This window comes from Solanum verrucosum, unplaced genomic scaffold (genome assembly GCF_900185275.1).
Source record: "Solanum verrucosum unplaced genomic scaffold, falcon-dt-bn FXZP01000221.1, whole genome shotgun sequence".
Taxonomy (NCBI): domain Eukaryota; kingdom Viridiplantae; phylum Streptophyta; class Magnoliopsida; order Solanales; family Solanaceae; genus Solanum; species Solanum verrucosum.
The window spans coordinates 189,033-261,121 of record NW_026020400.1 but is presented as its reverse complement, the minus strand read 5'-3'; the positions used below and the strand labels follow the sequence as shown (position 1 = coordinate 261,121).

Here is a 72,089-nt window from a genome sequence, read left to right as displayed (position 1 = left end):
TCTTTATGTTAGTTTATTTTAATAAAATTCATTTTATCAACTCTTATACTTTTATTTAATAACTTTAGTCAAATTTTTTTATTTATTCTTCATTTAATCTAAAATAGTTTTCATACTTTTAATTAATCAAATCGGTGTAAATTATTATTAAAATGATTCAAATAAATTCAATTTTGTTAAAATTTTAATCACTTGTAATTAATTTTAAATATTCTAATTAGGGTCCCCCTTTTCTTAAAAATTGAAAAATTGTTCTTTTAACTATTTTTTCAAAGTTAATCAAATATTGTATATTATTATTTTTTATCTTAAATAGTTTTTTTCCTAAAAAATAGTCAAAATATATATTAACCAAGTCGTAGGATAACCACGTGTTAGCGGGGGGCGCTTCAAATCCTTTAAAAACCTTCTTGAAGTGTAAATAAGAACCTCTTACCCATTTTCTCTAAATTTTTAAAGACTTAATCTGTTAGAGTCTTTTTAAATTAAGTTTTCTTAATTTCTTTAAAAAAATTAAGTGGCGACTCTTTTCTAAGTATTTTTCTCAAATTGTATTATACTTAGAACATTTCAAAATATGATTTTGCTAAAGGTTAGTAAAATTACGGCATAACAAAAATGACGACTCTGCTTGGGAATTAATAGGTTCTAACCATAACAAACATAGGTTAATTATTAAGATTTTTAACATATGCTTACTTGCTTGCTTTATTTTACATGCCTAATACTTTATTTTTCATGCTTAGGTGATATAAACTGTTTTTTTGTTATTGTTTTATCTAAAATGTTTATTTGTTACTGCTTTATAAACTGTCATTCCATTCATACCTCCTCCAATTTTGGAAAATTCACACAAGCACATGTACACGCGAGGTGTGTTTTACGCACTCACAAATTTCTTTCAAAATCCACAAAGTTAGGAGAGTTGGCATATGAGCGGGGTGTCCGAATCTTTTTCCGTGTGACAACGTAGCCTCCTCACTCTAGTTGTCCACTCGGGAATCTTGTGTCTAGTAAGCCAAATATTAGAAAACATAAGATAGGGCTAAGCCAACCCTCAATTTAAGTCATACATGCATATACCTTAGGCGGATCGATCCCGAGTATCTATTCCACATTTAAGAAGCCCACCTTATGTCTGTTTGGACCGTAGTCAGTAAAAAGATAATCATACTTATGTGTACCCTTGGAACAAAAGGGTCGCATATTCGTATATGACGCGTAATAATTGTTTGTATGTTATGTGATATAATTGAATTTATTTTCAATCAAACCAATGCTTTATGTGTTTAATTAATTTTTCGTTTGATATTTTGCATTATCCATTATGAACACGAACTAATACTTTTATCTTTTGAATTTTTCTTATTTTTAAACGAGAGTTTGATTTATAACAAAATCTAAAAGTAATTGTTCGTCCTATGTACAAGGGACAAAATGACTCGTGAAATTTGAGTCTTTGTATTTCACAAGACATTAATATCCAGTCAAAAAGACAAATCGGGGGAGTCTTTGACCATGAGGTCACACTCATTTTTTTTTGTTATTTTTTTCATGTTAGCCCTGCTTTCACGCATTTCTCATATTTTTGGAGGAAAACCGTCCCAGACAACAGTCGGGGATGATGATAATAATGTATAGTTCTTGGGAATCATTGGGAGTATTCACAGTCTGAAGAGACATCCAAAAAAGAATACAACAAGTTGTTACTATAAAAATTGAGAGACCACATTCAACAAATAGTACAAAAATCGACAGTTAAGAGGATACAATGAATCGCTCTAGGTTTGTCTAAAATTTGAAATTATTTTATGCCATATGACAACGAACTACGCGAATCTGATTCTCATCTCGATGAGATACGTAGGCAACCCTTCTTGGGTTCGGTATCCATTTTTTCAAATTTCAAAAATAAAAAGTAAAATAGTTTGTGCATATTTTCAGAGACATATATGCATGAACTATGCACACCTGATTCTCATATTAAACTAGATACGTAGAAAGCCCTTTTTGGGTTTGGTATTCATTCTTTAAAAAAATGTGTATATATCGTAAGAGTCATGTCTTCAACTCAGTTGAGACCAATGCAGATAGCAGCATGTGAATATATTTTGTATGATGGAGGGGACTGACTTTGCAGTAAACTATAGACTCTTTTGGTACCTCTCATATCTACTTTTGTGATGCTTGAAAAATCTCTTTCATGCATTCAAGATAAGAATAAAACCAACCTCATGCTTTCATGTGCATTGTGTGGTGAGTGTTTAGATCAAAATTCAATTGCATTGCATTGTTGATCTAGAACTTGGCCTGAATGTTTCTCGAGGCAAAATCCTGAGTATTGTTTGGTTTGGAAAAGGATTGTAAGCCTTCTTTGTGTAACGACCCGAGAGCACCCCTTAGCCGTTACTGACGTATTCGACCTCTCGGAGGTCTTATACAAGCCCTTAGCATTTTTCATAGCATTTATCATAGAAAAATAGCAAAAAATTTAAAACTTTTTCATAATATAGCACAAGACTTAAAAGTCACCTCATTTAAACCTTTAATACAAAATTGGAGTACTACGTCTCAAGGTAGCAATCTTAAAACACGACTACAACACAAGAGGGACACAACCCTTACAATACAAAAGAAACTACTATCTTGTACATAGAACTTAAGGAAACTCTTTAACATAAAGGTCCTTGAATCTTTAAGGACACACCCGAACTTGGGAATAGTAAGCCAAGCTCATCACTTCTAGGAAAGGCCCTTTAGCCACCACTACCTACACTTGGTGTAAAAAGATGAAGAAGAATGATGTTAGTACAAGAATGCACTAAGTATGATAACCATGCAAAACATGCTTTTAAAAGGACATTTAGTTGGAAACCATGCATCATGCCTTTTTAGAGAAACTTCAAGAACATTTAGCACAATAGGAACAATATAAACCACATACATCATCATACACATGGAAACCATTCATAAAAGCACATAGAGCCACTTATAACATTTTAGGTACATTCAATGCATACAATACATTACCTTCCTCTCTACTTAACTCCTTTCCTCAAGCAACCCTTAGGGAATACTTGGTGCAATGTATCACCTTAAGGTTACCAAAGGTGAACTTACAAATATCCTTCATCAATCCAACCACATATATTCATAAAGTCATAAGCACACCATAAGACATAGTCTTCACATAGGAACCATCACCTAAGACGACCCCCAAGTCACACTAGTGCAATGTGCCAGTAGCATCCCATAACACTACTCACACCAAGTGTTCCTAGGTAGCCACCATAGACTAGGCACATCATATTCAACAAGTCATAACATCTTCATTTAACATTAGACATAAGACCAACATACTTCATAACATCATATAAGGACTCATTCCTTTACTACATCATTAGTCATAACCCATTTAGTTCATATCATTGGTAAACCACCCTCACAACCCCTTCACAAGCTCACTTGTGCAATGTACACATGGAGTCTCATACCCCCACATATACTAAGCAAACCCATTAAGAAGTCATAAGTGTAATTCAATTGCATAATCATACTTCATGTCTTGACATAAGTAAAGTCAACCTTCACATGCTTTCATATTAACATACATAGACCATAGTCTTCATTACATAAAGAGCCTAATCGTAACCTCCCTTAGAGTACACTTGTGCAATACATAAGTAGGGTCCATAGTCCTACCTACACTAGGTAACTCTTCAAGAAATCATGACTAGAGTTCATATTCTTATCTTTGTTTATTTCTTAACTTTCGGGAGACATTGCCATAACTGACATAGACCATGTGAGCTACATGGAATCCGGTGTTTTACTCCCACACCGAAAAGAGAGGGTACTACTTGCCAAAGTGGGACCTACATACATAATAGCTATCTAGTGGATCCACTAAGCTAATACCTATAGGGGCACGTAGTTATGGAACAAGGAGATTGCTACTAGAAACCTTTACTTACTAGGCGTGGAGGTTTCCATCTCATGAGACAACATTTATGTTGGGAGCCCGGACTTCCTAAACATAAAGGTTCTCTTGTGGGAAACCGGACTTGCTAAGCGTGAAGCCCCCACTCTCATTTTTCATGTTCACTCGGTGCTAAGCTCCAACTCCCTTTTTAAACATCTTTAAGCCTTTATTTAACATTAGTTCATAAAATAGGCTTTAGGGACTTAATCCCTCATATCATATAGCTCAAAGGTTTCTAAGATGAGAATCACCTTTCATCATAGAACCTACATTATGTGAGAATGACCTTTCACATAGTCATACCATATTCATAACGTAGTCTAGTTTAGAGTACAATTGAGGAAACCTTTCAAGAGACTCACTTTCACTAGATTATCATAAACCTTATTCATTCATTCATATGTGTGTACATATGTGAGAAAGCCTTTCACCTAAACACCTTTATACAACACATATTCATACCTTGCTAATCATACACTTTGCATGCATAATAAGATGTAAGGGTGCATATAAGATTTAACCTTTCAATAGACACCATAACACATCATATTCATAGCTATACATGTAGAGTGTGTGTGTGCGCATATTGGTCCTCATAGTGACATAATAGCAACAACATTGATATTGAGTGCACTTCCCCTCAAGGGACCACAACACATTCACAATGTCCCCAAATCATAAGCAATTCACATATAAAGCCTTTAGGGATTCTAGTCCACGCACCCACACTTCATCATAGGAGACAAGGATACATTCAACATTGAATATGTACTCCTAACATGTATATGATCAAACATTCATATAGGGGTTAAATAGGTAGGGGTCATTCCACAATAGTACTTAACATAATCAATCATGTAGACCACACCTTATGCCTAACATTATCATTCACATTATACTCCTCATCATCAACACACTTTAAACATCATGCTAGCATTGAGGATTTCATACATAACCTTCATAACACAACTTCATAAATATATGCATCATAATCATCAATTCACTTCACATCTATTGCCTTCAAGGCCATGATCTCAACATTCATAGATAGAGAAGAAGTAACACCGCCAACATAAGTGGACCAAACCACAGAACATCAATTCTCATACTATAGACTAGAAGTTAGGTCAACTTACCAATTCTCCAAGCCATGATCACCATGGATCAATCCTCAAAAATTCATAATCAATTGACATAGATAGAAATAGAAATATAAAATGTAATTCAATAACATAAACATAATCTAAGTACAATTCTATAAACAAGGGGATCAACCCATAACTTTGCCCATAAGGCCATAATTCTCAACTCATCAATATACCAACAATTCAACATGAATAAGTATAGATAATCATAGGAAACATCAATACAATGTAATCTAAACATAATTTCATTAATAGAGATCATATTCACAAAGACCCACATCATATGTCAATTTTTGAGAATTTGGGGATCATGAGTTCTTCAAGAATTCCTTTGAAAATTATCTTAAAAACCTTAATTCCACATGAATTCATCAATATAATGATTTAGAAAATCGTTTGACAAAGGACCCATGTTTAGATTGAAAATTGGGAATTTGGTTTTTGAATCACTTTTGAAAATCTTTGATAGAACTCCTTGAAGGAGAGGTTATTGCACTGGTTGACCCAATGACTCTCAAAAATGGGGTACACAACCTCAACAATTAACCCTTTGATGATCTCCTTTTTGACCACCTCTTGCATTGGTCGATTTAACCTCCTCTGATGCTCAATGCTTGGGCTGCAGTCCTCCTCAAGTTGGATCTTATGAGTGCATATACCTAAAAATATCCCAATAATGTCAGCAATGGTCCACCTAATTGCCCTTTTATACCTTATCAGCACTTTAATCACAGGTAAAGTGTTGTTTTGTACCCAAATATACATACCTCAGGTGACTGGGTAACCTTTTCAATTCCAACATAGGGTCTCCTCAATGGATGATTTTTCTGGAGGACTTAGCCTGTTATTCAAATCCAGGTCCAGTTTCTTTGGAGCATAAGAGTGTGCTCCCATGCCCTGTAAAGCATTCATGGTCTCCACATAGTCAGTCCGAAAATCCACTTCAAAGTTCATCAACATGGTTGCTAGGGTTTCAATAGCCAGCCTTTCCTCAATAGTTGCTCCCATCTCTCCTTCATCAAAGGCCTTTATTGCAGACACCACATTCATATCTTACGGCTGCTTCATTGACCTTCAAATTTTAAACTTTACCTCTTCCGTATTGAGTCTAAATTTTAGTTCTCCACTATCAACTTCAACCAATGCTTGTCCTATGGCAAGAAATGGTCTTCTCAGAATTATGGGAACCTCAAAATCCATTTCGCAATCCAAAATCACAAAGTCTGCCAGAAAGATGGAAGTGTCCACCTTTACAAGAATGTGATATAAGATGCCCACAAGTTGCTTCACCGATCTATCTGACATCATCAACCTCATTTTTGTGGGTTTTGGAACTCCTAACCCCAGTTGTTTATAGATGGCCACCGACATCAGGTTTATACTGACCCCTAAGTTACACAAGGCCTTTCCAAACTCAAATGATCTGATAGTGCACGGTACGGTGAATGCACTCGGATCCTCCATCTTCTGTACAAGAGATCTGGTGGCAATATCACTACAGTGATGAACATTGTCATTTAAATCAAAATTTACCTCTCTTTTCTTCGTGACCAAGTCCTTAATGAACTTAGCATAACTTGGCATCTTATCTAGGGCTTTCACCAATAGGTTGTTCACTGATAGTTGTCTCAACATGTTTATGAGCTTAGAAAATTTCCTATCTTCAGCTTTCTTTTTAAGACTTTAAGGGAATGAAGGAGGTGGTCTTGGTTTTGCTATTTGTTGAGCGTATTCCATGTCATCTACCTATTCAAATTCAACCTCCTCTCTTCCAGTTCGCTCCAACCCCTGTTCATTCTCACTACCTATAGAAATTGGTTCATTAAGAATCTTACCACTCCTAGTGGCGATAGCCATGCAATTCCTGTCCTTTTTGGGATTCTGAATAGTGTCACTTGGTAGTGACCCATTCTTCCCCAGGTTCAGTGATACTGAAACTTTCTCCACGGTTGCTTTATTTGTTTGATGGAGGTGGTGTGAGAGTCTACCAATTGACACATACTGGAGAAGTCACTTTTCATCTCCTTCACCCCTGCATCAGTTGACTCAACCTTTTGGAGCACCTTAGCCAACATATCTTCCAGGATAGACCCGTTGGAACTACCACTTGCACGGTCTCTATTACTTGGGCTACATACACACACTTGCGATCATTCCTGTAACCATCTCTATTCTGCTAGTTTCCCTCATCTCTATTTGCTGGCCTGTCATACTGCCCTTCCCTAGAATAGTTCTGACCTGCATTTCCAGAATTATAACCTTGGTTTCTCGAGCTATAATTATGGAACCCTCATTGGTTTCCCAAGTATTTGTCTTTCTCATCTAGATCGATGTCCTGATCCGCATACCTGTTTGGGGTCCCTACACCATTCACCTTCTTAGAAACTGCCATGATATGCTTTGTGAGTAAGTCCATCTAAGTTCGCATATGAGCCATGTCTTGATCCCTTTCTTCTTCTCTTCACCTTTGCTCAATTGATAGCCCAAAAGTGACTCCCAAATCTTCTAATTTAACTTCCCTGGTGTGCCATGCTCTATTGTTCTTGGCTACTTCATCCATTAGCTACATGATTTCAGAAAAAGGCTTCCTCATGAATTATCCACCACAAACTACATTAATAACATGCTTAGTAACATAATTAAGTGATCTATAGAACGCCTGTTTCAAATGTCTCTCAGTGAGACCATGGTTTGGACACCTTTTCTGCTTTTGGCTGAATCTCCACCAAATATCATGCATTGCATCCCCTGGAAATTGCTTGTGTGCACTTATTTCATCTTTCATTTGCAACTCTTTTGATTCAGGATAGAATCGTTCCATGAAAGCTTCCTTCAAGTCATTACAGGTCCTGATTGAGTCATCCGACATCTGATTAAGTCAATTGGTAGCCTTCCCAGTAAGAGAGAATGGAAATAGCCTCAACCACATGGCTTTCTGACTAACCTCAGGAATTTCATGTGATTTGCATATAGCCACAAAGTTCATTAGATGATGATTCGCATCATCACTAGTTGCACCTCTGAACATACCTTTTAAGTTCAACAATTGAATCATTGTGCTAGTGATAGTGAATTTTACACTTGGAGGTAGTACATGTAATACTATTGCTCTACTAGATCCAGCTCCGTCCAACTCCAAGTCATCCTATTTGTACATCATGTGAGCTGGTTGATGTGCTCGACCCATTGGAACTAGTTGTTGGCAGTGGGGTGGAACTATTTTATCCACTCCTATATTTTCTTCCACCACCCTAGACAGGTTCTTCACATCATTCTGTTGAATACCTCTTGCAGAGGTTTCAGCTTCCAGTCCCAGTCTTTGTCTCTGAGCCTCAAGTTCTTGTTCATTCACCATCTTGCGGATAGTTTTCCGAAGTTTTGGGTCATAAGGAATCAATGGAGCTCCCATACTTCTGGTATTTGGCATACAATGTCGAACTCACCTGTAAGAGACACAGACAAAGAACAAGATGTAAAATTACAATTCGAATAAATGCTAGTAAAATACTTCTGAATTGAAATTCCCTGGCAGCGGCGCCAAAATTTTATATGTCCAAACTTGCTTTTCAATTAAGAAGTATAAATAGTCGAAGTCAATTTAAAGAACTCAACGTGAGTTGAGGTCCTTCCCATAGAGAATTTCTTTAGAAAAATGATTTCACTATCGCGTTTACCCAAATGTTGTTAATGTTTCCTAGAAAACAATTACGGAATGTAAATTGGGTTTAGCTGTAAAGTTCTAGTAACTAAGATTTTTAACAATATCTGGATTAACAATTACTAGAGTATTGATTCTAAAGTTGTTTCGATAAATAAATAAAACCAGGGTTGTGTTTCCCATGACATTACATCTATTGTTAATCCATAACAGAGTTTCAAGTAACTTAGTCCTTGTAATTTATAGGCGAGTTAACTATATCTAACACTTCTCAATCTAGTTAGATAATTTTCTCTCAATTCCTCTCGGTCTTTGAGTGTTAACAATTTCTACCATCGCATAAAATGATGTTAAAGTTCTCTTCTCTCGAACTCGGCCTTTAACGCCATTTTATCAGATTAACTCTGCTTTTTCCAAACTATCTCTTTTCTCTTGAACAATCGATAGATACAGGCTGACTCTAATGCGTGAACTCATTAGAACAAATGAATAATGAAAGTTGAGTTAAATATTGCAAATATAATTCACATTCTACTTATTTTATGAATTCACATTTAGATTTCTGTCATAGTTCCCAGAACCCTAGTTGTGGTGCTTAGCCACTCTTGGCTTCCATTAAATGAACATAGATTAGTAATGAAAACATTAAGAAATTTTACTTATGGAAATCTACAAATTCATTGAACGATTGATATTGCGAAAATAAAAATCCAACTTTCAACATCGATACAATGTTAATCGATAAAAACTAAAGTCAAAAGTATTCAAAACTGAGTCGTTTGTTCTAGATATGACGAGATAAAAATTAAAACTGACTTAATCAATTCAAATAAAGTGTCTAAAATGAGTCCTGCTCGAAGTAAGACTGAACTGTCAGGCAACTTCATGGGCAACATGATGGACCATCTAAGTCTTCACGGTCCGTCAGGCCTGCCGTGATCTATACCTGGCCCAAACAAAATCTGAGTCTTCAAAGCCTGTACACTGGATCAACTTCACGATTACCACCACAGAGAATTATGGGGACCATGGCCTATAAGGCCTTCTGTGGTCTTCACTTGGTCTCCATGACACTTTATGTTCTCAAGACCCAAACACTGGATCCACTCCACGATCACAACCACAGACCATTATGAGGACCACGGCCCATGAGGTCATCCGTGGTGTTTACTTAGTCCAATCCCATTTCAGCTCCTCAATGTCTCTTTACTTGAAATCCATCATGATTGTCACCACAGTTTGTTACAAAGACACAACCCATCTAGGTGCCCGTGATCTTCACTTGATCACACTCATCTTCTGCTCCTTTTTCCATTTTTCCATACATGTGAGAATATTTCTAAATATTCAACAAACACATCAAAGCTTATAAAAATACACTCAATTCTATTATTAATCCATAGTTTTGAGCATCGAATGTGCTAATATTTCGCGGTACATTTGATGCACATCCAAAGACCATGTATGGAGTGGGAGGGGGAACTCAAATGGGCAGAGAAGTTATGTAAAGGGAGAAGTAGTAGGGTTGAAGTATACAAGATTACACTAGCTGTAATAGTCTATTTTATGTGGAAGGAGAGGAACCAATGAGTATTCCAACTGAAGTGAAGGAGCTTTAAAGACATTCTGAAGCACATTGCCTAGGAGGTCTGCTTCAGGGCTCATCTAAAACCTCAAAATAGGCTATATATCCAAATATTTAGATGTTATTCATATTCTATATTGGTAGAGGAAGATAGATGCTAAGATACTCAGGAGCTGGGTATGTCCAGGCCTGTATGTCTTATTGAAACTTGAGCTGTAATTCTTACTTGGTAATAAAAATACTTTATTTACCAAAAAAAACATGTAATTTTCCATCAATTTCCTCCTTTTTTGTTCCTAATTTGAAGTGTTCTTGAGCTTTCTTTGGTTGGTTTGTTTTGAGCTCATTTGTGCCCAAATTGTGCCTGTTTTTAAGGCATAAGTTCCTTGAGTAGACTGAGACCTTTGAATGAATCAATTTCAGGATTCCATGCACTGGTCCTAACTCCTATTTTCACCTAATTTTTTTTATTTGAGTCTCTTTTAAAGCAATTTTGGTATCTATTCTCGTGTTGACGTCTACTTTGCTTGAATCTTCTTTTTTATTATTGCTTCTACATAGTCTATGTTTTAGTGTTTTTGTCGCTTGTTGTTGGGTTTTTGCTTTCCTTTAGAGGGGTTTAAGGTATGCTTCATCATGGATCAATTTTTTTTCTTGATAGCGAGGTGTTAGAACATTACGTTCACCAGTATTATCAGTACAACAACAATTTCCTTGTAGAGTCTTGCGAATTGGTGTGACGATATGTGTGTCCTATCTACGAGATCATATGTGGAATGATTAGGAATACCTCATTTTGTGTTTTTTTACCATACACTTGAATTTAGAAACTTATAAATTTCTTGATGAGATCATTTGCAGATGCGTGAGACCCTCATTTGCTTGCAGCTATACCCAAAGTTACAGGTAAAGGTCTTGGTTGACATAGAAGTTAAGGTAGAGCATGAATTGTAGGACAAGATCGGGATAAGGAACATGCACCATCACCAAATCTTAATATCAAGTTACATCAGGTCTAATGTCACACCCCGAGGATAGACCCTAGATGTAACACGGGACCTAGGGTCACAAGTAACCCCAAGCTAACCCTGAATATGGCATATCACAAGCATAGTAAAATAACTCTAACCAAGCGGAAGCATAACTGAATAATGAGTATAATCTAAAGGAATTCAACTAAGAATATCTGAAAGAAAACTAATTTCAAAGTAGAACAACCCAAATCAACTGAGTTTGACTCTATGTCTGAAAGCCTCTAACATTGATGAGCTACTGGAACACGTCCCCAGCTAACTCTAAAATGTTGAAACTAACAATAAATTGACTAAACCAAAAAAGCATGAAGAAACGTCCTCAGATGATGAGATTTCACCACTGACTATCAGTGATGTGGCACCAGTATGAGCTTATCACATGGCTGAACTTGAGAACTTTGAGCTTGCATCATAATAAGATGTAGCATAGAGTATGTGTCAGTACTTCAGATGTACTGAGCATGAGGGATATGCAAATCTGGCTAAACATAAATAAACATGCTAAAAGTAAAGGTCAAGTATGTAAACTCCACTGAACTAAAGTACATAGGCCCTAGATACAATCATGCATGAAAACTAGAAAGCAAGAGCAAACTAGAAGCATGCTGAAAACTGAGAATAAATACAACTACGACCCTCAAGTACCTTACTTAACCTAATACTATGGGAAAGTTGATGAATTGGGGTTTTTGACTCATTTAGGACTTATTATTCAAGAATTTAGTGTCCTCAATGCTTGTTTTATGCTCATAACTGATGATAATAATAGTGATCAAGCTTGCCAAAAGTTCAAGAGTAATTCGATAGAAAAGCCAAGCCAAAAGGCGAGAAGAAGAGCAACTAGGCGAATCACCGAATAGGTCAGCGATCTCAACTTACTTCGTCGAGTTGACTCCGTGTTGAAATTTGGGAACGTATAAATATAATTTTTGAAAGAAGAAAAAGAGTTCCCACACTCTTTACTTTTGTATTTTTGAGAGTTTTTACCTTTTTTAAAACATTTAAAAATATTTTTATTATATTTAGGATTTAGATTTGGAGATTGTAAGATTTTAGCTTATATTTCAACATTTGGGGATTGCAGATCGTTAGCAAATCAGATGGAAAACTTTGTTGGTAACGATTTCTTGCTATTCACTATGCTTAGCTAAAACCCCTTACCTTAGGGGTGTGATCATGTAGTTGAATACGTTAATTAGCTAATGGGTATTATTAATTGCTGATTTTATTGTTGTTTTGAAGTGGGTTCAATTATTTTTCATGTGTTAATTGAGGAGTTGAAGTTGCAAATTCAGTTATAGTTTAGCTCTCTATGCTTGGTTGAGAAAGAAGTAATAGAGTAGACTGATTGATAGATAATTGTATTGATTGCATCTTTAAAATCTAGCTTGAGAAAGTAGGTTTGATTGCATCTTTACAAACTCAGCTTGAAAGAGTGGGTTAATTAAGGATTTGGGTTATTTGGTAGTATTAAGCTTGGTTAGGTTCGAGAGAACTCAGTTGAAACGCAATAGTTGATTTAGATGGATGGGTAGTTGGAACACGCACGGTCGACCTTCTTGTACGCTACGACTTCCTTTTCTTTAGATTGAGCCTGATTATATAATTGCATGCTGAATTGTTTCAATCTGGGATGGGCTGCTACTATTTCATCTAATCTTCTCAGAAACTATGTTGTACAGTTTATTTTCGGGTTATTTCGAGGTTAGTACCATGCTGTCGGAGGGGTTGCTTATCTGTGGGTATTTTTGAATTACCGCTTGGGTTGTTTATCTATCGTTGCATGCATAGTATCTTGTTGGTTTTTTGTTTATGTTGGAATTTATCTTTGGCCTTAGTCAAGTGTAGACTAGTGTTGCCTTAAACCCATGCACCTTATTGACTTTGGTATGAATTTGACGTCGATTCGGATGGACTAGGTCCTTCTAGACTGGCATAGCATACTTGGGTATGATAGTTGAGCCTAGCTTTGGGCTTTTTATTGCTTGTGATCTTTTTGGCTTCTCTCCATAGTTTTGTGATACCGATGCGTTATCGAAGGCGTAGTATTTTCCTGGGTTGGGTTTTTTGTGGTCTATCCTGGTGTAAGGTACGATGGCTTGGATTTTATTCGCCATTTTGATGTGGTTGGTAGTGGATGTTGATCCATGATAGCTTGGAATTTGTGATCCTCTACGGAGTTGATTTTACCCGCACACTCTGGATGGTATTGAGTGGGACCCCTAGGAGTGATAACTGACTTACATGGATGGCATCAGGCAGGGCCCCAAAAGTGATTAGATGGATGGGTAGTTGGATATAAGTTACTTCAGGTCCTTTTCAGAGTTTACAGGCTCGTGCACTCAGTCACATTAGGGAAGGGCCCCCGAGAGTGTTAGAGGGCACACTTGGATTGCTTGGGCAGGGTCCCCGGAGTGTTAACTTATTGGGTAGTTTGATTAGAGCTTTTGGAGGGAATTGATATACCCCCGTGCGAATCGCCTAGATGGGTGATGCCCTAGAGTTGTTGGCGGGCTACGTGGCTCGATGTGGAAGTCAGACTTATTGACTAGGTTTGAGTTGTTGGTTTTGTCATTTTGGAGTTGGGTTTCCTTTGGGCTTCGTAGTTGTGGCTTCTCAATGTACCTATCAGGAATATGCTAGTTTGTTAGGGTTCTTTCTTGTTTGTGCGTGAGTGTACCTAGTGGCCCTTATGGGGGGCTTAGCTGGGTTTAGGTTATATATCCTTAGATTAGCTCTCTGATTTTTCTGCTCTTATTTATGTTAACCTCTATTCGTGTTTGATTCTATCTTTTCTGTTTGTTTTTACCTTTCTTGCTCAGTCATCCTATGATGCCTATTGGATACTTGTTGCTTTGGTACTCATGCTACACTCTACATCTATTTTCATGATGGAGGTACGAGTACCACCAATTAGCGTTGAGGTCGAGCCTGCAGCAGTCTGTTCTGGAGACGAGGGTGAGCTCATAGCTTTCTGGGATTTCTTGTCTCCATTTCGTATTTACATTTTGACTTTCATTTTACTTTTTGAGGCAATGTCTTTCTTGTGGTCCACTCTTGGGACTTGTACTCTTTCAGTAGTTTTGTACATGTGACTTCCATGTTCTGGGAGGTATCTTTTGTATATATAGTTTTGGGTATGCTTTCGCCTTCGTCTTATGTATTTTGTTTATTTATGCTTCGCCTAGTTGAGGATAGTCCCATCATCAGTCCCATTACTCTTAAGTTCCGGGACAGTGTTTTGCTTACCTACTGGCGGGTTGGTAGGCACCATCATGGCTCGAGAAATTGGGTCGTGACAATGGTATTAGAACCCCATGTTTGTTGGTCTTACTTGTACAGAGATAACATCTAGTAGAGTCCTGAGGATCGGCTCAGAGACGTCCATGGCTTATCTTCGGTAGGCTACATGATGTCCTTAAGGAGTTTTCCTATTTTGTATCATTTTCATGCGTTTTTGTAAAGTTAGTTTCATGGAATCTTACTTGTTTCAATGTATCGCAGGATGGCTCGCATTTGCAATTGAGATCGACCCCGAGGTCGATGTCTGGTTGCAGCGCCAGCCCAACAGAGAGGGAGGACTTTAGAGCCGGAGGCAGAGCCTCAGTGAGACCCGGCTCCTTCCAGTTAGTGGGGTTGGGACTATCCCAGCCACCACTTATACCAGTTGTCGCCCCTTATCTTCAAGCTATGCTTACACAAATTCTAGCGGCTATTGGGGGCAATAAGCAGCAGCAGGCACCAACACCAGTTCCAGAGCCAACTCTTGTACCGCATGGTCAGCCTGCAACAGCATCCCCAGAGGTTCAGCAGCCGCCAGCATGTTTTAGCTAGAGTTATGCCACTGAGGGAGTAGAAGATGCTTGGGGTGTTTCTGAGACTATCGTCATCGACGTTTTCTGGGGCATTTTGCGAGGATGCCTAGGAGTTCCTTACTACTTATCAGGGGTGACTGTAGACTTTGGGGTTGGTGGAGTCGAGGGGAGCCGACTTCCTAGCTTATCAGTTAGATGGGCCGGCCAATCAGTGGTGGCGCTCTTTCATGGAGACCAGACCAATTGGGTCCCTGCTTGTGATGTGGACAGAGTTTTCTAAGGCGTTTCTAGGCTATATTTATCTCACAGAGCGTCAGAGATCGACTCCTTATTGAGTTCTCGAGGTTGGAGTAGAGCTCTATAACGGTATCAGAGTATGAGGCAAAATATCATGAGTTATTCCGTCATGCCACCATGATCTTGCCTACAGAGGAGGAGAGAGTCAGGTACTTCGTAAGAAGGTTGAGGTTGCAGCTACGTATTGAGTAGAAGTTTATGGTTTCAGCGGGCTGCTATTTTCTATATGTAGTGGATCATGCGCGCATACTTGAGTAGTTTCGTCGATAAAGGCAGCGGCAGGAGGGACATACACGATGACAACTTTAGTGGGGCCCATCGTATGCCTAGGGATACTCGGGACCAGGTTCATTAGAGGTTCTAGTTGGTTCAGCCTAGTCGCCTATTTCAGGCATCATTGCAGTTATCAGAGAGTGACCAACACCGTCAGGGTGGTTATACTGCCGGTCTGAGTCAGGGCCGAAGTGGGTTTTAGACTGGTTCATCAAGTCAGGGTTGCCGGACTCCGGTGGTGGGCAGATCATCATAGGGCTGCTTCACTTGTGGGGAGCTTGGGCATTGGTCCAGAGAGTGCCCTAGCTCTAAATCAGCCTTACCAACTCCTTAGGTAGCGAGATTGGTAGTAACATTAGCCCCTCCAGCTAGAAGAGGAGGTCAACATCAGGGTGTTTGGGTAGGTCCCCAGAGAGGCACGACAGGTGGGATAGTGGATGCGCGTGATAGAAGCACCCAGGACCATTTCTATGAAGCTCCTGCTAGAGTAGAGACCGAGGTGTCAGATGATGTGATCATAAGTACGGTTCTCTTATGCTATCAGTCTGCTTCAGCCTTAGTTGATCCTGGTTCTACTAATTCGTATGTGTTTGCTTATTGTGCTCCTCGGTTGGGGGAGAGTCCTGAGCCCTTAGTTGTACCATTGCGTGTTTCGACCCCAATAGTGGATTCTTTAGTAGTGGATCAAGTTTGTAGATCTTGTGTGGTGACTACTCGAGGGCAAAATAACTAGGGGATCTTATTGTGCTTAGTATGGTTGATTTTGATTTGATCTTGGGCACATACTGGTTATCCCGTCACCGAGAGGTCTTGGACTGCTATGCCAAGACTATTACTTTAGCCATGCCAGGTATTCCATTGGTGGTGTGGCACGGTTCTCATAATCGCACGTTGGTTGGGGTGATTTCCTATGTACTGGATCGGAGGTTATTGGCTGGCGAGTGTTTGGCATTTTGGCTCATGTTAGATATGTTAGTAGGGAGGGCCCTACAGTTGATTCAGTGCCTATGGTTCGAGAGTTCGTAGATGTAATTCTTGCTGACCTTCCTAGCTACCCTTGGAAAAAAGATATTGATTTTGCCATTGATTTAGAGCTGGGTACTCGTCTTATTTCCATCCCACCGTACCGTATGGCCCTTGTAGAGCTCAAGGAGCTCAGTGTTCAGCTTCAAGATCTCTTGGGTAAGGGATTTATTCTGCCTAATGTATCTCCTTAGGGTGCCCCAGTCCTGTTTGTGAAGATGAAAGACGATACTATGTGGATGTGTATTGATTACATGTAGTTGAATAAGGTCACTAAGAAGAACCGTTGTCCTATGCCTCGTATTGATGATATATTCATACAATGATGAGTTTGAGATTTGCACTCATTTAGGTCTTTGTTTATATAGATTTAGTGTCCTCAAATGCTTATTTGTTCCTTTAACTGCTGTAAAACCCTTGATTTCCAGGTACATGGATTGAGTAACAAAGCAAAGACACTAATTTGCAAAAAGGAACAAAGCGAGCAGAAAGAATGAAGAAAAGCAAGCCTGGTCACGCCAAGTCCAATTGGTGAGTCGCCGAATGGCTACTTGACCACCTAAAGTTCCACTGTGCCAAGCCCTGAAGGAAAGAACCAAGTTGGCGAGAGAAAAGAGTAGTCAGCGGATCGCCGAGTGGTTCCACGATGCAGTGTTGGATCTCCCAAAGTTACAGACCTTGAGGATGCTGAATGCCAAGGCAGAAGGTCGATGGAAATGACCAAAGGGCGGCTCGCTGAGTGGTTCGGCAAGCCCGACTTACTTCGCCAAGTGACTTTTCGCAGCACATTTTTGGCGACTATAAATATTTTTTTGAACATTTAGTTTAGTATGAATTACTATTTAGAACAATTTTTATTAAGTTGTTAGCATCTGGAGACAAGTTTTCTCTAGTTTTTCCTAAGCTTTGAAGAATTGAAGTTTTTCACTTTTGAGAAAATGGAAGTGGGTCTTTGAGATTCTTCTAATTGGAGCATTGTAAGGATGAATCTACACTTACCCTATTGATGGTTAATCAATTTGGTAACTGTTTTTTACCTTTCTATGATGTCTAGCTAAAACCCCAATTCTTGGGGTGTGATTATGTGATTATGGGCTGATTTAGTTTATGGGTATTGCTAATTCTTAGTTTAAATGCTATTAAGAAGTGAGTTCAATCATTAATTGTGGTTTAATTTAAGAATTGTAGTTGCAAATGCACTTTTACCCTTGTGTTTTTGGCTTGCTCGAGAGAAAGGTGTTAAAACTAAAATTATTGATTTATGGTCTGTGGGTATTGGGTTGACCTGGGTTCAACTCGAGAGAGTGAATCCTAAACCTAATTCCACACATTCAGCTCGAGAGAGCGAATGGATTAGATGTTCTTATCTTGCATGCTTGTTGATGTTCGAGAGAAATCAACTTGATTCGGGGTAAATTGTTCGAGAGAAAGTTTATCTCCTCTATAGCCTAGCTTACTCACTAATATCTAGCTAATTTCTAATAGTTGCAATTACCCATTAGTCTATATTAGCCTATAATCGAATCACATCCCAAAAACCCGTCTCATTATTGTTATTTCGTATTGTTTGCCACTGTTTGTAGTTGATAATTCAAAACCAAAACCCCCATTTGACATTCGTGTCACCCCCTGATTTGAATGATGTCTTTATTCGAAAAGTTTTATTCCTCTGACTGATTTGATCATGTTCATACTTCCCTATTAAATCTTTAACACGTACCGCTCACTGTGGGATTCGACCCCAACTCATTTAGTTGGGTTTTATACTGACTAGCGATCGTTGACACTTAGAATTGGATGAACTGTGTTTGAAACATTAATCAAAATGGCGCCGCTGTAGGAGAGTGGTGTTGGTTGAGATTCTTTTTGTGAAGTTGAATTTTGTTCTTTTTAGTCATAGTTCAATCTACTTACTTTTAGTTTTGGTTTTTGTGTGTTACTCTTGGAACAGAGGAAATAAGCATAGATAGTAGAAACGGTAACCAAGTGGACCACCCTCCTTAAAAAATGATGATTCTTAGGGTTAACATCCTACATTTCAGGCAATTGAAGGGTGAGTCAATCCATGTGTTGTGGCTGAGATTTACGACACTATTGGTGCAATGCCCAACTTATGGAATCTCAGATAGTATGCTACTGAACAACTTTTATAGAGGTCTTGGTCCTGAGAATAGAGGAGTGGCTGACCAACTTTCTCCGGGTGGTCTAATAGAACAACCATATGCAATAGCAACCTAACTTCTTGATCACATGACTAAAACCCACAAGGAGACAGAGAAGGACCAGAATTTGGCCAAAATGTTGACTAGGCTAGATCTTTTGGCCAAAAATATTATGGAATTTGAAGTACAGTACAAAAATAAAGATAGTTACATTCCTCCTCATGAGCATAGAAAGTCCAAGGACTATGAGGGTGGACAAGTAAAAGAGATACTCTCACTCATTCTCCACAAAGTCGAAGAACACGACAGTGTGTTGAAAGACATAAAAGAGAATGTCTACATGCTGAATCAAATGACTGCTTCTCATTCCATATCTATTCAGCTACTGGAGACCCAAATGGGTCATAGTTTTCTCGTCTCTACCCGAGACAACAAGGGGGTTGCGTGGTGATACTATGGCAAACCCCAAGAATGATGTTTGAGCGAGGACTTGCATCGTGCCACAATGTTAACTAAGGCGCTGCTTGAGAGGCAACCCAAGTGTTTATTTGCTTTCTTTTTGTTTTTGGAATAATCGTGTGTTGATTGTGCATGTGATAAAGTTGAATGTGTTTTAAAGGACAACAAATCTATGTTAATAGACATATCTTTTGTAGCTTAAGATATTACTTTTGTTTAGATAAGATTTTGTGTATATATATATATATATATATATATATATATATATATATATATATCTGATATGATTTAATAGCTAATTTTTGTGAGATAAATATTTTCATAGATGCAAATATAATAACGTCAATTATATTTGTACATCAAATCTCTCACGCTTTATACAAACACAAATTATTCATTGTATTTTGTATAATTTGTGTTTGTATAAAGCGAGAAAGAAAGAAAGACTAAAAGAGAATTGGGAATATTTATATTTGAATAATTATAAGTGTATAGGACGAAGAGATATTTATATAAATTTGTATATACAATTCTCTCTTGCTTTATACAAGCACCAACACAACTTATACATTTATGTTTGTATAAACTGAGAGAGGTGAGGGAGAGTGGTGAGCGATATTCAAGGGAGAGAGGCGAATGACAAAGTGTTTGCCACATACAAAAATTAGTTGAAACTATGGTTATAACATTTATTTTGAATTAATAGTTTGTTATTTTATATAATTTTCCCATTATGAATTGGATCGTGTTTGCAATTTATTTACATACTTGAACAAATAGACATTTGCAAGGTGCAAATTCTACAATTGCAGGTTTTCTCATAATTTGGATATTCTAATTTGGGAGCAGAAGGTGAGGGTGTCCAGCAGGCTCCTTCTCTGGCTATCCCTTTAAGGGATGTGCTTCCTTAGTCGCGAGAAGTTCCTCCCTCTCGTGTTGTCTCCTCACCAAGCATTTCTTGTCATTTCATCCTTCCTCATAACTAATTTGGCATAAAGTCTTTCTTTAGCTATGTTTAGAAGGATATAAAGGTACTAACTAATTTTAGGGGTGTACAAAGCGATGGTTCTTTGGTTCAGTTTTTTCTATTACCAAATCAAACCACTATGTCGGTTTTATAACTTCATAAACCAAGTCAAATCAATAAAAGTGTTGGTTTTTCTGGCAAGGGGTGTCAATTCACTACCTTTGAATATGATTCATAACTTTATTTATCCTTTTAGAAAGTTATTTTTCGTGTACCTATATACATATTGTATCTAATTTTACAAGCATTAATATGTTTTGGTACCACTTTATTCGTAGAATTAAGGTTCCAAAAGCCTGAGGATTTGCTGGAGATTGGAAAATACAGCTATGATGCATGCAATTCTAGCACTCCTTCAAGCAGTACAAAGATAGTCCAGCAATAGCATTCATGTTGGTACCTGGAGATTATTTCTTCAAATCCGGCAATTAAGGTAGTTGCATCAATGGCCAGAAGCTATACGTAAATGTAGCAGCTCCAATTGAAGATGATGCTAATGATAAAATTTAAGATAACTAGCAAAGCGCATATTTCAAAGTTAGACAATAATAACCGGTTAATGAGTTCAGAATGACTGTGATCTTATTATATGTATGCATACATTTTCTTTCTTTCATTTCTGCACACATATAGCTTGAGTCGAAGACAATAGGTTCAGTTGAGCTCATAGAATCTGTCACGACAAATGCCTAGGGCCTAGACGTGACATGGCGAATGAGGAACCCGAAGGAACCCCAAACAAGCCTCTCAAACTTGTCATCACACTTCATCGGTCGCGGAAGTACATTCAACATTAATTTACGGGAAATAGGGACTAAGGGCAAACCATTTCAAAATGACATCATAGAACAAGAGTCAAGCTCATTTACAAAATACTTGTCCAACACACACCTCTACATACATAGATAGGACGGGGCCATGACATACTACCGGCTCCCCTCATAGTCAACATACAATTGCAAGCTAAAGTCTCAAAACATAGGAGTAGGAAACATAACATAGCCCTTGAATCATTGAGGACTCACCAACAACTCGGATAAGCACCGTACTAGCCACGTGAATGGAGAGAAGGATCAAGAGTAGCTCCGGTCCCTACATGGTGACATCATGTAGGCAAAATATGCGTTAGTACTTGGAATGTACTAAGTATGCGCGGTGCAACACAACAATAGACAAGGACACAATCGAAATACAAGAAATAGTTTCATAGGCATTATGAATAACAATATGAGGATGCATGATCAAAGTGAAGTCAAAACATGTTTAAGTAAATCTATACTAATAGTAGATATCATATGTGTATGCATGATCCAACCAATCTATAACCCCAACTTAGGATGGGGGATGCCGTTCACACCCGAACACCCTAGTGGCAAGGTATAAACCCCTCACATGGTTGATGTTGGTCACACCCCAAGCATCCTAGGTGGTGAGATATAAACCTCTCACATGGTTGATGTTGGTCACACCCCAAGCATCCTAGGTGGTGAGATATAAACCTCTCACATGGTTGTCCGGTTCTTTTGCCCCGGACCGGGCATGGTCATGCAACACTTTATATAGGAAATTCCCATTAGGCTCTAATGCAATCTCACGTATGGAATGAACATATACACAAGCTTAGTTTGTCATCAACACATCTCTGGATTTCCATACATCTCATAACTCAAGCTTTAAAGCATCGATTCATCAATTCTCCATAGTTGGACATTTTGTCAAACACCTTGAAGGCATGTAATGGAATCAAAGAGCATGGAAAATAGGGTAGTAATTATGCAGCCAAGCCAGTAAACAACCTACAACAACACCTTTTTAACACCCACAATACCACATGAAAATCTCCACATCCATTCCAAATTTAGGTTCAAGTTCTAGAGTCACAACATGCTCAAAACAATCACTTTTCATGTTTAAAATTCAATGTGCAGGAAATTATTACAAAAAACAAGACTAATTTATGAATCTTAACTTAAACCATGAATTAGTGAGTAGAATAGAGTCTAGGCACTATGGGTGGAAGGACCCATGAGTTCAACACCACATACCTTGAGTTTTTATGAAGGTCTTGAGAGTCTCTTCAATGGAAGCTTGGAACTTGGAGCAAGAGTCTCTTCAATCTTGAGGAAGGTTTTGGATTAGGGTTCTTGAGAGAACTTGAGAGAAAATGTGTCTAAGTATGGGAGAGGTGTTTTGGGAAATGTTTTAGAGATGGGAATTGAACTAATGGTATATAGGAAATAACATATGCCCTTTGGAAAAATGGTCCAACACTTAGAAAAAAAAATGAGGCAGGTGAACAGTAATAACGCTCACTGGAAATTGCCTTTCCTGCCGGACTGATTTTACGAAAATGGGCATAACTTCTTCATCCGAACTCCGAATGAGGTGAAACGAAGTGCGTTAGGTAGCTAACTCAAAGGGCTTTCCATTGATATGTTATTGGCCACCCAATAATTTGTGTGCTAGGAGATATGACCCTCCAAAGTAGACCCTCGAAAAAGGCTTCACTTGGAAATTTCGGATTTTGATACGGTTGCTCTAAAATTTGGGTTAGACCCATTTCCCACTCAATTTGACCCCCTAAACAAGAATATGAAGTCGGATTTTCGAAAAACGAAACGGATATTTTTTATATAGCTAAACAAGTTTCCGGTAACTTCCGAAGCACATTTTTAAGAACTTTTTGGGTCATTTCAATATCTCCCCCTTGGGAACATTCGTCCCCGAATGTGGAAGAGACGTACAAGGCAAGACTTAGTAAGAACATATCAGCACCAACATGAATGCAAAAATTTTATTTAAACATCACTTCAAGATTTCAAAACTTAGTGTAAAGCATCCATAACTCATCAATTTAAACATATATGCGCACATTAATGATTCAGGGGCTGAAATGTAAGACTCAATGGAGTACAAAGGACTTGATTTAATACCTTAGGCTTGAGTGAAGTTGAATAGATAAGGATAACGTCTTTGCATGTCCGCTTCGGCCTCCCAAGTAGCACTCTCCACTTGTTGATTTCTCCAAAGCACCTTAACGGACGCCACTTCTTTGTTCCTCAACCTTTTAACTTGTCTATCTAAGATCTGAACCGGGACTTCTTCATACGTCAAATTATCTTCTACAACACCCACAACCTCAAGAGGTACAATAGCGTTAGGATCACCAACACATTTCCTCAACATCGATACATGGAATACCGGATGAACTAATTCCATCTCCTTGGGCAACCCCAACTCATAGGCTACTTTACCAACCCTTCTTATTATCTCATAAGGACCGACATACCTAGGACTTAATTTCCCCTTCTTACCAAAACGAACCACACCTTTCATTGGAGAAACTTTCAAATAAACCCAATCACCCACTTTGAATTCAAGATCCCGTCTCCTCACATCGGCATAAGACTTTTGACGACTTTGGGCTGTTTTCAACCTCTCCCTAATCATCCTTACCTTCTCAAGAGCATCCATGACCAGATCCGAACCCAGCAAGGCCACCTCTCCAACTTCAAACCACCCAACCGGTGACCTACACCGTCTACCATAAAGTGCCTCAAAAGGAGCCATACCGATACTAGAATGATAACTATTGTTGTATGCAAATTCAATCAAAGGAAGATGATCATCCCAACTACCTTTCAACTCCAATACACAAGCTCTAAGCATATCCTCCAAGGTTTGAATTGTTCTTTCGGCTTGGCCATCCATTTGAGGGTGGAAGGCCGTGCTAAGCTTTACCTTTGTACCAAGACCCCTTTGGAATGACTTCCAAAAGTGAGAAGTGAATTGGGCACCACGATCCGAGATGATAGACAAAGGAATCCCATGCAACCTTACCAATTCATGAATGTACAACTTGGCATACTCTTCAGCCCCGTAAGTAGTTTTAACCGGTAGGAAATGAGCCGACTTTGTCATCCGATCAACCACCACCCAAACCGAATCAAAGCCTCTTCTAGCCTTGGGTAAGCCCACTACAAAATCCATGTTGATTTCTTCCCACTTCCAAGTAGGTATCTCAATGTCTTGAGTTAGGCCACCCGGCCTTTGATGTTCGGCCTTGACTTGTTGACAACTATGGCAACCCGAAACAAATTTTGCAATGTCCTTCTTCATACCGCCCCACCAATACACATCCCTCAAGTCTCTATACATCTTTGTTGACCCCGGATGAATAGAATAAAAAGAATTATGAGCCTCATCAAGGATTCTTTCCCTCACACCATCCACACAAGGAACACATAATCTACCTTGGTACCTAAGGGCACCATCTCCCCCTTGGGAGAAAACCTCCACCTTACCACTACTCACCGAAGCCTTTAATTCTACCAAAGAAGGATCAAGATCTTGCTTGACTATCACCTCATCAACCAAGGAAGACCTTGAACCATCAACAACAACTACTCCTCCACTATCCACCCCTTCTAACCTAACTCCCAATTTGGCCAACCGATGGACCTCCTTAGCCAACTCTTTACTACCTTCCTCCACATGAGCCAAGCTACCCATGGACACTCTACTCAATGCATCCGCCACCACATTAGCTTTCCCCGGATGATAGTGAACACTCATATCATAATCCTTAAGGAATTCTAACCACCTCCTTTGTCTCAAGTTAAGATCTTTTTGCGTGAACACATATTGGAGATTCTTATGGTCGGTGAAGATATCAACATGCACCCCATACAAATAATGACGCCAAATCTTTAAAGCAAAAACCACGGCGGCCAATTCAAGATCATGGGTTGGGTAATTTTTTTCATGAACCTTAAGTTGCCTAGAAGCATAGGCTATAACCTTACCACTTTGCATCAACACACAACCCAAACCGATACGGGAAGCATCACAATAAACAACAAAACCTTCTAACCCATCCGGAAGTGACAAAATAGGAGAGGACACAAGCCTTTCTTTCACAGTTTGGAAGCTTTCCTAACACTCATCCGACCACACAAATTTAGCCTTCTTTTGAGTCAACTTAGTCATAGGAGAAGCAAGAGAAGAAAACCCTTCCACAAATCTCCTATAATAACCCGCTAAACCCAAGAAACTCCTTATATCCGACGGGGTCAAAGGTCTAGGCCAATTCCTAATAACATCGATCTTCTTAGGATCCACCTTAATACCATCCCCCGACACCACATGGCCTAGGAAAGCAACTTCCTTCAACCAAAACTCACACTTTTCATATTTAGCGTACAACTTCTCTTCCCTCAATCTTTGGAGTACAACCCTCAAGTGACCCTTGTGCTTTTCCTCACCCCGAGAATAGATCAAGATGTCATCTATAAACACCACCACAAAAGAATCAAGGTAGGGTTTGAAAACCCTATTCATCAAATCCATAAAGAGAGCCGGAGCATTAGTCAACCCGAAAGACATCACCACAAACTCATAGTGCCCATACCTAGTACGAAAGGCCGTCTTGAAAATATCACACTCCCTCACCTTCACTTGATGATACCCTGACCGAAGATCAATCTTAGAGAAGTGACTAGCCCCATGCAATTGGTCAAATAAATCGTCAATCCTTGGAAGAGGATACCTATTCTTGACGGTGACCCTATTAAGTTGTCGATAATCAATACACATTCTAAGAGACCCATCTGTCTTCTTGACAAACAAAACCGGAGCACCCTAGGGAGAATGACTAGCTCTAATAAACCCCTTCTCTAACAAATCTTTTAATTGCTCTTTCAACTCTTTCAACTCCGCCGGGGCCATACGGTAAGGGGGGATAGAAATAGGTTGAGTATCGGGAATGAGGTCTATACCAAGATCTATCTCCCTTTCGGGAGGGACACCGGGAAGGTCTTCTGGGAAGGCATCTAGAAACTCATTAACAATCGGAATAGACTCAATAGGAGGGACTTTAGACTCCACATCATTGACTCTCACAATATGGTACAAGCACCCTTTGGAAATCAACCTATGGGCTTTAATGCAAGAAATAAATTTCCCCTTCACCACAACATCCCGGCTCTCCCCTCAAGGACGGGTTTAGGAAATCGGAACTTGACTTTACGAGTCCTACAATCAATAGAAGCATAATATGCATGCAACCAATCCATCCCAAGAATAACATCAAAATCCACCATGTTCAACTCAACAAGATCGCAAGGCAACAACTTATTCAATATGCAAACCGGACAATTTCTATACACTTTTCTAGCAACAATAGAGACACCAATGGGAGTAAATACTTCGTATGACTCATGCAACAATTCCGACTCGACATGAAATTTTCTAGCAACTAAGGGGGTAACAAAGGAAAGGGTGGCACCCGGATCAATCAAAGTATAAACATCAAGATCAAAGATTTGCAACATACTGGTCACCACATCCGGGGTCTCATTAACACCTTGTCTACCATGCAAAGCATAAAATCGATTGTCCCTTGGGGCACCACTTTGAGAAGCACCTCTACCCAAAGGAGTAGTGTTAGCACTTCGGACCTTGTTGCGGATCTTGGGACACTCAAACCTCTTATGACCCACTTCTCCACATTCAAAGCAAGCACCCGAACCCTTCATGCAAGGACCACCATGCTTCCTCCCACACTTAGGGCATACATCCATAGAACCCACTTCACCTCCCCCTTGAGGTCTAGGAACATTGATAGCAAATCCCCGGTTGACATGAGGGTTTCCTCGGCCTTGATGAAATCTAGCACCCTTAGGGAACCTATTCTCCAATCGGGCCCTCTTGGCCTCGTGCCCCCTTTTCTTCCTCAATTTCTCCTCCTCCATTTGCTCGGCATAAGTCATCAACCGAGACAAATCCATATCTCCAATGAGCATAGCGGACCGACACTCCTCACTAACCAAGTCGGATACACCCATCACAAATTTGTTCATCCTCGACCTAGAGTCGGCCACCAAGTGAGGTGCATACTTGGAGAGTTGGACAAATTTGAGGGTATACTCCCTCACACTCATAGCTCCTTGCTTCAAGTTCATGAACTCCACCAACTTTGCCTCCCTAAGCTCAAGAGGGAAGAACCTATTAAGGAAAGCAAGTTTAAACTCCTCCTACAACACCACATAGCCATTACCTTTCTCGCCCTTCCATTGATCAAACCAAATTTGAGCAACCCCCTTGAGTTGGTAGGCCACCAATTCCGCCTTCTCACAAGCACCAACATCCATAATGGTCAAGATTTTGCATACCTCATCGATGAACTCTTGCGGGTCCTCATCCACCTTTGAACCATGGAAGATTGGAGGGTTCATCCTCATGAAATCTCTCACCCTTTCCCCCGGGGTGGTAGTTCGAGGAGCTTGGGCTCCTTGTTGCACTTGGTTAGCTACCACTTGTGCAAGCATGGTGAGTGCATCACGAAGCTCACCATTTGTGGGTGGCTCTTCCGGTGATCGGGCCCGTCTTCCCCTCATGTTTGGCATGATGATCTAGCAATCCAAAGAACAAGCGTTAGGGAGGAATCACCTTATCGCACTTTAAGCACGACATAGAACATGAAGAAGGGAAACCTTTCCTAAAACGTTTTGTAGCCTCCCATTCATAGTCGTGGCGCGCTTCACAACCATGATTAGGACTCTACTCAACGCGGTGTGTTGGACTCCGAGGATTTAACAACCTAGTGCTCTGATACCAAGCTTGTCACGACCCAAGCCTAGGGCCTAGACGTGACATGGCGAATGAGGAACCCGAAGGAACCCCAAACAAGCCTCTCAAACTTGTCATCACACTTCATCGATCGCGGAAGTACATTCAACATTAATTAACGGGAAATAGGGACTAAGAGCAAACCATTTCAAAATGACATCATAGAGCATGAGTCAAGCTCATTTACAAAATACTTGTCCAACACACACCTCTACATACATGGATAGGACGGGGCCATGACATACTACCGGCTCCCCTCATAGTCAAAATACAATTGCAAGCTAAAGTCTCAAAACATAGGAGTAGGAAACATAACATAGCCCTCGAATCATTGAGGACTCACCAACAACTCGGATAAGCACCGTACTAGCCACGTGAATGGAGAGAAGGATCAAGAGTAGCTCCGGTCCCTACATGGTGACATCATGTAGGCAAAATATGCGTTAGTACTTGGAATGTACTAAGTATGCGCGGTGCAACACAACAATAGACAAGGACACAATCGAAATACAAGAAATAGTTTCATAGGCATTATGAATAACAATATGAGGATGCATGATCAAAGTGAAGTCAAAACATGTTTAATTAAATCTATACTAATAGTAGATATCATATGTGTATGCATGATCCAACCAATCTATAACCCCAACTTAGGATGGGGGATGCCGTTCACACCCGGACACCCTGGTGGCAAGGTATAAACCCCTCACATGGTTGATGTTGGTCACACCCCAAGCATCCTAGGTGGTGAGATATAAACCTCTCACATGGTTGATGTTGGTCACACCCCAAGCATCCTAGGTGGTGAGATATAAACCTCTCACATGGTTGTCCGGTTCTTTTGCCCCGGACCGGGCATGGTCATGCAACACTTTATATAGGAAATTCACATTAGGCTCTAATGCAATCTCACGTATGGAATGAACATATACACAAGCTTAGTTTGTCATCAACACATCTCTGGATTTCCATACATCTCATAGCTCAAGCTTTAAAGCATCGATTAATCAATTCTCCATAGTTGGACATTTTGTCAAACACCTTGAAGGCATGTAATGGAATCAAAGAGCATGGAAAATAGGGTAGTAATTATGCAGCCAAACCAGTGAACAACCTACAACAACACCTTTTTAACACCCACAATACCACATGAAAATCTCCACATCCATTCCAAATTTAGGTTCAAGTTCTAGAGTCACAACATGCTCAAAACAATCACTTTTCATGTTTAAAATTCAATGTGCAGGAAATTATTACAAAGAACAAGACTAATTTATGAATCTTAACTTAAACCATGAATTAGTGAGTAGAATAGAGTCTAGGCACTATGGGTGGAAGGACCCATGAGTTCAACACCACATACCTTGAGTTTTTATGAAGGTCTTGAGAGTGTCTTCAATGTATGCTTGGAACTTGGAGCAAGAGTCTCTTCAATCTTGAGGAAGGTTTTGGATTAGGGTTCTTGAGAGAACTTGAGAGAAAATGTGTCTAAGTATGGGAGAGGTGTTTTGGGAAATCTTTTAGAGATGGGAATTGAGCTAATGGTATATAGGAAATAACATATGCCCTTTGGAAAAATGGTCCAACACTTAGAAAAAAAAATGAGGCGGGTGAACAGTAAAAACGCTCACTGGAAATTGCCTTTCCTGCCGGACAAATTTTACGAAAATGGGCATAACTTCTTCGTCCGAACTCCGAATGAGGTGAAACGAAGTGCGTTAGGTAGCTAACTCAAAGGGATTTCCAAGGATATGTTATTGGCCACCCAATAATTTGTGTGCTAGGAGATATGACCCTCCAAAGTAGACCCTCGAAAAAGGCTTCACTTGGAAATTTCGGATTTTGATACGGTTGCTCTAAAATTTGGGTTAGACCCATTTCCCACTCAATTTGACCCCCTAAACAAGAATATGAAGTCGGATTTTCGAAAAACGAAACGGATATTTTTTATATAGCTAAACAAGTTTCCGTTAACTTCCGAAGCACATTTTTAAGAACTTTTTGGGTCATTTCACTTCCATTAACTTGTCTTCCAAGATTTTAACACTTTTTTTTTGTCAAAGGTTTAATGTTTGTTACTATAGCTTTGTTTCAATCCGCGTTATCAATAAAAAGAATGAACAAGATTGTCTTAGAATTTTTCTATTTTCGTCTGTAGCCTTGTGCTAAGCTTTCTCCTATGATATTCTTTTCTTTGTATTTGTAATTTCATTTTAAGAATGTATTCGATTGATGGTGTATTTTTTTATATATAAAATATAATAGATAGAATCATAATAATAGTGTACAAGGCATGTAAAAACAAACAACTAATGCTTACAAGATATTCTAATTTCAAATTATTAATAATTACATTTTTCACACCTTAAATTTTGAATATTTGTAAAGAATTATTGTTACATGTGCTTTTGGATAAAATCTATATTTTTAGACAATTTATTAAAATCATCATGAGATCCAAATCCCAATGTAAAAAAAACGATACACCAAAATGCTTAAGAAGTTAGAATATTTGTAACTTCCAACCAAATATTGCTCCTATTATATTTTTTAACAAAAAACGTAAAATATATTCTAACAAACTTTTAACTGTAAAAATATTAATATTGTCATTTTGGCTCTCCACTAAATTAAAATTTGATTTATTTAATAATATATCAATATTTTAATTATGTAATGACAAATTTAAATATCAACAGTTGCACTTTAATTATTTAGTTATTTCCTTTTACTTAAGTTTCCTTAGTTATAAATTTGAATTACTTAATTGCATTCTACTTGATGAGAAGGAGAATTTCATCTTGGAAAAATCCTTTTGGCCAGAGAATTTGGTCAGAATGGTAAAATAACATATTTCACACTATGTTATTTTACCTTTTTGAACATTTTTACCCTTTTAAATTTAGTACCTTTCGATTAAAAAATGAAAAAAAGATCTGTTTATTTTAAAATAAAAAGGATATTATAGACTTTTAAATTTTCTGGCCAAATTCAGGCCAAATTTTCTAGCAATTTAGCATTACCCTTTCATATTCTACTAATTAATGTCAAGCATTTTATCTTCTTGAAATGTGTATTCTGTAACTATTAATTTAATTTCAACATTTTTACTCAATTCTATGAGACAAGAGAGACATTTTAAAGAAGTTAATCATAAGGTAGTGTGCCTCTATGTTTGTTTTTGCTACTTTATTTTGTCTTTTAAAACAAATATAAATTTATATATTCAAATTATAATAAGGGGAGAACTAAATGTAAAAAAGTTTATTCTTATGAGTTAACTATACACTATAAACATTTATCATTTTACTTTTCATATTTTTATTGTAACTCAAATACAATTTTAAAAGAAATTATGTATTTTTTTAATAGTTCATATTCATTGTTATGGAGTACACGTGCAACGCACGTCCCCAGATACTAGTATGGAAAATACACACCAAAAGGGTCTATACAGTGAAATCATGCTATTGAAAGATGAACTATAATGTCCCACTGATTGAACCAACATTAGAAGACATATTAATAGTTATCTAGACCAACCTTAACAAGCGTTATTAATTCCATTTGGCTCCAATATAAAAATACTCATGAACTTGCAAACACTATATCAAAGAAAATCCTTAATACAACAGAATAAAAGTCGACCTGCAGGACAAGTATAAGTTATTCAAAGGAAAGAACTGGTCACCTAATTTAAATGAGCTTCAGTCAATCAGACAGCTTGATAGAAGTTGTCACTTTGGATACGACCCTTCTTTTGCTATCTGGGACTCCTCGTTTCCCACAAAAAAGGTAAAATGGATATTCCTGACTGATCTGTGTTAATAAAGAAATATACATACATTTAACTAACTGAATATCCTACTTCTGAGTATCTTTACAAAGTAAAAAAGCATAATACAGAAGAAAAAACTAAACTAAAAAAAGCTAAAACACAACTTAATTACCTTGAGTTTCAAAGGCAGCTGGTCATTGATAAACTACAATCATATTAACTCTAGCAAAATCCTGTCCAAAAATAAAATGAATATAAAGGTACATAGTGAGAGAACTAATAGCTTTTTATTCTTCTAGCCCATAGATCCACTCTTCTATTAGTTCAAGTTTAGTCTTGTAGCCAGCATCCTTCATATTGATGGTTAAATATCCCAACATATCATATATCATGCAGTACTGAGGATGCTTCTTATCTTTAGATACAAAATAGTGTGGATATCCAGAAGTATCAATCAAACTACAACCAACCTCCTTTGACAATCCCTTTTTGTGCATTCCTCTTCTGATGTTATCGACAGACTGCCAGCCAGTTTCCTTCCTCTACATATATATTTGAAAGAAGAATATGATAACCAGAAATTCCATCACTCCCCTCTAATTCAAGCAGCTTACTGGAAACTATTTTCCCCAATTCAAAATTTCTATGCACTCTGTAGGATGTAAGGAGTGATCCATGTCTTCCCAAGACATTATCCTCAACACCCAACTGTTTAGAAAAATTATGAGCTTCATCCAACCGTCCAACTCTCCCTAACATGTCAACCACACAAGCATTGTGCTCTGCTGATGGCTGAATCCCGTATTCTTCACCCATCAGCTCAAATATTTAAAGGCATGTATTAACCAATCCAGTGTAGCTGCAAGTAGACAAGACTGCTACTAAGGTAACAACATTTGGTTCTAAACCAGTCTGCCGCAAGGAGTAGAATGTGGCAATGAATAGCTTTACCTACAAGAATCTGTTTGGTCTCCGTGCAAACCTTGAGAATAGAGGAATAAGTATACTGATCACATACGGATGAACCCACATGTTTCAATCGAGAATAGAATGAAATGGCTTCATGGGGCTTGTTATTACAGGTAAACCCAATTATTTTTGTGTTCCAAAAGACAGTTGATGGTTGAGGAATTGTATCGAACAGTTGGCGGGCGAGATAGGGTTGGCCTTGTCTGCATGATTCGCTTAAACAAAAGCGAATTGTTCTAGGTTTTGAGTCTATAAGAGTGCATTCTTGGTCGGTGAGGGGTAGAGAAGACTAATTTGGGAGATGGGTTAAGCTCAAAGATGGAGACTGTGAGAAAGTTGAAGGAAGAGGAAGATGGCAATAGTTTGGTTTTACAAATACTCATTCACTTCAATGTTTCAATTTGTTTGTCCAGTTTTAACCTAACAAGTAGTTCCTTCGTTTTAAAAGAATGACCTAGTTTGACTTTTTAATTTTCTGGTTTTAAACATTCCACCTGAAAAGTTGAAGTTTAAGTGTTGCAAAAAAAGGAAAGGGGTCATTCTTTTTTAAATAGACTAAAATGTAAATTTGGTTATTCTTTTTGAAACAGACTAAAATGGAAATTTGGTCTTTCTTTTTGAAATAGAGGGAGTAATTTAAAAAAAATTGAAATTAATTAATCTATATCTATATTTATTCTAAATCAAAGTTATGTTAAATGTACCAAAAATATCCTTTAATTGTGTGGTTTTAAACATGCCATATGGAAAGTTGAAGTTAAAGTGTTGCAAAAAAAGAAATAGTTCATTTTTTTTTAAACAAACTAAAAAGGAAATTTGGTTATTCTTTTTGAAATAGACTAAAATGGAAATTTGGTCATTCTTTTTTAAATAGAAGGAGTAATATTTAAAAAAAAATGAAATTAATTAATCTATATCTATATTTATTCTAAATCAAAGTTATGCTAAATGTACCAAAATGTCCTTTAATTTTGTGATTTTAAACATGTCACGTGGAAAGTTGAAGTTAAAGTGTTGCAAAAAAGGAAACGGGTCATTCTTTTTGAAACAGACTTAAAAGGAAATTTGGTTATTCTTTTTGAAATACACTAAAAAGGAAATTTGGTCATTCTTTTTGAAACAGAGGGAGTAATTCTTTTAAAAAATTAAATTAATTAATCTATATCAATCTCTATCTATATCTATATATCTATATTTATATTACCTTAAAAACATGAGCACCTAACTTGAATGTTGAATTACTATAATATCTCTAACTTAGGTTGTGACTTTTTCGTTGAGTTATGACTTTTCCGATAAGTTCTGACTTTCTTCAAAGGGTTATGATTTTTCGATGAGTTGTGGCTTTTCTAAAGAGTTGTGATTTTTTCATTAAATTGTGACTTTTCCAAAGGGTTGTGACTTCTCAGAAATGTCATGACTTTTCAGATTTTGAACCTTTTTTGTGTGATTTATTTTCATTGAGTGAGTTCAAAGTTTAGTGGAATATGAAGTACCATTATTCTGATTAAGTAAGCGGTTCTATCCTAAAAGGGTATATGCCATAAACTTGAGTACTTGAGGAAAATTATTTTAATGATATAATAATTATTTTTTTGCTTAATATATATATTAGTATGTAATGTTTCAATATATGAAGTTAGCACAATGTAATCTAAATTTATTTATTTTTGTTAACAATTTCTCTCGTGATGTAGATATATTCTTATGAATATCTTTTTCCAAAATTTAGAGAATTGTCACGATTTGTTTTATGTTTAAGACAAAGGAATGACTTTATTTATCAATGATATTTATGCGATTTAGATTGTCAGGAAGGTTGCTTCAAAATAGTTATTACTATATAAACATTGCTCTTTTGTTTTACTTATTTACTATTTTCTAATATTCAGTATTTTAGACGAAGAAAAATTCATATGATTTGTAATAACGTCAGTTGAAGTTTGTATTAGTTTAATTTTTATTATTTACTAGTAAAATTACCTACGCTTCGCGTGGGAGTTGATTATCACGATATTTATAAATACTTAAAACCTATTAGGTATTAAAACTAAAACACTATATTATTTTACATACAAGAATACATAGTAACGAACATTAATAATGTAAAGGAAAATGAAAATTATAATAACTCAGTATTTATCCTTAATAACATAAGCATAAATTTATGACTGTAAAAAAAATATCAGGATCTGTAACATAAGGAATGGTGTCAGTGAACAACTCAATAGGAGCAAAGTACACGAATATTTAATTGTGCAGAAGAAGAAGAAGAAAAACAAGAATAAGAAGTTCAGAATTTTCGTTGTTTTAAAATTAGAGAAAATCTCTCTATTTATAGACAACAAAGGGTAGTGTGAACAAATGTTTGTCGTGCCTTATCGGAAAGGCATAACAATTTGGAAAAGTTGCAACCCATCAGAAAGGTCACAACCTTTCATAAAAGTCACAACTTTTACTAAAAGTCGTAACTCTTCATTGAAGTCGCAACTTTACATGAAAGTCACAACTTTTCATGAAAGTCACAGCTTTTCATACAACTTACAACTTTTCATAAAAGTCACAACTTTTCATGAAAGGGAAGGATAGTCTTGGAAATAAATAAATTAAAAGGGAATCTTGGTTTGTGGTGGTACCATAGGCCGACCTAGGGTTCTTTTATATATATATATATATATACTAGGTAATTTACCCGCGCTTCTCGCGGGCATAAATAATTCTTCTAAGCTTTTGAACAGCCTTTCCAATAATTGACTATTATAAGAAAAAGAGAGAGTAAATTTTAGTGGGTTTTAAGAACATTTTAACAGAAATTAAATGATTTGACATTATCACATATCTCAAGAATTTTAAATATATAATGAATGTTTAAAAATATCTTGATATTTAATCATTTTTATCTTTTACATAATTTATCATAATATATGTTTGATGATATAATTGTCTTGTTAAAACTGAGTGATGTTTTTATGTAACGATTAAACACATTTTTTTCTATTTTTTTGTACATGAAAAATATAAAACTGATAATTTTATGGTTAGAATAATTCCTTGTTAAAAATAAATTATAGAAAAGTTTTCGATAATCAATATTAGTTATAAATAAGTTAAGACCATTAAACTATACACCACAACAACATAAATAATTTTATTTAGAGACAATCTAACTGTGTGAGGTCAAACGTTCACCAGTTTTCGTTATTGTTACTTTGTTCCCTTAAAAAAAAATTATATAAGGAGAAAAATAAATTTGAAACAACAACAAAATAATATTGTTGACCCTTTTAGAAATTCATTCTTCATTAAACTACTGCTCTGAAGGCCCTTCTAGATGCTTTATCAATGCAACTTTATGATTTTTTCAGAAATATGTAGGTATAATTGTTGCATTTTGAAAGTACAAGTAGATCAAAATGTTGAATTCTAGACTCATGTTAAAGAATATTCTCGAAAATTATAAAATAAAAAATAAGTCTCTCCTAGATAACTCAAATGCTCAGTAATGACTTGGGACATAAAGGACAACAAATCTATGTTAATAGACATATCTTTTGTAGCTTAAGATATTACTTTTATTTAGAGCAGATTTTGTTTCATATTCTTCAAATTAAGCTTGCTGAAAATAGTCATAACTCACACCAAAAATATTTAGTAGAGCTGAATGAGAAGGAAAAAAAGAAAAACATTAAAAGGACGAAAGCTTTGTCCAAGTGGAATCATATACATACCAAACGAAAAATAATCAATACAATTTTAAGGAGACAACAAAATAGTGAGAAAAAATATACATTAAAGGGAGTCAACTATGAGATATCCAATGATGATATAAATCAGTCTAACCAAAAAAGCTCTCATATTTTAAAATAACATACCTCAAAAAATTGACTAACACTTCAATCAACTTTCAATCCTTAAAGTACTCATAATATTCAGTGATAAAATTTAGAAAAAATAGATAAAAACAACATAAAAAAAATATGGGCATGCAAAGTTATTAACTCTCAGAGGATTCTTTAAAGAACACAAAATCTCATCCTTGTATGTGAAGAAATGACGTTGTTGATGAACAAATTAGAGATTTGTAAGGGCTTTTTTTATTGCACCTTCAACAATTCAAGTAGAGAAAACTTGCTTGAATACCCAATTAACGTTTGTTATTTAATATGCACTAACAAATTCTTATAACAATAATATTGCGGATACATAGACAACAAAATTTAAAGCATGTACTCAGAAATAACAATTAATAATACAAGAATAAATTAATAACTGTAAAAATATATTAGGATCTGTAACAATAGAATGAAACAGAATGGAAAAAATCGAGCCCACTGAATGCACAGTGTCCCCTTCAGGAAATTATTCCCCCTTAGTACCCGAGATTTAAAGGAATAGATCCTCTTAGGAAAGAACAATTCTATTCATCAGTGTATGAATAAAAAAAATGGTGTCAGGGAGTCATTCAACAAGAGCAAAGTACACAATTATTTAATTGTCCAGAAGAAGAAGAAGTAAGATCTTTCATGTCTTTCCCTTTAAGATTTTTGTCATGGTTCGGTAAAACTTTCCTTTTTCGATATGCTTTGATATGATTTTCCTTGAGTTGAGGGTCAGTAAGAAATGACCTCTCTACCCTCCCCATACCTCACTTGTGAGATTTCACTAGATATGATTTTGTTGTTGGTTTTGTAAATCTTCCCTTTCTCGAATCCACTTTATATGTGTTTCTTTGAGCCAAGTGTGTATCAGAAATTGCCTCTCTACCTCTCAAGGTAGGGTTAAGGTCTACATATACTCTACCCTCCTTGACTCACTTATGGGATTACACTTGGTATGTTGTTGTTTGCTGGTTATGTAAATCTTCCATTTAAATGATCAATAAATTGTTATTTGATGTATAAAGGTTATGACAACGCAAGAGAATGTGCACTAAATTACAAATGCTAGATTTATATATTGTTTTTTGTGTAGATTCTGAAGAGATGCAAAGTGATATTTACCTACTTGAATATCATGAGATTCATCTTGTTTTTATCTCAGGAAAGAAAAATTGTGTCAACATGTTCTAGGGACTCTTCTTTAACATTGTTTCCGTTGTTGAAAGTTAATGTGTTGAGATTTCAGTTTCTCAAAAAGGAAAAACAAGAATATTTATAGCTTTGATATATTTTGTCTTAGAACATTCCCTAGTTTTAAGTGGTTAGATTGTGTTACAAGGAATCTTGGTTTTTCCTTTTCTTTTAATAACATATGTTAGATTGACAAGATTTATTTCCCGTAATGTGGTACAAGGCAAAAGATTTTTTTTTTTGCATCACTAACAAGAACAAAAATATATACTCAATGATATGAATTTTTCTTATCTTGAGACAATTAGTTTTCTTCTTTTTACTCTTCTTTCTTATTATATTACCTTTCGTCTGGTAGAAAAGGTAAAGAATGCAAATGTTTGAATAATAGATTTGTATCTCTAGGGACTTCTGTGGTAGTATATCACATAAATATTCATGTTTGTTCCTTTTACTGGTCACTCATTACTTTTCTTAGTATCCATAACTAGTTTTAAAAAATGTGTCTTGCTGCGATTGTTCTGATTTCTAAGTGTCAAGGGTTCCAAAAAATCTTATTTCAGATGTCCGATATTAGTGATAGCGACTGGTCATATATTGACACTCATCCGTTTTCTGAATCCTTTTGAAGATCTTACCTTTTTCATGTTTGAGCTTTCCTTGTAGATCTAAAAGAAGATGAACATTGATCGAACATGCAACAACTTCTTCTAGACTAAGGAGAAGAATTAAATCTTTGAGAATACTCTTACTATCAACAAGGATAACAATAATCTATTGGAGGAAATGGCAAAAGCACTTCCTGGGAAATCGACTGATGATATTAAGGATTATTGTAATGTATTAATTGAAGATATCAGTGTCATCTAGTCTAGATATGCCACATTACCTAATTATCCTGAAATGCAAAACTAGAATTAATAATTTGAATTCATGTTTATATCATTTTTTATAGATGTAGAATGGCGAAAAAGGGCTTCTTGGAAATAACAGGAATACGGGTCAGTGTCCAGTACAGTTCTTGAGGACGACATTAATAATTCAAATTGATGTGTATATCATTTCTTTTATTTGATTGCACGACTTACATTTTCACTAAATTGGAATTGCAAAATTTCTTATTTCTCAATGATCACATTGGTGTGCTTCTAAACATCTCATATATTATTATATTTCTAGGTGGATAGAGTACATCTTCATATATGTCATAGATGTATATGGTCTTCATAAAAGCTTCTGTTTTAAGGTAGCCTTCGAGTAATCCTAATAGACCCTTGCGCTTAAAACATGTGGCTAGACCATTTTGTAGAACCCCAACCTAGCCCAATGTAGTTGTATTTGATATAAGTCTAGCAATCTTGACTTAAATAAGTAATCCATCTTTATTAACCCAAAATATTGACTTGGTTCAATATGTCTTGAATTTATAACATTGTTCAATTTTTTTATGGACTTAATCCCATAAAATTTTGCATGTCTTGATAATAACAAATTGCCTTTTCAGTATTGGATTGTATCTGTTGGTATTATTTGTGTTTGTTCGCTTCTCCTAAATTGAAATTTTGGGTTTTTTGAGTTGGAAACTATAACTCAAACAACTAGAAAGGAGAAAATATATATATAAATGATGAGGGTAGGACAATTTCGGTTTCGGCGGATGAGTTTGCACAGTCCTCTTAGTATTCAGAATCACTTAAAGAATTCACTTTAGTTACTACCCTTGTTGATTCGAGAAAAGCATATTCGATCTCCTCTTTGAATAACTGGGTGATTGATTCATGTACTACAAATTATATAACACGTAATCCTAATATATTTTCTACCTTTTGATCACACAAAGCACTCTCTCAAGTAATGGTAGTTGACGGCTCAACCCTTAACATTGTGGGATTTGAAGACTTGCCTACATAAAACAACAAATTACTTTCTGTCAGGCTCAGGAATTCTACTTTCTATTACTTTCTATTTATTAATTTTTTTTCCTAAATGTAGCACAAGGCGAGCCGAGGCTGCTGTATTAAATGCCAGACTCTACTCAAACACTTCAATCCTAGAGACCCTCTTTTTATTTGTAGGATGTCCAATGGTCTCTATAGAAGAAAATGAATGGTTACAAAGACCATTTATAGAAGTGGAAGTGCTACTGATCATCAACCAGTGTGATGGGGACAATGAACCTGACCCTGATGACTTCACTATGGATATTTATAAGAAATGTTGGGATAATTTGAAAGAGGACTGAATGTTGAGTACACATAATTTCCATTAGAGGAGTGTGTTTGAGAAATCATTTAATGTTACATTCATAGTTTTAATCCCAAAGAAACCTGATGCAATTGAGATAAACGACTTCAGACCTATCAGTTTGGTAGGAGTAGTCTATAAAATAATCTCCAAGTTGCTAACCGAGAGAATGAAGACACTAATAGTGAAATTTTTTGATGAAAACCAAATGGCTTTTTTGAGATGTAGGCAAATAATAGATGCAACATTGTTGGTTAATGAATTGGTCAAATCCAGCGTAAACCAGAAGAAACTTAGGATTCTATGCAAGCTAGAAATTGAGAAAGCCTATGATCATATAAATTGGAATTTCCTTCTAAAAAATCTAAAGGACATGGATTTCGTAGAAAGTTGATTGGTTGGATTAATAACTGCATTTCAAGTGTGAAGTTTTCCCTCCTCATTTAAGGAAACACTGAAGGGTTCTTCCAATCACATAGAGGTCTTAGACAGGGAGATCCTATGTCCCTATTTCTCTTCTAAATAGCCATGGAGGGGTTGAATCAAATGTTCCAGAAGGCAAAGACTAATGGGTGGGAGAGGATTTAGTGTACTTTCTAATAAAGGGAAGGTGCTCGATATCACACACTTATTCTATATTGATGATGCTCTTATATTCTGTGAGGCAAAGGATGCACCAATTAGACACACAAGAGCTATACTCACTATTTAGCAGAGCTTTTAAAGCTTCCATGTCACATGGTTGAAGATCCATCTCATCCCTATCAACCAAGTTAACAATTTTCTTAGGCTAGCTGAGACATTGAGTTGCTAGGTAAATGCACAACCAACAAAATATTTGGAACTACCTTTGGGTGCTAAGAAAAAAGAGCTGGAAGTGTGCAATGTGTTGTTGGAGAGATGTGGGAAGAAACAAGCTCGGTGAAGAAGCTGGTATTTGTCCCTGGGTGGTAGGGTGACCCTATTAGATGAATCACCTACTTATATGATGATTTTATTTCTAATCCCCAAGAACATTTAGAAGAAAATAAATAGGCTCAGGAGATCTTTTCTTTGGTAATGCAACAAGGAAAGAAAGGCTACAACTTGGTGAAATAGGATACTCTCACACATAGCAAAATTCAAGGAGGCTAGGATTGAAGGACCTAAGTCTCCAAAAAAGTAGTTTACTCTAAAAGCGGCTATGGAGATTTTGTATAGAATATAGAGCCTTATAGAAGAGATTTGTATCAGGAAAACATGGTTTATTTAACCGGTGGACAACTGAAGAGGTCATGGGCACATTTGGATGCAGTGTTTTGAAGACCATTAGAAGACTATGGCCACATTTCAAAAACAACATATGTATTAGTGTTGGGGATGGACGGAAGACAGAGTTTTGGAATCAAATATAGATAGAGGAAGACACTTTGAGAAACCTATTCCCTCTTTAATATACATTGAGTATGCAGAACAATGACACTATGGAACAAGTCTGGAGCCAACAGGGTTGTAATCTACTTTTTAGAAGAGCATTGAATGATTGTGAAATTGAGGAGGTTGCAAAACTATTAGAGGTTCTGAATGATTTCCTAGGTACTTCTTATAGGTTTGATAAGGCAATATGGAAAATACACAACAAAAGGGTCTATATAGTGAAATCATGATATTGAGAGATGAACTATAATTTCCCATTGATTGATAGACGACCCTAGAGAATGCTATTGATGGTGAAATGTCCATTGAATTCTCATGTTTTGTTTGGCTACTAATCAGGAAAACATGTCTTACTTATGAGGCCCTATAGAAAGGAGGCATGCCAATTTGTTCAAGGTGCTTTATGTGTGAACAGGAAGCTGAATTTAACAACCATCAGCTCATACATTGCCAAATAGCTACCAATTTGTGAATATCTTTTATGCATTTGAGGGGTTAAAAAGTGATGTCGAAGACTACTTTGGACCTTCTGAAGAGTTGGAAGCAGAGGGAAAAAGGAAGAATGGTGGAAGCTCTTCCCAACATGTAGCTATTGGTCCATATGTAAGGAAAGAAATACTAGGTGTTTTAAAGGGCAAAAATTTACTTTTCAAAGGATGAACAAATTGTATTAGTCTTATATTTCTTTGACGTAAACAAGATTTGGTGGGGGAGGTGGTAGAAGTAGTTGATTTCTTAGGAAACTTGTAATTTAGTTACCCTCATAGGGGTGTGCCCATCACACTATGAGATGTAAATTTCCAATTCATCATATCTTGGATGATAATTATTTTTGTGAATACAAAATTACCTTTATTTCAAAAAAATGCTGAAGTTGGCTTTCAATTTGATTTATGTGAGTAAACTTTTTATAGACCTTAATTGTTCTTTTTCATTCTTTCCCTATCATGCATGTTTCATGATCTTGCCACACATAAGCTTATTGGTAAAGGATATATATATATATATTATGATCTATACATCCTTAATAAATATGTCTTGATTCATTGTCTGCACAGGTGTCATAGCTTTATTTGAAGCACATTGTCGATTGGGAAATCATTCTTTACTTTTGTTAAAGAAGCTCTGTCCCCGGTTTCAAAATGTTATTCTTTGAAATGTGAATCAAGCCAATTTGCAAAACATCATCGCAACACGTTACGTCCATAGGTTAATAAATAGATTGAGTAAGCTTTGAGCTAATTCATTCTAATGTTTAGGGACCATGTCCCTTCGGTTCCAAAAGTGGACATAAGTATTTTGTCACTTTTGTGGATAATTTCTATTGAATGACTTGAATTTATTTCATGAAAAGTCGCTCTGAAATGTTTACTCACTTTTGTGCCTTTTTGTTGAAATCAAAACTCAATTCAATGCTATGATGTGTATTTTAAGGAATGATAATGCTAAAGAATACATGTCAGACTTGTTTCAATCCTACTAAGACTACACAATATTCTCCATCAGTCGTGATGTGTTGATACACCTTTTCAAAATGGAGTTGTTGAAAGTAAGAATATGCATCTATTTGAGACAGCTCGAGTAGTTATGTTTCAATTCCTAAAATAATTGGGTTGATACACTCTCTATGACTTGTTTTCTAATTAGCTGCATGTCATCCATGGTGCTTGTTTCTAATATGCCTTACATCGTTCTTTTTCTAAACAAGTCATTTTGATGTAACCAAAGGTATTTGGAAGTAAGTGTTATGTCCGAGTGGTACTTCCATATATTACTAAGTTGGACCCTAAGGCATTGAAATGTGTTTTCTTGGGTTATTCTTGTCTTTATAATGGGTATCAATGTTATTCTACTAAACTTGACAACTATTTGGAGTAAAATGATGTGATATTTTCAAAATCTACACCATTCTTCTATACCCCTCCCAGTTTTACAAGTCAGGGGGAGTGGTTAATTTATCATGGTACTCATGTTATGCATTCAGATGATGTTATTATTCCATCTCCCAGTTACTCTATTGAGTACCACACAACTATTACACCTTCAACACATGTTCCAGCAAAACCTCCAATTGTTAAAGTTTATTCAAGGAGATGAGAGGTCGATAATATATGTATTGCAACAGTTCCTTTATCATCAAATCCTTCTATACTTGATCCATTAGAAAATTTTGACCTCCCTATTGCGCTTCGTAAAGGTAGACAAGTTTGCAAATCCACATATTTCCTTACTAAGTTTGTTTCCTATGATCGCTTATCTTCCACATCTAGATCCTTGATTTATTCTCTAGCCTCTGTTTCAATACACAAAACTGTGAAGGAGGCTTTGAATCATCCTAGATGGTCAAATGTGATGCTTGAGGAAACACATGCATTAGAGGAAAATCACACATGAAATTTGGTGGAATCAACGGGGATAAACCAGTAGGATGTAAGTGTGTGTTCAAAGTTAAAGCTAATCTTCATGGTTCCTTGGCAAGACTTAAGGCCAGGCTTGTGGTTAAAGAATACGCTCAGACTTATGGGGTACTATTCTGGCACCTTTTCTCTGGTTTCCAACCTCATTTATGTCTATTTGTTCATTTCTCTTACTGTTTATGAGAATTGGCCCTTACACTAGTTAGATATCAAGAATGCAATCCTTTATGGTGATCTTTAAGAGGAACTGTATATCAAGCAACCACTCGATTTTATTGCTTAAGGGAAGTAGATAAAGTCTGTCATTTGAAGAAGTCCTTGTATTTCTTCAACCAGAGTCCCTGAGATTGGTTTGACAAGTCTAGTGAGGTAGTTCAGATGTGTGGGCTGAAAATGAGCATATGTGATCACTTTGTTTTCTATCGACTATCTGCAACTAGAACTATCCTTCTTATTGTGAGGGGATCTCTTCCCTTTAAGTCTTTCTTGCCTACTAGGTTTCATACGAAGGACTTTGGCGAGTTGAAATATATTTTGGAAATAGAAGTAAATAGAAGCATGACGGAAAGTTGTTTATCTATGAGAAAGTATATTCTTGACCTACTCATAGAAACTGGAAAATTGGCAGCCAAACCCTGTAGTACTCTACTAGTTCACAATGTGCATCTTATGAAAGTTGATAGAACCCCTTTTGATAATCTTAAGAGATTTATAAATTACGAATGCTAGGATCTAGCAAAATCAATGTTCCATATGACTTTATCAGTTTCTCACTCACTTAAGCATATTATCTTCAAATAATAAACAACCATTCTATACTCTGCAGGTTCACAAATGAACCACCCAGGACCAAGGTGAGTTTTAATACAACAAGGATGATAGTTTAGGTAGGCAAAGTGAACAATGATAGTTGAGGTATGAAACTCGCAAAAAGTGATAGTTTGGATGTTTTTTTGACCATTAACTCTTAGTAAAATTATTTACCTTATCCAAAAAGACAAAAACTCCAAAATAAGATGTTGTTACACCCTTTGTCTTTTGTGAAAACTAAAGGGCAATAATTCACATTAAATTGACACAAGCAACTTGTAAGCAAGCATGTGGAACCTAATTAGCCAAGTAAAGATAATATGGACTCGAAACTTAATTGGTTGGGCAGAGTCTATATGCATATTTTCTCAATAAAACCCCCTACTAATCACTAGAACTAGACCTAATTTATAGAAAGCTTTTGTTTGTCAATGTCCAATAATTTAAGCCGACAGCCTAATAAAGAGAATTTCAGAGATTATCTTCTCTATGTTGAAGCTTCAGAACAATTTTCAGAAATGAAAAACTCCATTTATGCCAGTTCCATTGGTATTCACATACTATAATTAGCTGAACCAACCTTAGCAGACATACTAATAGTTATCCAGACCAACCTTAACAGGTGTTACTAATGCCATTTGGCTCCAATATAAAAACACTCATGAACTTGCAAACACTATATTAAATATCCTTAATACAATAGTTTAAAAGTTGATCTGCAGAACAAGTATAAGTTATTCAAAGGAAAGAACTGGTCACCTAATTTTAATGTGCTTCAATCAATCTAACATCTTGATAGAAACTGTCATCTTGGATAAGAACCTTCTTTTGCTACCTGGGACTCTTCCTTTCCCACCAAAAAGGTAAAATGGATATTCTTGATTGCTCTTTATTAGTAAAGAAATATGCAGAGGGAAAATTTTTTTCTCTCTCAAAAATTATGTTCTTTCTCTTTTCCTCTCTTGGCGCACGTTAGTGTGCACTAACTTGCACCTTGCTGGAAAATGGGGAGAGGATGACCACAAAGAGCAACGCAAAGAATTCATGAGGAGGAGATAAGCCATGGCATTGCTAGTAGCACTACAATGGCACAGACAACTAGGTGGGTAACAACTGACGAAGACGAACCACCACAAATTCCGATGACTGCTGCAAGCAAGGAGAACGGGAAAACAATAGTAGATGATCAATGTCCAGTGCTGTCAAAACAAAGAGAAACTGGATTTGGGTTACAAAAGATCTTGCTTGGAAGCAATGGAACTGTAACTCAGGGTAAACCAAAAAATACGCAGAGGAAGCTAGAACTGAATGGAGAAGATGTTAAGAATCCGTGAGCGAATCTATTTGCTACCAATCGATTGGCGACTAGAGGTATGAATCTAAAATACATACCACTGATGATTATGGATTGGGAGAAAGTAGTGGAACTATTACTTGAAGATGTAGCACAAGACTGAGAAATGGGCTCCATCAATAGTAGTATATTTGGTGGGAACAATTCCATCTATTGGAGCCATGGAGCGGTTTATAATGGGACAAGGAACCTTCACCAACAAACTATAAAGTTATATCATATAGGTGGTTACTTTGTTGTGAAATTTGCAAATGCGGAAGATAGGGATATGGTGTTGTGCTCAGGGCCCCATCACTTATTGAGAAGGCCTGTCATAATAAAACCATGGGTTCCAGAGTTCAATTTCAAGGAGGAGATTCTTACTACCATTCCACTATGGGTTAAGCTTCCAAATCTGCCTCTTAATTGTTGGAATTCAGTTGTCTTGAGTAAAATAGTAGTAGTTTGGGGAATCCCTTGTATGCAGATTAATGTACAACTCAAACCAGTAGAATCTCTTTTGCTAGAATTTTAGTGTAAGTAGATGTAACTAGACCCCTGGCAAAGGTGATTAAAATACAGTACCCAAAAGGAAGAATAGTGGAGCAGAAAGTTTGGTATGAATGGAAGCTAATGTTTTGCCAGAAATGTCTACAAGTGGGGCAGTCATGTGTGGACAAACCAACTGCAACTATACAGGTTCAGAAGAAAGGGCAGGGACAAGGACAGAGGAAAGAATGGATACCCACCACAAACAAGGAACAAGGCATTGGAAAAATCTAGGTTGAGGATAAGCAGCAGTAGAAATCGGTCAATGAGAAGGATGAAACATCACAGGGATAAGGAAGATGGCAGACTGTTAGACATAGAACTTCTATCAGAAGAGAATCTAGGAACAGTCAAGATACAAGAGGAGGGCAGGACCCTGAACCAGGGGTATTGATCTACGAGGAAGGACAAATGAGTGGAGAAGTAAGTGGAGGAATGGAGATGACATTTATACAAACATCACACTGATGATAGTCACATGGAATGTCAGGGAATTTAACGATGAGATTAAACATAAGGAGCTGAGATTGTTTGCTAGAAGGAATAAAGTGAGTTTAATAGTAATATGTGAACATAGAGTAAAGCAAGATAGAGAAAAACTTATTATTAATAAAAGTTTACCAGGCTGGGAGTGGTGCACAAATGCCAACACAAATGTAAGAGGAAGGTTATTGGTGATCTAGAATTCCAAGAAAATAAGCTTCACAAAGATGGCTGATAAAGAACAATATATACATGGTTTGGTGGATATAAATAATACATTGTTTCAATTTACTGTTGTGTATGGACTTCATACTATAAGTGCCAGAATTCCATTATGGACAACAATTCATTAGATGAGTAGTCAAATTAATGAGCCATGGTTGATTATGGGGGATTTTTAACTCTATACTAGCACAGGAAGATCGAATAGCTGGAAGCCAAGTTTAAGATGCAGAAACAAGAGATTTCAAAGAATGTGTGACTGATTCTAATCTAGTCGAACTGCAGATAGGAGGAAGGAATTTCACATAGACTAATGGGCATGTCTATAGCAGAATAGACAAAGCTATAGTTAATGATGAATGGGTGAACAAAATGGCAAAACAACATGTCATTGCTATGGAACATTTCTTTTCAGATAATTCTCTTATAGGCTTGATAATAGAGGAACAAAGGGATACAAGAAAGAGACCTTTTTCAGATTCTATAATTGTGTACGACAGCATCCAGAATTTAGGAGCAAGGTAAAATATAGCTGGCAAATATTAGGTGGAGGCATGAAATGAGTATGTTGAAATCTAAAAAGGGTAAGGAAAGAGATGCAACAATTAAACAAAAGAGAGTTTATGGGTGTTTCTGAGAAAGTGCAATAAATCAGAAGAGAGCTCATAGAGAAACAAAGGAGTATGAAAGCATGTCCAATTCCACAAGGCAGTATTGATGAGGAGAAAGCACTGAGAGGAAAATTGGCATAGTGGAGTATGATTGAGGAGAATATATATAAGCAGAAGTCCAGAGTACAATGGCTCAAACTGGGGGATGATAACACTGCTTATTTCTTTGCTAGTATGAAAGGTAGGAACGCTCAGAATCAGATGACCATGCTAACAACAGAGGATAGCACTGTTATTAGGGAAGCAACATATATTACCAAGGAGGCTGTGGGTTTTTATAAAAAGTTGTTAGAATAATGTAACAACCACATGCAAGGTACACAACCTGAAATGCTAAAATATGGACCAATACTTACAAGGGAACAACAATTGCTCCTCATTCAACCATTCAAGGAAACTGATGTGAAGGCAACACTTATGAGCATCGGGGATTCAAAAGCACCAAGAGTGGATGGTTTCAACTCTTACAGCTTCAAAAAAGCTTGGCCAAGCATAGGGGAGGAGGTAACAATAGATGTTCTACAATTTTTCCAAACTACTGAGATGTATGCCCATATAAATACAACCTCTGTCACACTAATTCCAAAGGTGAAACATCCCACCTCCATAAAACAACACAGGCATATTTCTTGCTGCACTACTTTGTAAAAGATCATTTCAAAGATGCTCACAAATAGACTTCATAGTGTGATGAGTTATCTAGTTGATCTAGGACAGACTACTTTTGTACCTGGTAGAATGCTGACTGATAATGTGCTTCTTAGCCATGAACTGGTAAAAGGGTATGGTACAAAAGGGATCTCACCAAGATGTATGTTCAAGATAGATATGCAGAAGGCCCATGACTCTTTGGAGTGGCATTTTCTGGAGGAGGTATTAGCTGGTATGCTGGTCCCTCAAAAGTTCCTAGGATGTAGCAATTAATTCTACAACATACATGTTTTATAAAGGGCTTACTTCCTTTTAGATACCTTGGAGTACCTTTGAGGTCAAGGAAACTGTCAGTAGGGCAATGCCAACCATTAATAGACAAGTTAATGGGCAGAAATGGACTGTCAAATTCTTGTCATATGCAGGGAGGTTGAAATTGGTAAATAGTGTGCTAACATCTATGAAAGATTTCTGGACACAAATCTTTTTGCTACCAAAACAAGTACTAAAAAGAGTTGAAACAATGTGTAAAAGGTTTCTATGGAATGGCCAGAGAAGGCACTCATTGCATGGGACACACTCTGTTGGACAAAAGTAGCAGGAGGACTTAATGTTACTGATATCTACATGTGGAATAAAACAGCTATACTAAAGCACTTGTGGGATCTAAACTAGAAGAAAGATAAACTATGGATTGTATGAGTTCATACCTTTTACCTCAGAGGTAGAAAACCATGGAAAGTAAGAGCAAACCAGGCTTCTTGGATAGTGAGGAAAATTATACAGGCAGGACATTGGCTTGAAGAGAAGGGTTTGCAAATTGCAGAAAACATGGAGACAAATGATTTTAGTGTCAAAGCAATGTATGAGAAGCTAAGGGGTGAATATATCAAGGTTCCCTGGAGGAGAATGACTTGCAACAATCAGGGAAGTCCTAAATGGAACTTTGCACTGTACTTGGCTATAAATAGAAGATTATACACCAGAGATAGACTGGAAAAATGGGGGATCACAAATGATATCTTCTGTCTACTTTGCAAGGAAGCAAATGAAACTCATCAACATTTATTCTTTAACTATAGAATCTCATGAAGGTTGTGGCAAAAGCTCCTGAATTGGCTATCAATTAATAAAGTTAGTAATGGATGGACTGAGGATCTGACATGGGCTGTAGAACATGCTTCAAGCAAAACTGTACAAGCAGAGATCTACAGAATGACCTTAGTTTCAGCAATCTACTACATTCGGCAAGAAAGGAACTACATGATTTTTCAAAACAAGGAGAGGAACACGGAGATGATCACTAGAGTAATCATCCAAAGCATACATTGTAGAGCTAGTATGACACATAGGTTTATCGGTTTTATGCACAAGCTTAACATTTATCCTTAGAATAGGTACTAACAGGAAGGATCTTTTGAATTAGCTGGACTCTGAGTGTGGAAGTTATCCACATCCAGAGTTTCCAACATTGTACATATTGCAAATCTGGTAATAATAAATTACAGTTACCAAAAATAAAATATGGATACATTTCACTAACTGAATATCCTACTTCTGAGTATCTTTACAAACTAAAAAAACATAATTTAGAAGAAAAAACTAAACTAAAAAAAGCTATAACACAACTAAATTACCTCGAATTCCAAAGACAACTGGTCATTGATAAACTACGATTATATTAACTCTAGCAAAATTCTGTCCAAAAACGTCATGAATACAAAGGTACATAGTCGGAGAACAACAACATAGCAGGAGAACTAATAGATTTTTATTCTTCTAGCCCATAGATCCACTCTTCTGTTAGTTCAAGTTTTGGATAGCCAGCATCCTTCATATTGATGGTTAAATATCCCAACATATCATAGATTATGCAGTACTGAGGATGCTTCTTATCTTTAGATACAAAACAGTGTGGATATCTAGAACTATCAATCCAACTACATCCAACCACCTTTGAAAATCCCATTTTGCGCATTCCTTTTCTAACGTTATCTACAGACTGCTAGTTTCCTTCCTCTGCATATATATTTAAAAGCAAAACATGATAACCAGAAATTCCATCACTCTCCTCTAATTCAAGTAGCTTACTGGAAACAATTTTCCCCAATTAAAAATTTCTATGCAGTCTGCAGGCTTCAAAGAGTGATCCCCATATTCCCAAGACATTACCCTCAACACCCAACTTTTTAGCAAAATTATGAGCTTCATCCAACCGTCCAACTCTTCCTAACATGTCAACCACACAAGCATAGTGCTCTGCTGACGGTTGAATCCCATATTCTTCACCCATCAACTCAAATATTTGAAGGCCTGAATTAACGAATCCGGTGTAGTTGCAAGTAGACAGGACTGCGACAAAGGTAACATCAACTGGTTCTAAACTATTCTGCCGCAAAGAGTAGAACAATGTTATAGCTTTCCTACCCATCCCATGAAGGCCGTACCCCAAACTCATATTTGTATATGTCACAGAGTTCTTCTCAGGATATTTTAGAAAACACTTTCAACATAATCAATGATTCTTGATTTTGAATACATGTCTACCAAAGCAGAAACAACATAAACATTGTTCTCAAACAAATTGTGAATTGCAAAATAATGTAGTTGCTTGCCTATTGCTATACTTCCTGACTGGCTGCATGATGGGAAGATTGAAGCTAAGGTCACATCATTTGGCTTCACATCTTGCTCAAGCATCTCCTTGAAGACAATAAAGGATTGTTCAATTAATTCATTTTGTGTGTTTCCACTAATCATAGCATTCCACTGGAATATTGCTTGTTCTTCTCTAATCATATTAGATTTGGCATACATGTCTATCAGGTTACTCTCCATCCCTTCAAATTGAATATTGTGCCTCAGAAGATAAGCATGGGTCTGTTTACCAATTTCCCTATCCCTAAGGTTTGATGCCGCAAAAAGTAGGATGGTAATTGTTATATCATCAATTGCAACCCATAGCTTCTTCATGCCATTAAAAATATTAAATGAATTGCCAACATGGTTACTGTAACACCCCGTATCCGAAAATAGAGATTTTAGATTTCTGGTGTTACAGGTGGCACTCACGGACACCATCCACGGACTGTAGATGGACTCACGGTCCGTCCTGCAGGTCCGTGGTTCATGACAGAAAACTTCCCCAGAACTCAGTCAGAAAATTTGGCTAAGTCCCGACTCACGGACAGACCCACGGTCCGTGGTCCGTGTCCGTGGATTGAGCCTTCCCTTACCCAGCCTCTGACACAAACTACGGTCGACCAGTATGGACCGTCAATCGATCCACAGTCCGTAGGTCTGACCGTAAGTGAGGATTAGCAGTCAGTTAACTGAAAAATATTGATGGGTCAACTTCAGATGGTCATAAATCTTAGCAAAAAATTTATTATGTGTACCATGACAAATGGTTAGATAGATAATTGAATTATCTTTCCAAATCCACCAAGTTTGCTAAATTCCGACCTCTGAGTAAAAAGTTATGCCCATTTTAGTGAAGCCCTGTCGGGCAAACTCGACCTACGGACCCAATCGACGGACCGTCGATTGATTGACGGACCGTAGGTCCATTCCGTCAGTCACTCCAACAACAGTTAATTCAGGGGTCTTTTGGTCTTTTTCTATTTCATTTAACCCTAAAGATACGTCGTTTAGACCCTAAATCATGAGGTTTTAATCAGTTTAAGCCTAGAAACATAACTAGAACTTACCTTAGTCAAAATCATCAATCAAACTTAGAAAATTAGAAGCAAGAGAGGAGAAAAAGGTCAAGAACCCTAGTTCAAGAACGCAGCGAAGTTTCTTCAGTTCCAGCCCCGAAATCGAAAGATTTCTCCGTGGAATTCGTAATCACGTATGTGGGATTTGACTAGTGGGTTCCTTTCGCCCATTGGGTCCCTAGAATTCAGTCAGATTCTTGATTCCATGATTATGAGTAGACCTAGGGTTTCTAGAATTTCAACAGATCATCATGAGTTAGTTATTTAAATGTTCCAAATCAGATTATCATGTTATTGCTCAGTTTATCGCACAAATTTCAAAACCCTAGCAATGTATTTCTTTAGTTCTTGAATTACACATGCTAGGTCAATTATTTCAGTATTCAGTTATACATGCCTCAGTTTATGAATGCATCATTATCAGATTAATTGTTGCAGTCTCAGTTTGCATGTTCAGTTTCGAGCTATCTAGTACTTACAGAAATTCAGTCATAACCAGTTAATTACTTAATTTATTGGGAGTAGCATAATATCGAGTTGGACTAGGGTTTCAGCGTACCCATATAGTCCCAGAACTATGAGCCACGTAGGTGTAAGTCCCCTTCTGTGGGCAACATCAGTTTAGTGATCATGCCAGTATGCCTCTATACCTCTGGCAGGGTATATTGGGTCCTCTCGATGGGGCGTATACACCGGACTCCACATTTAGCTCATGTGGTTTTATGTCGGTTATTAGTAGCTCCCACAGTTCAGTCAGACTCTATTGCATTGACCATATTTCAGTATAGTCAGTATTCAGTCTCAACATGTTATAAATTTGGTCATTGCATCAGTTAACTCAGTATTCAATATTTTCAGTATCTATATCATGTTCAGATTATTTCATTGCTTCATTGCTTTGTTCAGTTATATGTTATTTCAGCTTTACTCTATCCTGCATGCTCAGTACCTTTCAAGTACTGACGCATACGTGCGCTACATCTTCTTGTGATGTAGGTTCAGGTTCTCAGCACCCAGATCACGCTTAGATCGATTCCCGATCTTCAGTTCAGCAGCATCAGTGGTGAGTCCTCATTCTTCGAGGACTAGTGATATGTTTATCCTTACTGCTTTTAGTCTTTAGTTTCAGTTTTGCTAGAACTAGTTGGGCCATGTCCCAACATTTCTAGTCAGTTTAGAGGCTTATTTCAGACATAGTTAGATTCAGGTTAGTGTTTTGAGTTTGATATTTCTTTTGTATTAAACTCTCCGATTTGATATATTCAGTTATAGTTTATAGGTATTCCCCATCTCTTCAGTTTATTTATGATTCAACTTTCGTATCAGTTTATTATCTTTAGTATGCTCATGATCATGCCAGCAGGGTTAGCTTGTGATCACTTATGGTCCTAGGTCCCGTGTCCATGTCTCGGGGGTAGCTTGGGGCGTGACAAACTTGGTATTAAAGCTTTAGGTTTAAGGGGTCGTTTGGTGTGAGGGATAATACCAAATAGTCCTGGGATTAAATTATAGTACCGCTTATTTTGTTGTTTGGTTGGCAAGTTCGGGATAACTTATCCCGGGATTAATAATTAGTACCAGGATAAGTTATCCCTCTCCTTGGGTGGTATAGTAATCCCGGGATAACTTATCCCGGGATAAAATAGGTAAATGACAAAAATGTCTCTTTCAACCCTTTTGTTATATCACTTTTTACATTAATGAAGGGCATTTTTGTAAACAAATAAATTGTTCTTAAAATTTATTATTTTGAATACAACAAACCAAACACTTAAGATCATGCCTCCTTATAGAGCTTAGGTAAGGAATGCTAACGCAGTTCCTCTAGTCCCAGATCAGGAAATTTCAAATGCAGAGTTTTGAAATACCAATTCAGCTTTTGGCTCAGGTATGACGAACGAGAACAATCAGCAAGTTCCAGTTCCTACTAATAAAAATGGTGGATCATTGGTTGATAGGGTTCTAAATTTTGTAAGGATGAATCCTCCTGAGTTTTTATGGTCGCAAGTTGGTGAAGACCCACAGAACTTCATTGATGAGGTTAAGAAAATATTTGGAGTGATGCAAGTGACTGATAATGGTAGGGTTGAGTTGGCATCCTACCAGCTTAAGGATGTGGCACACATATGGTACACTCAGTAGAAAGATTCAGGGGGGGTACTTTATCTTTTATGAATCCCTTTATAGCAGTAATCTTAGATGTCAGTCCAGAAACTCTATCAGAACCCTTCTCAATCTCTACTCCAGTCGGTGACCCAGTTATAGCTAGACAGGTATACAGAAATTGCCCTGTCACAGTCTCTCAAAAAGTCACCTCAACAGATCTTGTAGAGTTAGAAATGGTAGACTTTGATGTCATTCTAGGCATGGATTGGTTACATTCATGTTATGCCTCAGTTGATTGTAGAACTAGGATTGTTCCTTTTCAGTTTCCAGATGAACCAATCTTAGATTGGAAGGGTAGTAGCTTAGCGCCTAGGGGTCGATTCATTTCTTACCTTAAGGCCAGAAAGTTCATCTCTAAGTGTTATCTCTATCATCTAGTTCTGGTTAAGGATTCTAGTTCCGAATCCCCAACTCTCGAGTCAGTTCCTGTAGTCAATGAGTTTCCAGAAGTGTTTCCAGAAGATCTTCGCGGAGTTCCTCCTGATAGGGAAATTGACTTTGGAATTGATCTTCTTCCAGATACCCGCCCTATCTCTATTCCTCCTTACAGAATTGCTTCAGCTGAGCTTAAGGAATTGAAAGAGCAGTTGAAAGACCTTCTAGATAAGGGCTTGATCAGACCCAATATTTCGCCATGGGGTGCACCAGTGTTGTTCGTGAAGAAGAAAAATGGTTCTCTCAAAATGTGTATTGACTATAGGCAGTTGAACAAAGTCACAATCAAGAATAAGTATCCTATCCCCAGGATTGATGACTTGTTTGACCAACTTCAGGGTGCTAGTCATTTCTCAAAGATAGACCTCAGATCAGGTTATCATCAGCTTAGAGTCAGAGATAGTGACATTCCGATGACAGCCTTCAGAACTCGGTGTGGTCATGACAAATTTATAGTTATGGCATTTGGACTAACTAATGCTCCTACAACTTTCATGGATTTGATGAACAGAGTGTTCAACCAGTACTTGGACTTGTTCGTTATCATCTTTATTGATGATATCCTCTTCTATTCTAGGAATGAGGAAGAGCATGCGAGTCATTTGAGAGTTGTTCTACAAACTCTCAAAGATCGCCAGTTATTTGCAAAATTTAACAAGTGTGAGTTTTGGTTACAATCAGTTGCCTTCCTTGGGCATATTGTGTCTAGTGAAGGAATTCGAGTAGATTCCCAAAAGATAGAAGCAGTGAAACAATGGCCCAGACCTATATCTGCTACAGATATCAGAAGTTTCTTGGGTCTAGCAGGCTATTACAGACGGTTTGTGGAAGGATTTTCATCCATAGCCTCTCCATTGACTAAGTTAACTCAGAAAAAAGGTTAAGTTCCAATGGTCAGATGATTGTGAGAAAAGCTTTGCATAACTGAAAAACTAGGTTGACTACAGCTCCTGTCTTGACTCTACCAGAAGGTTCAGATGGTTATGTGATCTATTGTGATGCATCCAGGGTCGACCTAGGTTGTGTGTTGATGCAGCGAGGTAAGGTTATAGCTAATGCTTCCAGACAACTTAAGGTACATGAGAAGAATTATCCAACTCATGACCTCGAGCTTGCAGCAGTGGTGTTTGCACTCAAGATTTGGAGACACTACTTGTATGGTGTTCATGTAGATTTGTTCACAGACCATAAGAGCCTTCAGTATGTATTCACCCAGAAAGAGTTGAATCTTCGCCAGAGAAGGTGGCTTGAGTTCCTCAAAGATTATGATATGAGTGTGCATTACCATCCGGGTTAGGCGAATGTAGTAGCAGATGCTCTTAGCAGATTATCCATGGGTAGTGTATCATATGTTGAGGAAGAAAAGAGAGAGCTAGCAAAGGATGTTCACAGACTTGCTCGCCTAGGAGTTCGTCTTATGAGCATATCAGATGGTGGTGTAACGGTTCAGAATGAGGCCGAATCTTCTTTGGTAGTAGAGGTTAAGGAAATGCAAGATAGTGATCCAATTTTGCTTGAACTTAAGCGTGCAATCCACAATCAGAGAGTGGAGATTTTCTCCCAAGGGGGAGATGGTGTACTTCGCTATCAAGGTAGATTGTGTGTTCCTGATGTGGTGAATTGAGACAGAGTATTCTCGCAGAAGCCCACAATTCCAGATATTCTATTCATCAATCAAACTTAGAAAATTAGAAGCAAGAGAGGAGAAAAAGGTCAAGAACCCTAGTTTAAGACCGCATCGAGGTTTCTTCAGTTCTAGCCCCGAAATCGAAAGATTGCTCCGTGGAATTCGTAATCACGTATGTGGGATTTGACTAGTGGGTTCCTTTCGCCCATTGGGTCCCTAGAATTCAGTCAGATTCTTGATTCCATGATTATGAACAGACCTAGGGTCTCTAGAATTTGAACAGATCATCATGAGTTAGTTATTTAAATGTTCCAAATGAGATTATCATGTTATTGCTCAATTTATCGCATGAATTTCAGAACCCTAGCTATGTATTTCTTTAGTTCTTGAATTACACATGCTAGGTCAGATATTTCAGTATTCATTTATACATGCCTCAGTTTATGAATGCATCATTATCAGATTAATTGTTGCATTCTCAGTTTGCATGTTCAGTTTCGAGCTATCCAGTATTTACAGAAATTCAGTCATAACCAGTTAACTTCTTAATTCATTGGGAGTAGCAATACCGAGTTGGACTAGGGTTTCAGCGTACCCATATAGTCCTAGAACTACGAGCCACGTAGGTGTAAGTCCCCTATATGGGCAACATCAGTTTAGTGATCACGCCAGCATGCCTCTATACCTCTGGCAGGGTATATTGGGTCCTCTCGATGGGGTGTATACATCGGACTCCACATTTAGCTCATGTGGTTTTATGTCGGTTATTAGTAGCTCCCACAGTTCAGTCAGACTCTATTGCATTGACCATATTTCAGCACAGTCAGTATTCAGTCTCAGCATGTTATAAATTTGGTCATTGCATCAGTTAACTCAGTATTCAGTATTTTCAGTATCTATATCATGTTCAGATTATTTCATTTCTTCATTGCTTTGTTCAGTTATATGTTATTTCAGCTTTACTATATCCTGCATGCTCAGTACCTTTCAAGTACTGACACATACGTGCGCTACATCTTCTCGTGATGTAGGTTCAGGTTCTCAGCACCCAGATCACGCTTAGATCGATTCTCGATCTTCATTTCAGCAGCATCAGTGGTGAGTCCTCATTCTTCGAGGACTAGTGACATGTTTATCCTTACTGCTTTTAGTCTTTAGTTTCAGTTTTGCTAGATCTAGTTGGGGCATGTCCCAACATTTCTAATCACTTTAGAGGCTTATTTCAGACATAGTTAGATTCAGCTTAGTGTTTTGAGTTTGATATTTCTTTTGTATTAAACTCTCAGATTTGATATATTCAGTTATAGTATATGGGTATTCCCCATCTCTTCAGTTTATTTATGATTCAGCTTCCGCATCAGTTTATTATCTTTAGTATGCTCGTGATCATGCCAGCAGGGTTAGCTTGGGATCACTTGTGGTCCTAGGTCCCGTGTCCGCATCTCGGGGGTAGCTCACGGCGTGACAGTTACACCTAGAATATGTGGCTATCATAGCATTAAGCGAAATAACCTGTGAATCCCTGCAACTGCAACTGTGAAGTTTCCATAAGAGCAGATACAAATGTCACATCATCAGTAGTACCAACATCCTCTGCTTCTACATCTTCAAGAAAGAGATCAACTACTTTAATGGAAAATTGTTCTAAATGTACCGGTGAATCATAGAGTTCCAGATCTCTGTATTTATTTCACAAGTATTCTCAAATATTATGGTCGCCAAATCAATGCAGCCAAGCTCAGAATGGCAGCACTAACAACAAACATGTCATTTACATATGCATTACCCAATTTCACAAGCAATCCATAAAGAACATCAGCAACTCTAACATCCCCTATTTCTGATACAGAAATTTCTTAGATCATCAAAAAGATAACTTTGTAAGTTTCGGTATGAGTAATTATATTGTATTGATCGGTAGAACATTAGTAAAACTAACTACAATTGGCTTAATGCCTAATCTCATAACACCTCACTGCTTCGGAAAACCTCTTCCTTTTCACATACCATGAAAACATAGTATTCCACGCAACAACATTTCTTTTATGCATAGTTCTAAACACCCTTTCAACTAAATCACAATCAGAACCATTGTCCAATGTAAGACAAGTAGCAGAGTACATATTCAAGAAATAATTACTAACAATCCTACTAGGACGAATCCCAGAACACATAATATTTCAATGAACAACATTACCTAAAAGAATTTGTTTGGTCCCCATGCAAGCCTTGATAACATAGGAATAAGTATGCTGATCACATACGGATGAAACCACATGTTTCAATCCAGAATAGAATGAAATTGCTTCATGGAGCATACTATTACAAATAAACCCAATGATAATTGTGTTCCAAAGGACAGTTGTTGGTTGAGGAATTGTATCGAACAGTTGGCGGGTGAGATGGGGTTAAAAGAAAGCGAATTGTTCAGGGTTTTGGCTCTGTGAAAGTGCAATGTTGGTCGGTGAGGAGTAAAGAAGAGTAATTTGGGAGATGGGTTAAGATAAAAGATGGAGCCTGTGAGAAAGTTGAAGAAGACAATGTTTTGGTATTACAAATACTCATCCATTTCAAAATTGTGATCTTACAAATATTTGGTCTTACAAATACTCATCTGATTCTCATGAAAGCAAGCCTAGCTATTGACAGTTAAAAAAAGTAAAAACCTACATATTTAATCGGAAAATATTGTAGAACTCAGAAGTTGGAATTAATACTTTGTATTATATTGGTGATGCAGTTAAGACCAAATACACCTATGAAGATGTACTCTATCCATCTAGAAATATAATAATATATGAGATGTTTAGAAGCACACCAACGTGGTCATTGAGAAATAAGAAATTTTGAAATTCCATTTTAGTAAAATGTAAGACATGCAATCAATTACAAGAAATGAAATGAACATCAATTCAGATTATTAATGCCGTCCTCAAGAATTGTACTGCAAACTGACATATGTTCCTATTTTTTCCAAGAAGCCCCATTTCACCATTCTACATATTATTTTGAATTCTGGTTTTGCATTTCACCATTCTCCGAGGAAGTGCTTTGGTCATTTCCTGCAATTGGTTGTTGTTATGCTCTTTTGTTGCAAGAGTATTCTCAAAAAATTTATCCTCCTCCTTAGTCCAAAAGGGGTTATTGCATGTCCGATCGATGTTCAATTTCTTTTGGATCAACAAGGAAAGCTTTAACATGAAAAAGGTTAGCTCATCAAGAGGATTAAGAAAACGGAGGAGTGTCAATATATGACCAAAAACTACCATAAATATCGGGCATCTAAAATAAGATTTTTTGTAACCTCTAACACTTAGTAATAAAAAACAATTGCGGCAACACACATTCTTTTAAATCAGTTATGGATACTAAGAAAAGTAATAAGGGACTAGTAAAAGGAATAAGCATGAAGATACATGTAGTATACTACCAGAGAAGTCCCCAGAGATACGAAGCATATTATGAGAACATTTGCATTCTTTACCTTTCCTATCGAACTGAAGGCTTTTTAATAAGAAAGAAGAGTACAAATAAAAAAACTATTCATCTCAAGATATGAACAAAATATATAATGGAGTATATACTTTTGTTCTTGTTAATGATGCAAACAAAAAAACTTCTATGGCCTTGTACCACATAATGGGAAAGAAATCTTGTCAATCCAACATTTGTTATCAAAATAGAAGGAAAAACTCATAGTCCCTTGCAACACAATCTAACGACTTAAAACTAGGGACTGTGCTAAGACAAAATATATCCTGGACAAGAAATCAAAAGGAAAGCTATACAAATTCATGTTTTTCCTTTTTGAGAAACAGTCAATTCTCTAAACATTAACTTTCAACAACGAAAACCATGTTAAAGAAGAGTCCCTAGAAAATGTTGACACAATTTTCTCTCCTAAGATAGAAACAAACAGAATCTCATGATATTCAAGTAGGTCAATATCACTTTGCATCTCTTCAGAATCTACACCAAAAAAAATATATAAATCAACCATTTGTGATTGAATACACATTCTCTTGTGTCGTCATTACCTTTATACATCATGAAATACCAAATTATTGATCATGTGAATGGAAGATTTACAAAACCAACAAACAACAACATACCAAGTGTAATCTCACAAGTTAGTCTAGGGACGGTAGAGTGTACGTAGAACTTACTCCTACCTTGACAGGTTAAAAGACTAATTCTGATATACACTTCGCTCAAGGAAAAACATATAAAGCGGATCGAGAAAGAGAAAATTTAAAAAACCAACAACAACTTCATATCCAGCGAAATCCCACAAGTGAGGTATGGGGAGGGTAGAGTGTGTATAGACCTTTACCCTACCTTGGGAGGCAAAGAGGTCATTTCTCATTGACCGTCAACTCAAAGAAAAGCATATCAAATCGAAAAAGGAAATTTTACCTAACCATGACAAAAAACTTTAAAGGGAAAGCCATGAAAGATCTTGCTTTTTCCCTTCAAATAACTAATTATATCTCTAAAAATTATCTTTCCTAAACACAAAGCATGTTAACGAAGAGTACCAAAAAATGCTAGCACAACTAGCAAAATTTGATGATCACAAAGCACAGACAAAGCAATATTCTAAGTGACTCAATCTACAGTTATAAGTTGTATCACCTATAAAAACAAGCATTCAACCAAAAAGGAATCAATCTGTCATTTCAAGTATATATATGTGTGTGATTCCTCTTTGGTTGAATTCTTATTTCCATAGGTGATACAACTTATAATTGTAGATTGATTCAATCAGAGTTTGCTTTGATTGGTGCTTTGTAATCATCAAGTTATGTTAGTTGTGCTGACATTTTTTGGTACTCTTCTTTAACATGCTATGTGTTTAGGAAAGTTAATTTTTAGAGATTTGATTAGTTCTTTTAAAGCATAAAGTAAGATCTTTCATGTCTTTCCCTTTAAGATATTTTGGCATGGTTTAGTAAAGATTTCCTTTTTCGATCTACTTTGATATATTTTTCCTTGAGTTGAGGGTCAGTCAAAAATGACTTCTCTACCTCCCAAAGTAGGGTAAGGTCTATAGATACTATACCCCTCGCCATACCTCACTTGTGGGATTTCACTAGATATGATGTTATTGTTAGTTTTCTAAATCTTCCCTTTCTTGGATCTGTTTTTATATGTTTTTCTTTAAGCCAAGTATGTATCAGAAATAGCCTCTCTACCCCTCAAGTTAGTGGTAAGGTCTATGTACACTATACCTTCCCTGACTCACTTGTGGGATTACACTTGGTATGTTGTTGTTTGTTGGTTCTGTAAATCTTCCATTCAAATGATCAATAATTTGCTATTTCATTATGTATAGAGGTAATGATGACACTAGAGAATATGCACTTAATCATATATGGTAGATTTATATATTGTTTTTGGTGTAGATTCCTACGAGACGTAAAGTAATACTAACCTACTTGAATATCATGAGATTCATCTTGTTTCTATCTTAGCAGAGAAAAATTGTGTTAACATTTTCTAAGGACTCTTCTTTAACATGGTTTCCATGGTTGAAAGTTAATGTATAGAGATTTGAATTTCTCAAAAAGGAAAAACAAGAATTTTTATAGCTTTCCTTTTGATTTCTTGACAAAACGATGTAGTATAGGAACTAAAATTAGGAAAAGACCCAACTAACCCTGAAAATTAAGTGACAAGCGACCACTAATGGACCCAGTTGACGGACCGTGGTCTGACCCACGGCCCGTCCTGGTGGATTGTTCTTTGGTCATCAGATACTCTGATTTGGGGCTTCGAACCACAGACCCTGATAACAAACCGTGGTATGACCTATGGTACATTGGTCTAGTCGTATTTATTGGCCCTCAGAGCATAGCTAAGCAGGCTATCCACAGACCACACCTATGGTCCGTGGTCCTATCGACAGTCGGTGGGTGGCCGGCGTGGTTTGGCACCTGCAACATCTAGAAAGCTGCTATTTGGTCTTTTTGAATACGAGGTGGTACAACTTCTAACCCAAATCAGTGGAATTTAATTATTAACTAGAGTTTCGCTTCCTAAGAAACCCTACATGCTTTTTGAGTATTTTCTGAAATCTGATAGTAAGATAGGCCATTTCCTCATAATCTTTTGATAGGTCACTTGGTGATGGTTTTAGTTCCAAGAACTTGTCTTTCCTTCAGTCCTTTTTGGATTTTTTGTGTTGCTTTTTTAGTTCGTATATTTCAAGATTCTCAATCAGCTCGTCTATGGTAAGAGTCTTTAGGTTCCTAGCTTCAGTAATATCATTTACTTTGCTTTACCATGACTTGGGAAGGACTCGGAGAATTTTACGAACCTTCTTGCTTGGATGAATAGTTTCATCAAGACATCAGAGCTCAATGTTGATAGAAGTGAAACTGGTGTTCATCTTATTAATATTCTCTCATTCTTTCATGTTTAAGGTTTCATATTGAGTAGTGAGCATGTCCACCTTTGATTCTTTCACTTGGATGTTTCCTTCATGGGTTGTATTCAGATAGTCCTAGATCTCCTTGGTTGTTTCACATGCTGAGGTCCTGTTGTATTCATGAACACCAATTCCACAAACCAGTATATTCTTGGCCTAATGGTTCTTTTCTTATTTTCTTTCTTCTAGCTTCATCATATTCTCTTTTGTTTTTAGGAACCACCCTAGTTATCTCTCCTTCTTTGATATCCTTAGTGGGAACATGAGGTCCATCAAAAGTTATGTCCTATAGTTCATTGCCATCTTTTGTAGTATAATTATGCATTGTAGTCTTCCTCTACCTGTAGTACTGTCTATTAAAACGAGGGAGCCATGTAGTAGATTGTCCTTCTTCTAAGCTTGGTGGGGCTGCCTTAATTGCAGGATCCTTTCTAGATGTTATTAAGATATAAAGTACCGCTCTGATACCAATTTATGAGATGTGATATTCCACTGTGTAATAAGAGACAAGGTTGAGGATACACCGGTAATGCAATAGAAGAGACTAAACTATAATGTAAACACAACATGGAGTTTTATGTGGAAACCTCCTAGCTCAAGGGAGAAAAACAACATGCACAAGATTTTTTAACTGTTTTCACTATTTTCAATCAACAAGTGAATGCAGACTCCAAATGCACATAAAAAGATTAAACTCATAGTCTCCCAACCTATAATAACCCTATTACAATAAGAGCCAAAGTAATACATCTATTGCCCACTATATTAACTAACTCTAATTAATATAGACTTCAATCACACACCACAAAATTACCTCTAATTATGTTCATGTGTTAACTTACCACACACTGAATGTGTTCCTTTATACATTTGGAACAAATCTTACAAGTTTACCACACCTCAAGCATTTCGTAACAAACAACCAAAAGACGTACTTGATAACTCTATCAGGTCCCTTGAGGTGTGTGCTGAAAGCTTGAGTTGTTCAAAGACAAAGTTTACACTTTTTGTTTTCTTTTAATGTTTTGAGTAGGTTGTTTCATGTCACTAAAGATATATTATCCTTCGAACATTACAACCTAGTGTTTTCTGATTGGTTGAGTACAATTGTCTCGTTGCTTGTGCCCACAAACTGTGTCAGAAGTGACAACTTTTACCATTATTCACCAACTGACTTCATAAACGTGATCAACTGCGGGACCAACTTGCATGTTTGTGAGCATCGTCAAATATTCTAATACTAACAATTTAACATCCCCAAAAAATCTTGCAACACTATTGACCAAATTCAACGGGACTTCATTTGGGGATCTTCTTCCCACAAGAGAAAGAATCCATTACATTTCTTGGGAAAAAGTGAAATCCCCTATAGAAAATGGTGGCCTTGGCTTAATAGCTTCTGAAGAAAAAAATAAAACACCTCTTACCTGGTTAATTACTTTATGTTCTCTTGGATCTTAAAACTCAACACTTTAGCGAAAATAAAAATGTTCATGTGGTTGTGTTCCCAAGATCGAGTCCCAACTAGCGCTTACCTTCACCACATTGGCATCGATACTGACCCTCCATGTCCTATATGTCACCTCAATAGCGAATCAATTACCCACATCTTCATACAATGTAATATAGCTCAAAAATTCTAGTACGCCTTGGGCATTAATATTTCGCAGTTACCTCCCCAATATGACAACAATTACATGCCCTCAAAAGGTTGAAACCACTAGACACTGACCACCCTTACCACTAGATAGATTGATTTCCCTTTGCATTATGGAATATATTGTTAAACATGAATGATAATATCCATAATGACGATTCGGCCTTTCCATCGGAATTTGTAGTAAGGAACAGAACCACAGAACACATGCAGTATACTCATACCCTTATTCACCATATCGCCACCACCACCATTCATATTCAGTGGTTACTGCCCCTGAACGGTTCATATAAAATAAACACTGATGGTTCCTTCTCTAAGAACAAAAGTAGACACGAACTTGTGGTCTCATAAGTGATGTCTATGGTAACTGGATTGGGGGATTCTACAAAGGGTGCTACGGGCATAATAATATCATGATAGAGGTGGAAGCGTTTGTCACTGGCCTAAATATGGTCGATGCTCATAATCTCCTACCCTTAGAAACTGAAACGGACATGACTAACATCTTAGAATACTTAGAACATCCTCAACCAACTTATAATTGTATAACTGCAATTTGCAGGTTAACTATGAAGAAGTTGGCGAGTCAAGTGGTCCTCCATAGCTTTCGCCAAGCCAAAAAAGTAGCAAACGTTTTCTGAAGATTAGGTTCCAAGCTAATAATGACCAAAATGGCACACTTTTTGTTAACTCCTCCTGAAGCTGTAGAAGCAAGCCTCATCAAAGCATACCAAGTTGGAGCTCTATCCACTTAACCAGTAGTATGGTCTGCATGTAATAAGATAGCCTATTTTGGGAATCTATCTATAATCTCTAGTACTAGTAGCAACAGTGTAACTTCCGCTTAACTATATATAATATATCCATTTTTATTAAAATATATATTTCATTTATATATTCATTGATGGAAATAATATTGAAGTTTCATTTTATTGGTTTCCTTATATGAATTTTTTGTTTAAGAGAATGAAAACTCGATTAAGCTTTTCTCTAATTCTTTTCTTTTTCTTCATTGTTTGAACAGTCTATACTGCCTCAATTTTCTCAATAATTTCAGCCTATAAATTTTTCAAAATTAGAAAAAGAAAAAGATTCCCTCGGTCTCAATTTATAGAGCACATTTACATTTCCAGTCTTCATACACAATGCTATTTTGAATTTTTTTATGTCTCTACTAGTGTAGAACTTGCAGAAAACAATTTTATTTACCATTTTCTGGTAAATAAGAATGCACAACAGCTAGCTGCAACAAACATATATCTAAACTGCAATTTATGATGATAGAACAAACTTGTTAAAAATGTATATAATACAATTTAGTTTGCGATAGTTGAAAGAAGAAACACAATATTACTAATTTAAAAAACAAATTTGGGTTCTCCAACTGAAGCATGCATCTGTGGTATGTTATTTTCACACCATTGTTTCCTCATTAGATTGCAAAAATGTAGATCAGATCCAGGCAATTTTTAATTCAATCATAACAAACCGAATGGCTTCTCTCCATCTCATATGCACTAGTACGACTGATCCAAAAGTCGTCACTTAAACTAGTCTTCCTCAATAGTTTGCTTTGAAATTTCAGTGTTTCAGAAAGATTATCAACATGGGGATAATATATATATATATATATATATATATATATATATATATATATATCAACTAAAACAATTAAAAAAAATACAATTGGCATGACTTTTTTATTCATTCCTATAGTAAATCCAATATGATCCCCTAAATTGTGAAGAAAAAAATGCACCACTTAAACCTAGATATAATACGATCCCCTTTTCTAGTAAATGTATTTGTATATTAATTTTACGGGTTATACTATTTCAAACACTTATCACAAAAAATGATACTTATTATATCTGTATATTTAGTTTAGGGTGATACAATATAATGGAGTGCAAAAAAAATTAAGCATTATTAGTTTAAAAAATTACGTGTCAATTGTATCTACGTATAAGAAAAAAATTATATATGTGTATCAAAATATCTGACACAACTAATACGATGCGAAACTTAAACCTCAATCTAACATTTGATACAATTTCTCATCACCTACTAAATCAATTACAGTAGAAGATAAGGTACATCATGCAGATGCAATGAATCATAAGTTAATGTTATGTTTAATGTTTGTTATGTTAGCCTAGTCTTCAATATTTCACAATATTTCTCTCATTCTTCCTTTGAATTATGAATATGAAAGACTATATATCCTGTGATAGAAACACATAAGGTGGAGAGAAAGACATTGAAAATACCTTTTATCATTTCTTCCTCATTTTCGTCTTGATTTTCTCTCTTTCTTCTTTTCCCTGTTATTAGGCTCAAATTTGTACTCAATGTAATATGAACATTAAACACTATTAAGGAAATAATAAAATATAGACAAAAATAAAAATGAAAAGTCAAGTCTACTAAATTTACAATGTGTCTTTAAGAAAATTATTTCCCTCAAGCACTAGAAGTTATGGAATGTATCCCCCAGGATAGAATGATTTACTTCAGCACAATACTGATACCTCAAATTTCGCTGAACTGTGAACTACTCACTCAACAAATGCAAATCACATTTGAGTTTTTATGAAGAAGAAAAAGAGTAAAAAATCAGAAAAATTGTAGTCGAAAAATGAAAAGAAAACCCTATAATTATAAATAAAAGAATAGTATGAACAAGTGTTTATTGTGCCTTATCAGAAAAATCACAGTCTTTTAAAAATAAACTTCATTTCCCATTCACAATTTTTAAAACAAAGCAATTCCCAACATGAATGGGGAATGACTATAACAAAAAGGCATATGGACAAATGTGTGATACCAACAAATGTTAATTGCATGTTGATAAGTAGGTTTCCCTTTGAACTTTCCATAGTGAACTCATACCGGATGCACTTGATCTATCGGTAGATGCGGTATATTTGAACTGTAAAACTTTGTTGTATACCTAGACAATACAAGTCACACAAGTAACCCTTAATCGTTTATGGTTCTCAAGGTTGAGATTGCCTTAGTCTTGAAAACCTCCTTATCCCTGAAGCAGCTTACACTTAACACTCACATAGGTGATTTCTAAACTCTTAATCCAATACACAAACAATTTGTTCATACTTGACAGATTTAGAAATCATTCAAAAACCTAAACATTAATGCTATATCCATGGTTTTGAACCTTTTTTCATCATGAGCATGAATTGAATTCTTCGATAATGTTGAACCGTCAAAATAACATTATTTGACACTAATTATAAGAAAAATCAAATTTTTATATGATAAAGTTGTAACGATCCAAAGTATATCCTAGGTGTAATATGTCTTATAGAACCCCGAGAGGCCCTTCACAAGCCACTTAACATACATCATACAAGATAATAGAGATAAAGAGTTCAAATAATAGCATTTTCTAGATCAAAAGAGTTTGACAAAGAGGAAGTTTAACATAAGTCTCAATAAGCCATCAAATACATCATAAAGAAAGTAATTGGGTCGTAACCCATACATTAGAGACAAATTCTGAAAATGGAGATTACATAAAGCAGTAAAGGTATATCGGTCCTTGAAACAAGAGGACTCACCAATGTTCGAAGTCAATGAAATTGACTAGCCATTAGTATGGGAGGTAGGAGCATCGGACCCTACATTAGTGAAATAATCTTTAACCATGGAAGATAAGAGTGAAGAACTTGTTTCAGCAATGAGAATGTACTCATAATGTTTGCTAGTTGTTCTTCCAGCATGCTTACAGAAGTCTCCTACTTTATAAACTGTACAACAACAAGAACATAGTATGCCTTTCTTCTTACTTTTCCCAATTTTCTTTCTTGTCTCCTCTTCTATTACAACAATTTCTGCATTTTCTTGAATTACATCACAATCTAAAAGACATGAAAGTATTGTTGCTCTACTCTGTTTTAGGCCATTTACTTTCCTTTTTCTACTTTTTCCTTCTCTTTCCCTCCTACCCTGTGTATTTTTCTTCTTACTTGAAACAGAAGAATCTTGATTATCCTCTGATTAAATTGGTTCATATTTAGCATGTTGTTCTTTCTTCGAATGGCGATTTCGTTTCCTGCTTCTCCCCATTGAAGAATTATTAAGAGTTGTGTCGTCTTCAGTGAGATAGCCTCTTATGGGGTTAGCCATAAACTCTTCTTTAGCCTTTTATCAGGTAATTTTGCACCATATTGCAAGTTACTCATGTTATATGAAGATTCGAAACTCCAAGAACTAGAACTGCTTCTCTGTTTTCTTGATCTTCCTGCCATTTTTTCACGTCGGGCAAGAAATGGATAGTAATCACATAGTATAATTATGAGATGGATGAATATATGGACAAGGGATCAAGCAAACAACTTGATTATAGTATAGATCTGATGTTGCTGTGAACTGTAAGCGGCATATCGAGAAAGTTGTTCATAGTATAGGTCAGATGAATTCACACGCAACTATCAACCTTCCCGATCTGCCTCTTACTATTCACAACAACATCTGACCTATACTATAATGAACTTATTTGCTTGATCTCCTGTCCTTGTATTCATCCATCTCATAAATATACTATGTGATTCTATCAATATTTTGCCTGCTGTGAAAAAATGGTAGGAAGATCAAGAAAACAGAGAAGCAGTTCTAGTTCTTGGAGTTCAGAATCTTCATATAACTTGAGTGACTTGCAATATGGTGCAAAATTACCTGATAAAGGCTAAAGAAGAGTTTTTGACTAACCCCATAAGAGGCTATATCACTGAAGATGACACAACTCTTGATAATTCTTCAATGGGGAGAACCAGGAAATGAAATCGCCATTTGAAGAAAGAGCAACATGCTAAAGATGAATCATTTTCATCAGAGGATAATCAGGATTCTTCTATTTCAAGTAAGAAGAGAAATACGCGGGGTATGAGGAAAAGAGCAGGAAAAAGTAGAAAAAGGAAGGAAAATGGACAAAAACAGCGTAAAGCAACAATACTTTCATGGCTTGTAGATTGTGATGTAATTAAAGAAAATGCAGAAGTTGTTGTCATAGAAGAGGAGCCAAAAAAGAAAATGAGGAAAATTAAGAATAAGGCATACTATTTTTTTGTTGTTGTACTGTTTTTACAGTAGGAGATTTCTATAAGCATGTTGGAGGAACAATTAACAAACATTATGAGTACATTCTCATTGCTGAAACATGTTCTTCACTCTTTTCTTCCATGGTTAAAGCTTATTCAACTAATGTAGGGTTCGATGCTCCTACCTCCTATACTCGTGGCAAGTCAATTTCATTGACTTCGAAGATTGGTGAGTCCTCACATTCCAAGGCATAAGTATGCATTAGTACATGGAAGGACTTAGAGAAGAAAAGACATGAGAATCATGAAATATAGTCAAATACATTAGCATAAGGGACATAAGAAAACTTTGAAGAAACATAGTCATTTTTTTGGGATATTAGCTTTATTCGGCAATAAAATGATAAGAGCTATATCATGGAATCGGGTATTTCCCTCATATTGAAAGAAAGGGAATCTGCTTGCCAAGGTAGAACTCGTACATATCATCATTTGCTAAAGTGTATCCACTAGATAGGTCATTTAAGACAACCCTATAAGGACACGTAGTTTGGGACTAGAGGTTGATACTAGAGACTACCGCATTTGAGCCTCCACTTCAAATCCCTCACGGTGCTAAGTCTAAATTCCAATGGAATAGATAAGGTCAAATATCAATATAACATAGAAAAGACAATGATCAATACCAATCAACATACTTTTAATATTAAAACATAGAATAACTCCTTAAACATAATTCAACATGGATGAGAAAACCTTTCACCAGTGTGAATCCATATGTGAGTAATACTTTTAACGATCATAATCATCATAGTAAGCGAGAAATCTTTTCACAATAGCATTGCTACTTTCCTTTCAGAGCATCCCTAAATCATTTATAATCATTTCATAAAAAAACATGCATATCATAATAATTCAGAGTTCATAGATTCATGGGTTCATCATAGATTCATAGTTGAAAAACAAGATTAGGCATGGGTCAATGTAATTTCAAGAAAATATCATGTATTAAAATTATATCATGCACTAGAAGAATTAATCAACAATAATCAATAATATTTGGATGAAACTCACAAAGATTGAATTGAAACCTTAACTCAAACAATTGAATTTGAGATTTAGAAATTGGAACATTTGGGGACCCCATGGAAGAATGGATTCCATGTACCCACATAACTTTCTATACAAAGCCCAAGAAAGATGGTGAATTGGAGACTTGAATGGAACCCTAGCTCTTCTTCTTCTTCCTTAGGTTGAGGGAATTTGGGGAGGATGAATTTGGCTAGGTTTAGGGAAATTAGAAGAATAGGGTTGAAATGGGTAGTTTTAAGTCCTAAAAACCTTATATATGGCTTAGAGTAGAAGACAAAATGACATGGTTTTGATTTAAGATAATTAGGGGAAATAACCAAAAGCCCTTGAAAAATATATGTTGAACCCTCTCTACAGTTTGGACCTACACACAGTTCTTATACCCCAGGCCAAGTTGACATTTTAGATATAGAGCCTCATCCGAGGAGACTTAACCTGCAATCAACAAGTGGAGTGGTTATAGTTTCATGAATTGTTTGATGTATATGAAGAATTTGAGTCAATCTACTTCTCATGAAACCAAGCCTAGCCATTGCCAATTAAAATAAGTAAAACCCTACAAATATGATCAGAAAATACTGTGGAACTCAGAAGTTGGAATTAATGATTTGTATTAATTTGATCAGAAAATATTGTGGAACTCAGAAGTTGGAATTAATATTGTGTATTATATTAGTGATGCAGTTAAGACCAAATACACCTATGACATATATGAAGATGTACTCTATCCACTTAGAAATCATACATATATATAAAGGAAAACCTCAATTCGGTGATGTCGTAACACCATAAACCAGCATTCACTTTCATTTAAAAAAATTCCACAAATACCCCTTCCCAACCACTGTAACTCTTCACTACCGCCCCTTCGCTCTTTCAAATAACGCCTCTATTAAACCTTCCTCCTTCACATGGTATAAGCATCCCTTACTCCACATAACCTCCCATTCCCTTCATTAATTCTTCTGTGCGCTAGTTTTCTCCTCCGCTGCCTTCACCACAATGGAACAGCACCCCCACCATCCAACAGTTACCGGCTCTTACTCCAGGTACGCTGCTCTTAACATTAGATTATTCAAATCACTTTTGTACATACTCCATTGTTCTCTTCTCTACTCTTTATTACACGCAGGCTTTATTGTTATTGTTTTACATAATACAACCGAAATTATTTGCTTCAATTTCATACAAATTCCAAG

At 36.6% G+C, this 72,089-nt stretch overlaps 1 pseudogene; it reads right to left on the bottom strand.

The window, feature by feature from the left end:
* Positions 1–50,472: 50,472 nt before the first annotated feature.
* LOC125839849 (pentatricopeptide repeat-containing protein At3g22150, chloroplastic-like) lies at positions 50,473–59,213 on the bottom strand (annotated as a pseudogene).
* Between the last annotated feature and the right edge of the window lie 12,876 nt (positions 59,214–72,089).